Source organism: Cryptomeria japonica, chromosome 6, assembly GCF_030272615.1.
Source record: "Cryptomeria japonica chromosome 6, Sugi_1.0, whole genome shotgun sequence".
NCBI classification, from domain to species: Eukaryota; Viridiplantae; Streptophyta; class Pinopsida; order Cupressales; family Cupressaceae; genus Cryptomeria; species Cryptomeria japonica.
The window spans coordinates 486,087,212-486,159,300 of NC_081410.1; positions in this window are offsets into that span (position 1 = coordinate 486,087,212).

Consider the following 72,089-nt stretch of genomic DNA (forward strand, 5'->3'; position numbering starts at 1 on the left):
GTAAATGATTCTTCTTACACATAATAGTCTTCACTCTACTCTGCTTCTTATTCGCTCTCAAGATAAACACATCAAAGTGCATATACAATTATCTGGTATCATATCCCTATCTTATCACATATAACTCTTACATACACACATTTCATTACCTACTTCATTTCAAATAACCTACAAGATCTCATACATATATGAGTCTTTACAATACATCATGTCGATCATATAATTACAATTTACATTACATAAACAATATTATTGCCAAGTTGACTTTGGATGCCGGTATGATCTGTTGTAGGTGTAAACTAGATGTCAGTGTGAATAAACCTTGTTGTATCTTCCGGTGCTGGTAGGTGAAGTCTGTTGCTAGTTGAACCTGTAGAACCTTTTTGAACCTTGTTGCCACTATGTTTCCATCAATGACAACATCTACCATTCTCATTTGATTGTATAATACCAACAATCTCGCCCTTTGGCATTGATGGCAACACTCATGAGAAAAATAAAAAACTGAAAGTGGGCCCCCTGAGCAAATGATCTCCTTCTATTCACTTGTCACCATGCCTTACTCTGTACATTTTCTCATTATACAAATCCCTCTTTGACATTAATGACAAAGGATGTCAAAAGTATCAAATATTAAAAAATTACCTAGATACCTGAAGTCTGTTATGTACAATCTGAGAAATATCTGCAAGAACTAAGCTAAGACCCTATAGAAACTTTGTACCGTTGGTAATTATTGCTCCAATCTGCCTGATCATCCCGGTAAGATAATGCATTTGTTGCTCTAGTGATCTATCTCCTTGAATTGTTGCCTTGGAAAGTTCATTCTGGTGTGTTAATAGATTATCCAATCTTGGACCAAGTTTATTCTTCAACTCCTGGGTTTTCATCTTCAACCTTTCTTTCTCTCTTTCCAAATTTTCAATTTTTTCCTCATAAATAACCATTTCCTAATCCAAAACATATGTTAGTTCTGAAGAACCAATCATGTTATCTGCAATATTAACAATCTCTTTCTAAGTTTTCCTGATTTGTTCATCAATATCTTTAGTTAAATGATGAGGTTTGCAAGCTTCCTTGTACAATTCCTTATATTCCAAAATAGTGGAATTCAATATTCGTAGCAATGAATCAATCTACTGATTACAATCCTTTAATGTTTTATCAAGGAAATCTTCCTTTTCTTTGTTTACTCTTTCTTGAAAAGTTTCCTCATTTATTTTATCTAAAGACTGAATGTTAGAAGAGATGAATTTGGACAATGTGTCCAATTTAACTATTGAGCCAACAATGTGATCTACCTTGCACGCTAAGGCAATCATTTGCAAAATCGGTAGAGAGTCATCAATAGCCTTAAATGCTAAGGCATTGCATTCAGTTATCTTCTTTATTGAATCCAATAATACATCAATGATAGTTATTACTATAAAGTCCACAGTAGAAGTACTGGAAGAAGTGTTAGGTTTTGCATTAAGTTTCTTCTCTTCTCCAAAGACCTGTTCAGCCACCTTAACCACTTCCTTATTCTCATCCTTACTCTCATTCTTTGCTGGTTCAGATTCCATTTTATCTTGTTCTTTTTCTATCGATATCTCAACATTCTGTTGAGTGTCAACTATGATAGATTTTGATTTCTTTTCCTTAGCAATTTCCTTATCCATTACAATATTGATGTCTTGAGTGTCAACATTCATTGTGAATAGAATATTTGACTCGAGATCAATATCATCTACTTTCACTTCCTTTGACTTCTCTTCAGGATGATTTTGCATTTTTGTTGGTGTCTCTGCTACTATCAGTGGGGTATTCTGAGCTAGTGGGGTAAGTTATCTTTTATTGTGAAGTCAAGTACACTGCCAACCTTGTTCTTTCCTTTATCTCCTTTCTGGTATACCTTAGTAAAAGATTTGTCAAACTTTTGTCTTTCTCTTTCTTCTCTTTTCTCTTTCTCCACAAAGAAAATATCCCATTTATCTGTTGTCTCATCTGCTATTTCCTTTATTCTACCTGCTATGAGGCTTACTTGTCGGTGACCACTTGCAAAAACAGTTCTATTAGCTTCAACTATCAATTCATCAATTTTTTGTCTAGATTTAACTGGATGAACAACCAATAGTTCTTCAATCTTCAATTTCTTATCCAATTCCATAGTAGACATTCTTTTAGCTTCAAGTCTCAGATATAAGTCATTAGGGAGAACATTAATGATTTCAATAAGAACTTTCTTATATATATCTTGTTTGCAAGCCACACCATTTGACTGATGATATTGGTGATTAGATTAAACAGACAAAAGGAAATTTATGATATAGTAGACAACCTGATTGGTTCTTATAAACTCACTTTAGTTTTAGATCAAGAAATGGTAGTTTATGAGGAGAAAATAGAAAAAATTGAAAAGGAGAAAGCTCGATTAAGGTTAAAAGCCTGTGAGTTAAAGAACAAACTTGGTCCTAGATTGGACAATCTATTGACACACCGAAATTGACTATCTAAGGCTACTATTCCAGGAGGAAGGTCACCAGAGGAACAAATGCATCATCTAATCAACATGATCTGACATACTGAGGATATCATTTGTGATAGTTCTAAATTTTTGCAAGGACTTAATCTAATTGTAGCGGATATCTCTTAGATTGTACATAACCAGTTACAAGCTTCTAGGTAGAATTTTTGAATTTTTTATTCTTTTTGACAACCTTTGTCATTGATGTCAAAGAGGGAGTGATAGAGAAAAGGAAAAGGTATACTGAAGTAGATCATTTGCTCAGGGGGAGCACTTTTGGTTTTGGCAATTTTGGAGATTGTTGGCATTACACACTCAGGTGAGAATGTTTGATGTTGTCATTGATGGCAACCAATTGGTAATAGGGTTCTACAAGATTCTATTGATTATACTGGCAACAAACTTCACATACCGACACCGACAGTTACACAAAGTTCATTCACACCGACATCCAGTTTACACCAGTGATGAATCATACCGGCACCCATGCTGACATATGATAAAGTTTTGTTTTAACCGACATGATGTATTGTAAATACTCATATATGTATGAGTTCTTGTAGGTCATTTTGTAGGAGATGAGTATGTATTAGGTAATGAATATGAGAGCGAATAATTGTATATGCATTTTGATGTAAGTATTTTATGAGCAAATAAAAGAAGAGAAGAGTGAAGCAAGATTTATGGTAGAGGTATTTGACAGAGCTTAAACCGGTACTGAATCCAGCATTGCAAATGCTATTTTGAGCAGTACTTTGTCATTGGAGTTAATCATCCAATTTTGTAGCCAGTGGGACTCCAGTTTTGTTGTTGAGTAATGAGCTCTAGGTTTTTGGCCTTCCTGCATATGCAGACCCCTATTGTATCAATAATATTTATTCATATTGGTCACTGAGTAAATATTGTGGGTCACAAATCACACCAAGGTTTTTCTCCTACCGATTTTCCTCGCCAAAATATCTTGTGTTATGGTGTGCATTAATGTTGTCTCTCTTATTTCTCTTTACTATTTTATTAATTGTTTACCGGTATATTAATTTAGGTTATAAAGTTGCAAACAAGTTTAAATCTTTTGTTTATCGGTTAGACACTGATTCACCCCCCCCTCTCAATATCTTTGGGACTGATTGTTAGGTCCCTGAGACAACTGAGAGGGGGGGGGGGTGAATCAGTTGTCCAATAAATTCAACCAAAATTAACCTAACCAAAACTTAATGCTTAATACTGGTAAACCAAACTTTATTCTGGTAGACAATTTTAATAGTTAATTGCAATATCGGTAAAGATTAATGCATGAAACAGAAAGACAATAACATCCACAACACATAACACCAATGTTTCTACTTGGAAACCATGTAAGGAGAAAAACCATGGTGGGAAGCCTTACCCACAATTAAATAATACTACTGCAGATAGTATGTGTTTACAATATGGATTCTGCACATACAGAAAGGCCAGCTGCCTAGAGCTCACTACTCAATCACAAAATGAGAGTCACACTGACTACAATTGGATGGTTAAATCCAATGATAATGTACTGCATAAAATAGCATCTTCAGATGCTGAATTCAGTACCGGTTTAGTTCTGATTGCCTTCACAAATTCCTCCTTCAACCTTCAAATGATGTCTACGTGTATAGCTCTGCTTATTTTTGCATATATCTTATTGCAATCCTTTTTGCATTCACAATCCCATCTATATTTGATCTAACAAATAAAATCTTACATATATACCATAACCTAAGACCAATTGAATAGGTCAGCTCACTAAAAGATATTACAATAAAATCAATTGCAAGTAAATCATCCTGGACCTATTTACCGATAACATCAAATATGCAAACCCGAATAAACAATTAACTAAATCGCCAAAACCAAGTGATCGAATAATATCTTCGACATAACTAAGTAGTTTCCAAGTCATTCCAAGTGCTGGTGAACAATATAATCTGCCAATGAACCAAATACCAGTGTCTTTCATAAGTCTTTGTCTTGCCGGTGAACATAACCAAAATCTCCAAGTGTTGATAAGTGTTGACAAGTGATGACAAGTGTTGACATCAATGACAAAACCATATCAATATATACAAAATACCAACAATCTCCCCCTTTGGCATTGATGGCAACACAAGATGGAAAAACCATCAAAGTGCCAAAATAGAAATGCCAAAAACCAAAAACCAACAATCTTCCAAAGAGATCATTAACCAGAAATCATAAATGCATAATATCTCTCCCCAAAGGATAAGGTCTCTCCCGCTAGGAATAATATGTGTTATCCATGTGTTTTTCCATATCAATCTCTCCCCCTTTGACATCAAATGCCAAAGCAATACAAAAACCAAATACAAAATACCAACTCATTCAATATACCAACTACTCCCCCTAAGAAGTATCTCTCCTCATCAAAGGTGAAAAAAGATTTCTTTGTTAATTCTGTCGGTTGATGACAAACACCAACTGTCTAAGTCTCTACTGGTGGGGGTAGGACTCCAAATTGCTCTCTGAGATACTCAAATGTTTCCTTAGGAAAAGGCTTTGTAAAGATATCTGCAATCTACTCTTTAGTATTCACATAAACCAATTTCACTTATTTTGCTTCAACATTCTCCTTTAGAAAGTTCAGTTTGATAGAAACATGTTTAGTTTTAGAGCGAAGTACCGGGTTCTTTGATATATCAATTGCTGATGTATTATCACAATAGATAGTTATAGGTTCTTTGCAATTCACCTTTATGTCCTTCAACATTTGCTTGATCCATAATACCTATGTACAATTGGTTGTTGCTGCAACATATTCTGATTATGCTGTTGATAAACTTGTACAACTTTGTTTCATGCTCAACCATGAAATTAGTCTGCTGCCAAGAAAAAATTCTCCGTCAGTGGTGCTTTTTTTGTCATCCACATCTCCTACCCAATTAGCATCTGTGTATGCACATAATTCAAAGTTTTCATCTCTAGGATACCATAAACCAAGATTTGTAGTGCCTTGTAGGTACCAGAAAATCCTTTTTATTGTCGATTCATGATTTTCTTTAGGATTACTTTGAAATCTTGAAACAATACATACTGCATTCATAATATCAGGTCTTGTTTGTGTCAAATACAATAAACCTCCTATCATATACTTGTATCTAGTCGGATTAACAGGTGTAGATTCATCCTTCAAAGACAATTTATCATTTGTAGTCATAGGTGTGCTTACCGGTTTACAGTTCTCCATGCCAAATTTGTTTAGTAATTCCTTCAAGTTCTTAGATTGACATAGGAATATACCTTTATCAGTCCGTGAAATCTGCAATCCTAAAAAGAATTTTATCTCTCCAATAATAGACATTTCAAATTCTTACTGCATTTTGTTAGAAAAGTCTTGACACAAACCATCTTCTCCTCCAAAGATTATATCATCAACAAAAACTTCAATAACCAAGATGTCATCATTAGTCACTTTGTAGTATAGGTGGTTGTTTGCATTACCTTTTGTGTAACCAAGCTTCAAAAGATATTTGTCCAATCTAGCATACCAAGCTCTAGGAGCTTGTTTCAATCCATATAAAGCTTTCCTTAACCTGCAAACCATGTCTTTGTTATCTGTCAAATAAAATCCATCAAGTTGCTCAATGTAAACTTCTTCTTCAAGATCTCCATTCAGAAATGCACATTTAACATCCATTTGATCTACTTTAGAGTTCTTGTGTGCTGCAAAAGCCAATAAAAGTCTGACTGCCTCAATTCTAGCTACCGGTGCAAAGGTTTCATTGTAATCAATTCCTTCTTTCTAAGAATATCCCTTACGCACCAATCTTGCTTTTTTTCTGATTACCATGCCATCTTCATTAAGTTTATTTCTAAAAACCCATTTAGTTCCAATTACATTTTAGTCTTTAGGCCGGGGAACTAATGACCAAGTGTTATTCCTTTCAATTTGTTCCAATTCATCTTCCATTGCTTTAATCCAATATTTATCTTCACATGTCTCATTAATTGATGTAGGTTCAATTTGAGAAATAAGACATACCTCCTCATTTGTCAATCTTTCTCTAGTCATAACTCTTTGAAATTTGTTTCCAATTATTTGATCTTCAGAATGATTTAATCTTACATACTGGGGTATTTTTACTTGTTGTTACTCTTTAGTGACCGTTGAACTCCAGATGATGCCGATGTAACTAGATCACCATTCTGTACTGGTGTATTCACAGTAGGTTCATTTGTGATTATCTCTATTGCCAGTTCAGAGTCTGTGTACCTTGAATTTCCTCTAAATTGTTCATCAATCTTCACATTTGCACTTTCAACAATTTTATGCAATCTTTTATTAAAACATCTATATGCCTTGCTCTTAGATGAATAACCAAGAAATATTCCTTCATCACTTCTAGGATCAAATTTGCCAATATACTCATCTCTTCTAATATAACATTTACTTCCAAATATTCTGAAATATTTAAGAGTAGGAGTATTACCAAACCATAGTTCATGTGGGGTCTTACTGGTTTCTCCTCTAATGTGAACTCTGTTGAATGTATAAAAAGTTCTATTGACCGCTTCTCTCTAGTATATATGAAGTAGATTTGCTTTTGATATCATACTTCTAGCTGCATCCAAGATAGTTCTATTTTTCCTTTCCACAACTCCATTCTGTTGGGGTGCCTAGGGTGCTGACAATTGTCTTCTGATCCCATTCACTTCACAGAATGCATTAAATTCCTTAGATGTGAACTCACCTCCTTGATCTAATCTCAAGCATTTGATTTTCTTGTTGGTTTCATTTTCTACCATCACTTTGAATAGTTTGAATTTCCCAAATGCTTCATATTTTTCTCTGAGAAAAGTAACCCAACACATTCTAGAATAGTCATCAATGATTAGCATAAAATATCTATCTCCTTGTATAGTTCTAGTTCTTGCTGGACCACATAAATCAGTATGAGTTAAATCAAGAACATTGTTATACTTCTCTGGAATACTCTTGAAAGATTCTCTAACTTGCTTTCCAAATTGACATTCCTTACATACTGGATTGTGAGGTTTAACAATCCTAGGTAAATCTCTAACTGCCTTAGTAGTATTGATTTTCACAATGCAATCAAAATTTACATGACAAAGTCTCTTATGCCATAACCAACTTTCATCAATATGTGCAGTCAAACATGCTTTCTTATTGTTGTTCAAATGAAAGATATTACCTCTAGTCTGATTACTGGTTGCAATTTCCAAACCAGTTCTATTTAAAATTTTGGATTTACCATTCTTGAATTGTAACTGAAATCCTTTTTCAACTAATTGACCAACACTCAAAAGATTATGCTTCAAACCTTCAACATAGTAAACATTATCAGTATTTTGCTTACCATCAAAAGATATAGTGCCTTTTCCTTTGATCAAACAAGCTTTATCATCTCCAAATCTTACTAGACCTCCATTGTATTCTTGAAAGGTTAAAAAGTTACTCTTATCTCCAGTCATATGATGTGAACATCCTGAATCAATAATCCATTCATCCTTATCTTCAACTTTAGCTGCCAGGGCCTGCTCTATCAGTTGAACAGTAGGTGCCGGTTGATCTTCTGTTATAGCAACAAAAGCCCATCCATTGTCTATCAGATCCTCATCAGAATCATCAGTAACTCCTTCATCAGCATAATAGCAAGATTTATCTCTATTCTTTTTGAAGTTGTATTTTTGATAGTCAGGGTTAGGCTTATATGTTCTTTTAGCTTCTTATCTTAATCTTGCATGTCTATCAGGACATTTGGATGCCATATGACGAATCTTATTACAATTAAAACATTTAAAGGGTGCTTTACCTTCATACTTACTTCCAATTGGACCTTTAGGCATTTTCCTTGAAAATAGTGCTTCAAGTTCTTCAAGTTCTTCATTTTCTGTCATGCTTTCTTCAAGTTCTCTTGCATAGAAGGATTTCCAATTAGATTTATCATGTGATGATGATGATGCCACACTTGATTATGATGCCTTAAAATCTATATCTATCTTGATAGTAGTAACAGGACCAAATTCCTCAAGCTCAAAAGCCGAAAGTTTTCCAACCAAAGTGTCTTGAGATACGGATGCATTAGGCATTGTTCTTAATTCCTTTATAGCAACAACTTTCATTTTATATGCCGATGGAAAAGCTCTTCAAACTTTAGAAACAATCTCATCTTAACCTAAGGTTCCTCCACAACATTGTATACCCAAAAAAATTTCATTTACTCTTTCCATAAAAGCATAAATTCTTTCATCTTCTTCCATTTTCAGACTTTCATACCTGACCTGAAAGAATTCAAGTTTTGCAATTTTGACTGTGGAATCTCCTTCATTCAATTTTTCTAGTTTGTCCCAAATAGCTTTAGCATTAGATTTATCTGACAATCTCATGACTTGCTAATCTGACAATATGCTCAAAAGTGCTTCTCTTGCTTTGCAATCATTTTCCTCATCTTTAGCCAAGTTAGGTGGATTAGGTTGACCTTGAGTAGGAGAAGTATAGCCATTCTTTGTAACATCCCATATATCCTTTCCAATGCAATTCAAGTGTGTCTCCATCCTGATCTTCCATATGCCATAGTTAGTTCCATCAAGTTTAGGACTGTCCTTCCTGAAATAGTTAGAAGACATTGGATCTCCTCAAGTTGTTAAACTTTTGAAAAAAGAGGACTAAGCTTTGATACCAATTGTTAGGTCCTAGAGATAACTGAGATGGGGGGGGGGTGTTAATCAGTTCTCCAATAAATTCAACCAAAATTAACTTAACCAAAACTTAATTCTTAATACCCGTAAACAAAACTTTATGCCGGTAGACAATTTTAACAATTAATTGCAATACCGATAAAGATTAATGCATGAAATAGAAAGACAATAACATCCACAACACATAAAACCAATGTTTGTCGATGGAAACCCTATAAGGGGAAAAAACATAGTGGGAAGCCTTACCCACAATCAAATGATACTACTTTAGATAATATGTGTTTACAATATGGATTTTGTACATGCAGAAAGGTCAGCTGCCTAGAGCTCACTACTCAATCACAAAATGAGAATCAGAATGACTACAATTGGATGGTTAAATCCAATGATAATATACTACATAAAATAGCATCTTCATATGTTGGATTCAGTACCGGTTTAGTTCTAATTGCCTTCACAAAATCCTCCTTCAACCTTCAAATGATGTCTGCATGTATATCTCTGCTTATTTTCACATATACCTTATTGCAATCCTTTTTGCATTCATAATCCCATCTATATTTGATCTAACAAATAAGATCTTACATATATACCATAACCTAAGACCAATTGAATAGGTCGGCTCACTAAAAGATATTACAATAAAATCAATTACAAGCAAATCAATATCTGATGCATGATGTTGGCTCAATGCATTTACAAAAATAATAAATCATCTCCATAACATGTTGTGTTGATCTGGAATAGATAAGTCCGTTGGTGCTTATCCTGGACCTATTTGTTGGTAACAACAAATATGCAAACCCAAATAAACAATTAACCAAATCACCAAAACCAAGTGATCGAATAATATCTTCAACATAACTAAGTAGTTTCCAAGTCATTCCAAGTACCGGTGAACAATATAATCTGTTGGTGAACCAAATACCAGTGTCTTGCATAAGTCTCTGTCTTGCCGGTGAACATAACCAAAATCTCCAAGTGTTGATAAGTGTTGACAAGCGATGACAAGTGTTGACATCAATGACAAAACAATATCAACATATCCAAAATACCAACACTGATCAAGTATCTAACATATCTAAGTATAAAATTATACTCTCCTCAATGGTATCCTTATCAGAATCTTTGAAAGAATGATAGAAATTACTAACATTTCCAAGATTGCCATCCTAAGTTATTTCATTACAAGCTCTTCTGGTTAAAGAGTATCAGATACCTTTTGTTCCGGTTTTTTCTGTGTGACCTTCTTCTTGGGACTATTGAGTTCTCTCATAGCCTATTGTTTCTTTCTTAGAATCCTTGTTTTCTTTAGTGATGGAGCATGTTCCGGTGAGGATTTTCTCTTCTTCCTATCCACCCTTTAAAATTTTGCAGCCTTGTCACTATCAGAGTTAGATGAGGTAGCCATAGGAGAAATATGTGCTACTGGTTGTTGTTCTGATTTTATTTCTTGTGTAGCAACACCAATCATTAGATAAAGTTTCAACAATCCCTTAGTAACAACTTCAACAAAATTTGAAGAATCTTTCAATATTTGGTCTCTTTTCTTCCTTTGCTTTTGAATTTCAACATCTTTTTCAATAGTTTCAGCATTGCCAAAGATCTTCTCACTAGGTTCTAGTGGTGCATCTAGGAGTATCTTGGCATAAGATTATAGAATATTTGAGTATACTTCATATCCCATCTCAGTTACCCAAACAGTTCTAGGTTTAACTACCTCCATACATACTTCATCTCTCTTAATAACAAAGCATATATGTTTGTCATATTTATCAACAATATTATGAGGCATTCTTTCCCTTTTCTTCATTTTAGCTTGAAATTCCTTGAAGTATTCTTTTACCTGCTTGTCACCATCTGAACCCATGCCATTAATTTCCTCCTTAATTTGTTTTCCAACATAAATATCATAGGCAAAGTCTTTGTGGCCTATACCGGGAATCTCCTTTGAGAAATATAACATTAAACATACAATCAAATTCCCAAACTTGAAAGTTCCCTTCTTATCACCTTTGATCTTATCCAAATTTTCTAACAGTTCATCTTTCAACCACTCAAAAATATCAATTTGAGCATTGTTCTTTATCATCTCATAAGCACTGTGAATGCATAGACTAGAAACAAAATTTAGCCTTTTTGTATGAGCAACTTTGTATCCAATAACCAAACTGGCATATTCGACATTGTTATCACTTATATCGCTAACCCTGAGTGTTCTATTGTCTGATGTAGCGTTGGTTAAGTTCATAACCTCTTTGTTTGGAATTTTCTTTTTCTTCTTAGGCCTAGTGCCGGTAGAAGGTAAACTAGTAACAACCCTAATTGCTTCCTTAGTGATTTTAAAAACTGAGTCTAACCATAAAAATTCACGGTGAATTCTGCTAAGAACATAATGGACAATCTCATCTAAAAATTCAGGCTTGTGAAGGATGTCAACGAACCCTAAATCTTCCACAATCTTGTGTTCCGATTTGACTACACCTTGTTTGTCTGTGATAACATTCATGAACATGTTCTTTAAATCCTCGGACCCTAAATCTTCAATGTTATAGTGAATGTATGCCCTAGGGTCTTCAGCAAATGCAACTCCCTTTGGGATTTTTGAAAATGCACCAATGGAGTCATTCAACTTAGCTATCTTAAGGATTATCTTAAAGACTGGTCTAGGGCGCTTGATATTTTCCACAACAATAGGGTTTGCAATGAATTCAAGAACGAAAGATGAAGAAGCCATGTCATAAAATAAATACCTTTTAAGTGAAAACCTTGGATGCCTTGAAAAATATTTGCCGCTTCACTTCTTGAATATCGGTGCTCAACTTCTGTGCTCTTTGAATACTTGAATGCTTGGTGAGTCAAAATGAGAGATTTCAATGCTTTATAACCAAAAAGTTAACTTAACAACCGCACTAAATTCTTTGTCGGTTAAGTGAATACTCAACATATGTGTCGGTAAAGAAGAATTATGACTTCTTACCACCATCTGAGGGTAAAATGCATGATCTTCAATTAGTTTCCTTACCCCTAAGGATTATTCCTTAGTTAGATGAAGAATCTCCTTCCGATGCAGGATTGCTCTGTTCTGCCGATGCAGAGCCAGATTCATCATTTCTCTGATCTCTCTTCTTGACCCATTGTTTAGAGATTTCTTGCTTGATTTCATTCACTTTTTCCTTGCCTTTGTCATTAGATCCTCTGTTATTTTCTAGTACATTATTGCTTCTACAAAATCTTGCAATATGCCCAATCTTATTGCATGCATAATAGGTTACATTGTTTCTTTGAAGAGCTTTTCCATAACCTTGCTCGGTTTGAGTTCTGCATTGATTAGATAGATGTCCAAATCTACCACAAGCAAATCATTTTACATTCATTCTGCAATTGTTTAAGTAATGACCATATTTATTGAATTTGGAACATTGACTGGTGGATGAGTTTGTATTTTGATTATTCCTATATCTACATTGATTTGCTCTATGACCAAATTTGTTCCAATTAAAACATTTGCCATTGAATTTATAAGCATTGGGTTGCCTTACCGGTTTGCTATGATCATGATTGTTTGTAGTTCCAAAAATTTCTCTATGTTCAAATCCAAGTCCAACTGTTTCTCCATCAAGTTTTTGACTTTTCAACATATCATCAAGCTTGTCTGAACTCTTTTTGAATTTGTCTTTGTATTCATTTGCAGCAACCAACTCACCTTCCAGAGTACTAACTTGTCTCATAAGTTCCTCTTTGTCATGTTGCATCTAAATCAATTTTGTTTTAAACATATCATTCTCATAACTAAGCCTTGTAGATTCATCTGATCTTTCATTAAGTCATCTGATCAAATCCTCCTCATTCTTCTTTCTATCTTCAATATCCTTACATTGTCTCATGGTTAAATCTTGCATCTCAATCTTTATGTTACTGTTCTCTTGTCTTAGTTTCTCTGCAATATCTCTGAGAGTTTCTTTTTCTTCATCATCTTGTTTTTGCAATTGTACATGTAATTATTTTCTCTTACTCTATGCTATGACTAGGTTATCTTGAAGTGCTTTGATGAATTCTCGAGCAGATCTGATTTCTTCTTCCAGTTTGATATTCTTTAATTTTCCTGCATCAAAATCTTCAAGAGCCATTTCCAACTGTTGTGTCAAACTTTCCATCGCTATCAATTTTAGAATCTTCCTCAACCTGTTAGGCTTCTCCAAATAGAGGACTAGGATCTGATACTAATTATTAGATACTTGGTTAATCCTGTTGGCATTTGGCATTATAACACAAGGAGAGATTGTTGGCATTTCAATAAGGATATTGAGAAGGTTGTTGATGATTATGGATATAACTAATCAAGGATGTTTTACTATCTTAATATTATTATTTTATCATTGATGTCAAGAAATTGATTTTCTAATTCAGTATGATGTTGCCATATCTTGAGAAGTATGATTTGATGAGTATAAAGATGTCCGTACAAGACATAGAAAGAATATGATGAATAAGGGGAGAAATAAGTTATTCAATGGGCAACTATTACCGAGTTAGACAATGATGAGATCATGATGCTTAGATTATTTTGATATCCTACTTATGTTATTGATTGTAAGGTTAATACTATACTATGTTACCGAGCAAAGAACCTAGTCGGTAAACCCTAAGGAACCTAGTTGGTAAACCCTAAGGTTAGCGCTATCGATTAATGAAGGCAGAATGTCTACCGAGTGAAATTTAGTATTTACCAAGTTGCAACCGAGTAATAACAGAATGAATTGAATGAATAAAAGCATTATTTAATGAAGGAAGTTGATGAGATGGCTATGATTAAATGATTGGTATGCCGTGAATGAAGTTTGTTAAAGAATCTATGTCAAAGGAAAATCGGCAGGAAAATCTACAGCTTAGATTGAACCGCAATACCCTAGCACAAGTTCCAAGAAGTTCCAAGGTGGGGTAAAACATTTTCAGATTGAAGGATACATTGAACTTGGTCAAGGTTTGAAGATCTGATGACTATGATTGATCATGGGAAATGTGATCAAGGAGATTTAGTGGTTGGCAAATTGTTTATAAATAGGGAACTGTTGATAAACAATGTATGCGGGCAAGTGTATCAGGGATGCTACATAGTGAATAGCGAGCATAGAAGCGTGAAGATCTATTTTGAATAACAGAGTATAGAGCCCAACAGATGGACAAGATTAGTTCTATGTCTATATTGTATTGAGCAAATAAGAATCTTCTTTAGCATTTTAGATGTGAAGTTGCAGAATATATTTTTATTACTGTTATTTTGTGAAGTGATAGAAAATCTCTTAACCAAGTGGACTTAATAGTCTTATTTGTAAAAACCTCTAGCAAGGTGACATTCTGATTGAGTGTTTGAAATCCTTTAACAAGGTCACTTCTAACAAGCTGAAGATCCTAACAGATCTGAGGAAAATCCCTTATCCGGGTGACATCTAGAAATGTGTTTGTAATCTTTAACAAGATTTTCTTTTAACCGAGCATACTCTAGAAGAGTATATTTCTTAGTGGTCCAAAATCCCACAGTGGTTTTTCCCTATTCGGGTTTCCACGTTAAACCTGGTGTTATGATGTTTATATGCTTTTGAGTTTGCATGTTTAGCAGTTTTGGATATATTATTGAAATATATGTTATCGAGGTTGAATCTGATGTTTTTATGGAAGATTAAGTTTATATGATTCACCCCCCCTCATCTTATTTGCTTGGCATCTATGCTTACATTAAGTATCAGAACCATCAATTGGTATCAGAGCTTTGGACTTCAGAAGAAAAAGTTTAAAGGTACTTGAGGAAAAGATCCAAAGATGTATAAGAGGGATGCACCGAAGCTGAACAAGTCAAGTTTCTCTACATGGAAGAAAAGGATGAAGCTGCACCTATCAAGAGTTAGAGAATATGTTGTATATTATCTGGAGAATGATTTCATCACACTGAGCACCTATCCATTGATAATGGAAGAGATAAAGGAAAAGCAAGAACATATTCTATGAGATTTTGCCAAGATCAAGAGCTCAATGAAATGTACAAAATAGAGACATAATATGGGACAAGAATAAACTGTATTCTCATCAATAGAAAATGATCAATAATAATGATTCAATTAGTTACATACAATGTAGATGGGCTTGCTTATATAGGCAAGGCTAGGGATATGTGAGCACACAAACATGACATGTGGCTCAATAAGAAACAAGGGTAGGTAGGAAATAGGTGTGGGTAGGTAGGAGAAATAATAATATAGTCCACATGAGGTGGCTCGCCCACTGAATGTGGAGTGTAACAACAAAATCAACACCATAAAAGGTGGAATTTCTCCTACACACACTATCCCAATGTGGCACAAACACCCAAGTGTCTCATACCCAAACTACTATGAAAATGCATTATCCTAAGTAAACTTAAGTAAAGTGTAATAATATCCAAGATGAATAATTATTTACACCAACAACCCCCCTTAAGTGCAACTTAGGGGAATGCACTTAAGTCTACAATGCAACTAAGCAATGCAAGATGGGTCCCGGCTATGAGGCCATGTTAGGTACCCATGTACAAATGCAAATGCATGCAAACCAATGCAATGAAATCTCTCACAAAGTGGGGAAAGAGAGAAAAACCCAATGGAAAAAAACCCTCCCTCAAAAGAGAGATGAAAAACATACAAGAGAACTCTCATAGAAGAATGTGAAGGACAAAACCCCATGTGAGGAAAAAGTCCCCCCCATATGAGAGAAGAAGAGAAGCTAGGAAGCCCCCCCTCAATGTGGAGTCTGCACCAATGATAGAAGCTCGATGTATGAAGAAACTGCTCCACGAACGTCGAACAACATTCCTCCCCTTAGGAAGAAACAAAACCAAAGGTGTATCCATGAAGTCTCCCCAATCATGAAGGGAAGATGTATGAAGAAAACTCATGATGAAAGGAATCTCTGAAAACTGCTCAAGTGTCCCCATGTCGACGCTGAAAGATACCCCTTCCAAAGGTGGTAAACTATGCCACACTGCTGAAAAAGGCACTCCAAGATCTAGTGGAGATGGATGTAGAACATGTCCCAAAGACTCACATGTCTCCTCAAAAAAGAAAGAGACCTCCTCCAACTGCTGTACATAAGTATCCACAATCATGTCAACCTCGAAAGAATGATCATGTAGAGAATGAACAAGACGGTTAGAGTGTGCCCTCGCAACAATCAAAGAAGGATCACCTTCATCAAAGAGAAGATGAATGTCATCAATGATGTCTCCCAAATCTGCAATGTAGGATTCTACAAATAAACATGCAATGTCTGTCAAGTAATCATCCCATGAATCTGAAGCTGGAAGACAATGAATATCCTGCTGCACTGAATCACATGAAGGCAAAACTGTCACACTATCCACATCATCAGGTGCAATAGGTGTTGTGATATCAATATGAGGAGATGAAATACAAGACTCAAGAACGGGGTCACATGTGAGAATCCCCATGTTCAAATGTCCAAAGTTCTCCTCAAAATCTGAACCATCATAAGAAATGTGATCATCATGTGTAGAATCATCAAATGTGATATCATCACCATCAACAAAATCTGAAAAGGAGTATAATCGAGATGCATGATCAACCACCCCAGTCGCAATGATAACTCTAGTCTCCAAGTCTCTAATGAAAACTGAGTCAGGTGTGAACTCCACAACTCTCTTAGTTGTGCCATGTGTGATTTGATAGATAGAAAGGAGATTGTTTGTCAAGTGGGGTACACACAACACATCATTGAAGGAGTTATCCCCAATGTCAATAGATCCTTTCCCAATCACATCCATGAATGTATGATTGCCCATCAAAATCTGTGGCATGGTGCAAGGCTCAAATGTAGAGAACATAGACTGCAAAGATGCCATATGATGAGAAGCCCCTAAATCTAGAAGCCATCTCTCTGAATCATGACTGATAGTAGCACATAGAGCTTTTCCTTTTCTTGTTCCAAAAGAGTGAGTCTTCCCACTTGTAGAAGCCATGAATGCTTGCCCTTTTCCTTTTGAATGTGAGGAAGTGGAAGTTGATGAATCATCCTTCTTGTAGACTTTAGGCAAATCAATGTTATGCTTTTTGATGATATGTGTGAGCTCATCAATCTTCTTAGAATGGCAACGATGCTCCTCATGACCAATCTTTTTACAATAAGCACAAGTAGGTCTCTTCCTCTTTGGTGAATTATCTCTCTTGGAAGAGGATGAATCTCCTTGTTGTGGAGAAGATGGTGCTTTTTCTTTAGGCTTTGATTGCCATTTCTTCTTGTTTGAGTTGTCCTTTCCTTGATTTCCTTTGTTCCCTTGATTTGCCACTAATGTTTGAGACTTAGAAGCCTTAAGAGTGCCCATGCTTATCAATTTAGTTTGTTCCATCATCAACATTTCATTGAAAGCATCAAATGTAGGCATTTTGTAGCTTGAACCCATTGTCATCCTATGGGTTTGGAAACTAGAAACAAATGCTACATATTCTTGTGGAAGCTTGCCTATCAAGTTGAATATCAATTGAGTATCCTTCTTATTAATGCCACAATCTTTGAGTTGTGCCCTCAACTCATTTGCCTTAGTGACATAATCTTGTATAGTATCAAAGTTATTGGGATCTAACATGGTGAGATCACTATCAATTTGATATCCCCTAATCTCATCAACTTGACCATACAAGTCTTGAAACTTTTGCCAAGCATCCTTGATTAGAGTACATTTCTCAATATGAAAAATGAGATCCTTTGATACATACTTTCTTAAGGTACCAATTGCCATGATATTTTTAGTGAGCCAATCTAAGTGACCAACTGGATCAGCCTTAGGATCAGCTGGAGCAACAATAGTTCCATCAATGTAATGAGTGAGTCCTTTTTCCATAAGTTTACTCCATGCATCAATTTTCCAAGTAGTATAATTATGTGGAGTTAAGAGAGAAAACTTAGAAGAACCCATAGCAGAAAAAAGGAAGGAACACAAGAGCACAAAAGCACAAGAGACACCCCCCCAAATTCACTCAATCAAAGTACCCCCCCCAAAGTGATGATTTTGGCACTTTATACTTAGTGCGATTACAATGAGCCACTTGCAAAACAAGACAAAGTGGGCTTATGATGCAAATTTTACAACTTCTCAAATGAGATACAAGAGAATTCAATCAATAGTGCAATGAATCTAACTAAGATTCAAGCAAATATACAAGTACCAAGAGAGCCAAAAATGGCCAAAATCTGAAAGTACAATTTCTACTTACAATGGCATCAATCTAATAACATCATGTGAAAGTAGACAAAAAAATACACACTTTAAAAAAAATGGCACCTGAAAAGGAGGTTGCATGACCCCAAATGAAGCCTCTGAAGTTGCAAAAACTTGGATTACTCAGGTATAGTCACCAAAAACTGCATTTTCTGAAAAATCCGTGCATCAAAATCAAAACATTTCTTCACCAATACGGAGAGCATGAAATTCTAGCCCATTTCAAAAAAAATTGCTCGAAAAAAGGAGCAAAAATGAGCAAGTTATGGCCATTTGAAGTTGAATTGCAAAATCAAAAATGCAAATGAGAGGGGCCTGCCAAATTTTTGAAAAATGATGACGTGGTACTGATGTCAGCAAGCCACTATGTTAAATTTGATAGCTGTATGACCATCGCAAAAACTTCGCCCTCTACTGACTGGGCGTCCGTACTGTACGGATAGTTGACGTGGCAGATGACTGTGTAGGTGACTGTGCAGTCCGTACCATACAAATTTGCTGATTGGATGAGCCACGTGGCGTCTACGTGGCGGCTGTACAAATGATTGTATGGCTCTGTGATGTGTCGTATAGAAGTCAACTAGGCTATCGTACGAAGATGACGTGTCAAGGTGTCGACCGTGGGCTAGTGGTCGCCTGCCACGTGGCGGACGCGGGGTCGTTAGTTGTGGTGGTCGCCGGCGGGAGTGAACTAGGATGGCTGGTGGGGAAGCGACCGGTGGGAGGGAGCACAGTGCGGTGGCGGAAGAGTCCGATGCGGATCTGCGGGCGGCGGCGGGTCTCGGTCTGCGGCGGGCGTCGGTCTGGGCAACCGAGCGGGCCGGCGGGAGATGCAGGGTGGCGGTGGCGGGTCTTCTCGGTGGCGGCGTGGACAGTGCAGCGTCCGACGGTGGTGGTGTGGATGTGGATGTGCAAGTACGGGTGCGCAGACCTGTGCTGCAGACCTGCAGTACAGGTCACGGGGGGGGGTCTGCGGACCCCCCAAAAAAAACTTTTTGATTTTTTTTTTGAATTTTTTTTTTTTTTTCGACTTTTTGATTTTTTTGATTTTTAATTTTCCGAATTTTTTTTTTTTTTCTTTTCGAAAAAATAAAAAAATTTGAAAATCCGTATGATATTAGCAAAATTGGTGAAAATTTTTTTCTCACCAAAATAGGCTAACTTTATAACCAAAATTCATGGAAACGGCCTTCTAGACGCAATGGTGGGGTCGGATCTGGTCTAGGATGCCTCCAAAAGATGCTGCTCCTCAAATCTGCCTCTTGACATCGCAATAATGCCTCTTCAAGATGAATCAATGAAGCCCCAATGGCTCTGATACCATGTGAGATTTTGCCAAGATCAAGAGCTCAATGAAATATACAAAATAGAGACATAATATGGGACAAGAATAAACTATATTCTCATCAATAGAAAATGATCAATAATAATGATTCAATTAGTTACATACAATGTAGATGGGCTTGCTTATATAGGCAAGGCTAGGGATATGTGAGCACACAAACATGACATGTGGCTCAATAAGAAATAAGGGTAGGTAGGAAATAGGTGTGGGTAGGTAGGAGAAATAATATAATAGTCCACATGAGGTGGCTCGCCCACTGAATGTGGAGTGTAACAACAAGAGTGGAGTGTAACAACAAAATCAACACCATAAAAGGTGGAATTTCTCCTACACACACTATCCCAATGTGGCACAAACACCCAAGTGTCTCATACCCAAACTACTATGAAAATGCATTATCCTAAGTAAACTTAAGTAAAGTGTAATAATATCTAAGATGAATAATTATTTACACCAACATATTCAAGCAATGATTGAAATAACATATGCATTGACCGATTCAAAGTTTAATGATCTAGAAGGCTGCAATGATGCAAAGGCTATGTGGGACAAGCTCATATCAGTGTATGGAGGAGATGAACTTGTTCAAAGAGCAAAAGTGGATGGTCTAAGAGGACAAATTGAATCTATGAGGATGAATGAAGGTGAGAACATAACCTAGTACAGTACAAGACTAAAGGAGATTGTCAATCAAATCAAAGGAGTAGGTGGAACTATTGAAGAAAAGGATATAACAAGTAAGTTGTTAAGAACCCTTCTACCAGCTGATGCAATCCAAGTCTCTGCAATCAATGAATTAAGGTCTGTACCAAATATGCCAGTCTCTTTAGATGCTACTACTGGTAAGCTACATGCATTTGAGTTAAGTAACTTTGATAACAGTGGTTCATCGATAAATAAAGTTGAATCTGCATTTAGTTCTTTTCATCTTGATGAATCTAATGATTACAATGAAATAAAGTATAAGTACTCAGAAGGAGATCACAGTGGAGCTAGTGAAAGATTTCGCAAGAACATGGAGGAAGTACACAAACTGTATGAGGAAATCAGAAAGCAAGAAGTGTTTGAAGCACTATTAGCCAAAAGGTTACCAAGAGGCAAAGGTAAGTATAAAGGAAAACTACCTTTGAAATGTTTCAATTGTGATAAGATAGGACATATGGCTTCTAACTATCCTGACAAAGAATCTACTGAAAAGAGAGATTACTGAGATGATAGATAGAAAGATAATCATTATAGAGGACACCGAGACTTCAGAAGAAGAGATAGAAAGTCATGCTTAATAGCTGATGAAGAATCCAATGATGATAAATCAGATGAAATGATACAGAGGAAGTAGTTTATGTGGCTATCAAAGATGGATCAGATGAAGAAAGGTATGAAGAAAAAGCCCTAATATCTCACATAAATACTAATGATTCTTGGATCATAGATAGTGGATGCTCACATCACATGACAGGTGATAAACACAAGTTTGTTATGTTAGAAGATTATGATGGAGGCTATGTAAGATTTGGTAATGATGCACCATGTCCAGTAAAAGGTAAAGGATCCATAACACTTCTTGACAATGCAAGATGCAATGATGTTTTTTGGGTTGAAGGTTTGAAATACAATTTGTTGAGTGTAGCACAACTAAACAATACAGGATACCAAATATAATTTCAGAAAGGAATTGTCAAAGTTCATGACAAGCATGGAAAGTTAGCTGCTACCAGGACAAACAAAAGGTCACACATTTCACCTTGACTCAACTCAGAACAAATGTCTGTATGCAAAGATAGATGATACATGGTTATGGCATAAAAGGTTTTGTAATGTAAATTTTGATAATCTAATCAAAATAAGCAAGAAGCACCGAGTAAGAGGTCTACCGAGTCTTGGAAAACCTGAGAATGCTATGTGCCGAGGATGCCAGATGGGTAAAATGACAAGATAAAGCTTTACAAGTAAGTCTTACACTTCTAAGGGAATTTTAGATCTTGTGCAAACTGATCTTTATGGTCCTATGAAAGTTCAAAGTTATTATGGTGATAAATATTTCATATTATTTGTGGATAATTACTCAAGGATGATGTCGGTAATGTTTTTAAAAGAAAAATCAGAAGCTTTTCAAATGTTTAAATGGTACAAGGCAAGAGTTGAAAATGAAATAGGAAGACAACTAAAATGTCTTAGATTAGATAGAGGAGGAGAGTTCACATCTGATGAGTTCAACTTATTCTTCAATGATCATGGTATTAAAAGACAAGTCTCTGCACCAAGAACTTCACAACAAAATGGAATTGCTGAGAGAAGAAATAGATCTATTTTGGATTGTGCCAGAACCTTAATGATTGAAAAGAAAGTGCCACAAACATTTTGGAGAGAAGCAATAAGCACAATAGTTTACACCCTGAACCGAGTACAACTGAAGAAAGGAACTTTGAAGACACCATATGAAATTTGGTATGACAAGAAACCTAATGTAAGTTATTTTAAAATCTTTGGAAGTAGATGCTATGTACACAAGGATGATAGAAATGGCAAGTTTGATCAAAAAAGTGAAGAAGGAACATTTCTTGGTTATTCTTCTAGAAGTAAAGCATTTAAATGTCTGATCAAATCATCTAACAAAATAGTAGAAAGTGAAAATGTGAAAATTGATGAATTTGCAGAAAGAAATGATGAAGGAAATTCCAAGGAACCAGAAGATTATGATGGATTTGTCTATGTTCAACTGACAAGTCCTACCGAGAAAATTGCAGAAGGAAATGAAGAAAATATTCAATTACTGAGTGATGAAGAAGATCATACAGAGCCTATTGAGCCTATATTAGCCAAGTATGTTAGAATACATCATGCATCAAGTCAGATTATAGGAGATAAGGATGATCCAGTGATGACAAGGAACAAACTAAGACAGAACACATGTCTAATATCTGAATTTGAACCCATAATAGTGAAAGAGGCATTTAATAGTGAAGATTGGATAAATGCTATGACAAAAAAGATTGATCAAATCAAGAAGAATGACACATGGACACTAATCCCAAGACCGAAGGACAAAAATGTAATTGGTACAAAGTGGATTTTCAAAAACAAGTTGAATGAAAAAGGAGAGGTCATTTGAAATAAAGCCAAACTAGTTTGCAAAGGTTATGCTCAAGAAGAAGGAATTGATTATGGTGAAACTTTTGCAACTGTGGCTAGACTAGAAGGAGTAAGAACATTGTTGGCATATGCTGCTTACAAAAATTTAAAGGTATATCAAATGGATGTCAAATCTGCATTTCTGAATGGTATATTAGAAGAAGAAGTTTTTATTGAACAACCTGAAGGATTTGTTGAAAACAAGAATGAAGATCAGGTATGTAAATTGAACAAAGCTTTATATGGTTTGAAACAAGCACCTAGAGCATGGTATGAAAGATTGCACTCTTATTTAATCAAGATTGGTTTTATAAGAACAAGTGAAAATAGAAATATGTACATGAAGAATGATGAAAATGGAATACTGATCTCAGCCATATTTGTTGATGATATTATCTTTTGTGGAAATGACTCTCTATGTAAGAACTTTGGAAATGAAATGAGCAAAGAATTTGAGATGTCATTAATCGGTGAGATAAAATATTTTATAGGTTTACAGATACTGCAAATGAAAAATGAGTTTTTTATTACTCAATCCAAGTACATAAAGGAAATCTTGAAGAAATTTGGAATGGAGGATTCAAAACCAGTAAGTACTCCTATGACTACCAACTGTAAACTATCAAAGAATGATGAATCTGCATCTGTTGATGAGACACTTTACCAATCCATGATTGGAAAGTTGCAATATGTTGTTCATAGCAGGCCAGACATAGCACATGCAGTAGGTGTAGTTGCTAGATTCTATGCAGATCCTAAGGAAACACACATGACAACAATCAAGAGAATTTTTAGATACTTGAAAGGCATTGAGGATTATGGCTTAGTATACCAGAAAAGAAATGATTTTGATTTAAAGTTTATACTGATGCTGATTGGGCAGGCAACATTGATGACAGGAAAAGCACAAGTGGAGGAGCTTTCTTTTTAGAAGAAAGATTAGTGAGTTGGCTTAGCAAGAAACAAGGATGTGTTTCTCAGTCAACAGCAAAAGCTGAATACGTTGCTGTAGCATTGAATTGCACCCACATAGCATGGATCAAACAACTGTTGGAAGGTATAAATGAGAAAGTTACCGAGCTAGTAACTATATTCTATGACAATACTAGTGGCATTAACATTTCAAAAAAACTTGTTATGCACTCTAAGACAAAGCACATCTTTATCAAATATCATTATCTTAGAGAAGAAGCCCAAGAGAAGAAAGTGGTGTTGGAGTATGTTAGCACAAAGGAACAAATAGCAAATAGCTTCACCAAGCCACTGCCAAGGGATACTTTTGAGTATCTTAGAAGTAAGTTAGGGGTCCTACCCCTATCTTCTACTCACTGACCAAGTTTGGTGAAAGAATCAATTTGATGACCCTACAGAATATCTTTTAGGAGTTGATGTTGATTTACACACTTTAGGATGTTTTCTAAAGGTGTGCAGGAAATAATACAGGGAACAAGAATTGAAGGCATAAATGCTCTGACTAAGACTAAATTGACACACAATAGCAGGAAATCACTTCATACAGGAAGAAATTATGTTTTAGTTCTTTACTTTTTGGTATTGTTGTCAAAGGGGGAGAAGACTAAAGAAAAGGGGAGAAGACTGAAGAAGAGGAGAAGACTAATGTATGGGGGAGAATTCTGATGATAGGGGGAGAGCATTTCAGCATTTCAGAATCTCACAACAATCCAAATCAATTAGGTCAAATCAATTGGTTTTGCCATCAATGCCAAAGTGGGAGAGTGTTGGCATTTGGCATTATAACAGACAAGGAGAGATTGTTGGCATTTCAATAAGGATATTGAGAAGGCTGTTGATGATTATGGATATAACTAATCAAGGATGTTTTACTATCTTAATATTATTATTTTGTCATTGATGTCAAGAAATTGATTTTCTAATTCAGTATGAAGTTGTCATATCTTGAGAAGTATGATTTGATGAGTATAAAGATGTTGGTAAAAGACACAAAAAGAATATGATGAATAAGGGGAGAAATAAGTTATTCAATGGGCAACTATTACCGAGTTAGACAATGATGAGATCATGATGATTAGATTGTTTTGATATCCTACTTATGTTATTGATTGTAAGGTTAATACTATACTATGTTACTAATCAAAGAACCTAGTCGGTAAACCCTAAGGAACCTAGTCGATAAACCCTAAGGTTATCACTATCGATTAATGAAGGCAAAATGTCTACCGAGTGAAGTTTAGTATTTACCGAGTTGGAATTGAGTAATAATAGAATGCATTGAATGAATAAAAGCATTATTTAATGAAGGAAGCTGATGAGCTAGCTATGATTAAATGATTAATATGTCGTGAATGAAGTTTGTTAAAGAATCTATGGAAAAGGAAAATCGGCAGGAAGATCTACAACTTAGATTGAACTGCAATACCCTAGCACAAGTTCCAAGAAATGTATGCAAGTTCCAAGGCAAGGTAAAACATTTTCAGATCGAAGGATACATTGAACCTGGTCAAGGTTTGAAGATCTGATGACTTTGATTGATCATGGAAAATGTGATCAAGGAGATTAAGTGGTTGGCGAATTGTTTATAAATAGGGAACTATTGATAAACAATGTATGCGGACAAGTGTATGCACAAGGATACTACATAGTGAATACCGAGCACAAAAGCTTGAAGATCTATTTTGAATAATAGAGTATAGAGCCCAGCAGATGGACAAGATTAGTTCTATGTCTATATTGTATTGAGTAAATAAGAATCTGCTTTAGCATTTTAGATGTGAAGTTGTAGATAGATTTTTATTACTGTTATTTTGTGAAGTGACAGAAAATCTCTTAACCGAGTGGACTTAACAGTCTTATTTGTAAAACCCTCTAGCAAGGTGACATTCTGATTGAGTGTTTGAAATCCTTTAACAAGGTCACTTCTAACAAGGTGAAGATCCTAATAGATCTGAGGGAAATCCATTAACTGTGTCACATCTAGCAATGTGTTTGTAATCTTTAACAGGATTTTCTTTTAACCGAGCGTACTCTAGAAGAGTATATTTCTTAGTGGGTCCAAAATCCCATAGTGGTTTTTCCCTATTTGGGTTTCCATGTTAAATCTAGTGTTATGAGTGTTATGATGTTTATATGCTTTTAAGTTTTCATGTTTAGCAGTTTTGGATATATTACTGAAATATATGTTACCGAGGTTGAATCTGATGTTTTTATGGAAGATTAAGTTTGTATGATTCACCCCCCCCTCATCTTATTTGCTTGGCATCTGTACTTACATTAAGTATCAGAACCATCAAATCCCAAAGACACTGAGAGGGGGGTGAATCAATGTCTGACTGGTAGATGAAATATTTAAACTTATTTGCAATTCTGTAACTGAAATTGTTGGCATACGGACACTCCAATGAGACATTGTATGTGATTGAAGGTTTTGTCATTGATGGAAACCTTGCAATCCTATGGCACCGACAAGACATTATACCAGCAAAGAATTACATAGGCAACCTTGCAAACCTATGGCACCGGCAAGACATCATACCGGCAAGTATTACATAGGCAAGATAGTGCACCAGCATCAACAAGGACACCGACACCGACACAGAAGAAAATATGTATATCAGCATAGAGGCCGATAGGATTTTTGTTATGTAATATTTTGTTTATTATTGTAAGCCGACTTGGAAAATTATAAAATGACTCTTATATATAAAGGAGATCATTGTAGACATTTATATAAGTGAAGTAAGAAGCATGAAGAAAATTATCAGGCAGACCTAATCTGTGAATTATAGGTCAAGGGTATATGTAAAGAACATAGCAAGAACCGTTACTGATTCTAGCATTGAAGATGCTCTTATAAAGTAGTACAAGTCATTGGATTAATATAATCCTTATTGTAAGTCAGTGTGACTTCCCATTGAGCAGTGAGCTCTAGGCAGTTGGCCTTCTGCATGTGCAGGCCCCTATTGTAAGTAATATTCTCTTATTGGCCAGTGAGTGAATATTGTGGGTCACAAATCCCACCAAGGTTTTTCCCACATCGGGTTTCCTCATTAAACATCTTGTGTTATGGTGTACTTTTCATGTGGATGTTCTTGATTCTGTTTATTGCATTATTTCTTACATACCAGTATACTGTTATATTATGTTCTGCATGTTTTAACTTTAGAAATTCTTATTACCGGTTAGTTACTGATTCACCCCCCCCCTCTCAGTATCTGTGGGACCCCTAACAATTGCTATCAGAGAGTGGTCCTCTATTTTCAGAAGCCTAATAGCTTGAGGAAGATCTCGACACCAGTAAAGATGGAAAATCCGATGAAGCAACTTGAAGGAGCTCTTACAGACTACGATGCAGAAAAATTGAAAAATATCAAATTAGAAGATGATTTGAGAGCAGCTCAGGATATCATTCAGGCACTTCAAGAAAATTTTACTGTTGCAATAAATAAGAGAAGAGAACTCTGTAAAAAATTGCAAAATGAGAATGATGAAAAGGAATCACTTAATGATATGATAAGCAAGTTGAAACAAGAGATCATGACAACAAAAAATGAAATGCAGGATATGACTATGAGATTTTGCAAAGAGATTGAGGATAGAAAGAAGAATGAAGAAGAATTGACTAGAAGACTAAGTGATGTAGCAAATGAGAACACAAGACTTAGCTATGAAAATGACATGTTGAAGACAAACCTGATGCATACTCAGAATGACTCAAATGAACTGATGAGACAAAAAGAAATCTTGGAAAGGGAACTGGAAACTGCAAATCAACACAAAGAAAAATTCAAGAAAAGCTCAGAGGAACTTGGTACCTTACTGAAGAATCAAAAACCTAAAGGTGACACTTCTGGAATTGGCTTTAAAGTTGGTGAAAGCTCCAGTATTGCAAATACTCAGGATCATAGCAAACCGATAAGACAACCTAATGCTTATAAATTCAATGGAAGATGCTTTAACTGTAATAAGTATGGTCATAGAGAAAATAAATGTAGATCTAGGAATTATCAGAATATCAATACACCCATCGGTCAATGTTCAAAATGCAACAAAGTTCGTCATAACTCTAAAAACTGCATAATGAATGTGAGATGTTATGTTTGTGGAAGATTTGGACACTTATCAAATCAATGCAGAACACAAACTGACATAGGTTATGGGAAAGCTATTCAAAAGAATAATGTAACTTGTTATGCATGTAACAAGATTGGGCATATTGCTAAATTTTGTAGAAGTAAAGGTACACCGGTAGACAACAAAAGTGCTAGCTTGAAAGGTAAGGAAAAAGTTGAAGAGGTTAAGCAAGAATTCTCAAAGCAATGGATTAGAAAAGCAGATCTAAATATTGGGAATACTTCTCCATCGGGAGAACCAATCAATGCTCCACTAGTAGGACAAAGTGATACTTCACCGGCAAGACAGAGCAGTACTCCACCAGCAGGAAGTTCTTCATCTAATTGAAGAAAATTTCCTTGAGGGTTTGGCAATCAAATGACACATATGCTAATTATTCCCTCGGTTAGAGATAAGAAGTTGAAAATTATTTATTACCGGTAGACAATGTTAAGTGAATACTTAACCAGCATGCAATTAATGTGGTAGATGGCAAAAAGACATTATAAAAATAAGGTTTTGGCTCTATTTCATTTCACCGTGATTTCAAATTTTCAGAGAGCGCGGAGATTCCGAGCTAAGGCATTTCGAGCAAGAAGCAAGCACACTCCAAGAAAACATCCATCCAAGGTAGTAAAAGGTATTTAATCATGGAATCCACCTCTGCAATTGAATACATAGCAAACCCTACTGTTGTTGAAGTAATCAAAAGACCTAGGCCCGTATTTCAGTTACTCCCTGAGATAGCAAAGAAGGATGATACCTTAGGTGCATTTTCTCAAATCCCTAAAGGAATTGTATATGTTGAAGACCCTACAATGTACATCCACTACAATATTGAATATTTAGGAGATGAGGAAATCAAAACCATGTATAAAACCATAATATGTGATGATACTGGAAATGTTAAAGATGAACACAAGGTTATTGAAACCCTAGGATTCACAGAAATCCTTAGCATTCCTGAATTCCCTAAGGATGTGATTAGGATAGTGTTAAGAAGAGTTCATGGAGAACTTTTCTGGCTAGATGCAATCTATAAGATCACCAAGGAAGCTATGAAAGTTGTCACAGGGTTACCGACCACCGATAAGAGACTAGATAAAACCAAGAAGGTTCCAAATGACCTAGTTACAAAACTAACTGGTGCAACATTCGATAAGAGATCTCTAAGGGTTAATGATGTAAAAGATATCAATGTGAGATTCATAAGTATGATATTAGGTTACAAAGCCACTCATGCTAATAGACTTAACTCAATTTCAAGTTTATGCATTAAGAGTGCTTATGATATGGTAACAGACAATGCAAAAATTGACATCTATGAATGGTTAAAGGATGGATTAATAGACAACCTTGGAAAGATAAAGAAGGACAAGAAAGGAACTTTTAGATTTGGAAATTTGTTAGTATGTCTAATGCTACACATAACAAAATAGGTTCCTGGTATAGGTTATAAAGAACTTGGATATGACATACCGGTAGGAAAACAATTAACTGAACTGTTCAATACCATGGGTGAAAACAAGGAGAACAATACTCATGACTTTTTCCAAGCATTGAAGACCAAAATGAAGAAAAGAATAAGGTTATCCCAGAAAATAGTAGACAAATACAAAGATGATATATGCTTTGTTATTAAGAAAGATGAAATCTGGATGGAAGCGGTCATCCCAAGGACAATTTGGGTAACCGAGATGGGCTATGAGATAGATGATCACATAGTTGAAACTTATGCTAAAGCACTTCTGGCAGCCCCCAATGAACCCAAGGAAGAAGTATTTGGTAGTGCTGAGACTATAGAAAGCCAAATACAATAAAAGAAAAGAGTAAAGAAGGTTGAGGCATTTGTGAGGAAAGGATCTAGGCAAGCAAAGGCCATTAAGGAAGATGTACTAAAGAAAACCGGCATAATAGAAGATGAGTTGGTAGCTCCACAACCTGAAGCTCATCTATCACTGGTAGGTACTTCTTCGGAAGGTGACATGCCAACAACTTTTAAAAGAGTTGTTAGAAAAAGAGATCCCTCACCAGCAACCACTCCTTCACCTAGAAGGACAAGGCAAAAGAAACAAGTAGTGAGATCTCCGGTTAGAAAGGTCACACCCAAGAAGAAGCTAACACCAAAGAAAAAGAAAAGGAAAAACAGTGACCTGGGACCTCTAGATATATTGTTAAATGAAATCACAGAGGAAGGAAAACTGAAAAACATAGGAAAAATTTATGACACTCTATCTGCTAATGAGAAAGAGCAAGTTGAGGAAAGTGTGATACTGCGTATGGACATGTACAAGAAATTTTTGATGGAAGTAGCAAATGAAATTCCTGATGATTTGTACAAAATACTTGAGGCTAGAAGACAAGCAATGATAGAATTAGATAAGAAAATAAAAATAGAGAAACTACTTGATGTATATCCAGTAAACTCTCCCAAGGAAATTGATGATTTGATTGCTTAGGCAAACCGGTCAGTATTCTCTACTGCACACCGACATATTTCACTGATGGTAGGAAGAGTTACTGAAGTAATAGAGGAAACAGAAGATGGTTGGGATATATTCCTAGTTGACAAGGAAAAACAAGAAGAATAGAAGAAACCTAAGCCTATAAAGGTATATCAGAAGGATAGGGACAAGGGGAAAGGCAAAGTTGGTGGACCACCAAGCATAAAAGTTAAAGACAACCTACCCCCACCTATGAAAATTACAACTACTGAAGATCAACCGACAACAAAAAGTATGGATGTAGAGGATAGCAATCCTAATTCTGAAGTCCTATATACTGTAAATGTTGATACCCAAAAGATCAACATAATAGTTGATAAAGATACAACTGACAAGTCAAATATGGCTAAAGAGCCTCTGGTAGTAGGGGAAACAGAGAAATTGGCAGAGGACATAGAGAAAATGGTAGAGACTGAGGCACAGATAGAGACAACACAACATACAGAGAAACCAATAGAGCTAAAGGCTCCAGAACAGGTTCATAAGGAAATAGTGCCACCAGTAAGTAGTGAAGTGGGAAAACCAGTGCTAAAAGAAATGCAGACACAAACTGACCTGCCAGAGGTCAATACAAGCATGGTTACTTCCACCAGTACTTAGATTATTGGATCATCATCAACATTTAAGTCAACAAATGTGACTGAGGTACTACTTGACTCCATTAAGAAAATAACTGACTACAGTTCACAGGTTTATAAAGCAATTGATGATTCAATACCAATTTTGAAGGCAATAGCTCCAAACTGTAATATAGATAATAAAGATTCTTTAGGACAATCGAACACATTGTGTAAATATATTTTTGAAAACATTGAGAAAATAAAGGAAGAATCAGTAAAGGACAAGATAGAAAAAGAGAAACAAAAATTCTTTGATGAGGAAATAAAGAAGTGTAACAGAAATTTTGACACACTTCTACCGGAACTATGTAGTTTGTTGAAAGAATACAAAAAGTTGTATAAAGATACATATAAAACAAACTTTTTGACTATAGATATTGACAAGAAAATAAGCAAGACACAGGATAAGATAAATAAGCTTGCAGACAATTTTGTCAACTCACCGGATTCATTATCAGTTTTTGAAGAGAAGATAGCAAATTTTGAGGAAGAATTGCTCAAACTGGAAAGAGAAAAAGAGAGAATAATAAACAAGGAAAAGAATTTGAGATCTAAACTGAGTCCAAGATTGGACTATTTAGCATCTTTGTGGAAGGAAATTTCAAAGGCACTAACACAAGGCGGCAAAACACCGGCAGAGCATTTGTAGCATCTCACTGGTATAGTAAAAAGAACTGAGACAACAATAAAAGATAGTAAGAAATTTATGGATAGTTTAAACTTAATTTTGGGAGATCTTTTTTAGATAATAACTACCCAGCTACAGGGTTGAGGATATGGATAGATGAAACTACAAACTCTACTAACATCTTGAAAACCTTTGTCATTGATGCCAAAGGGGGAGTAGTGGGATGAGAAAGTTCAAAATATAGGAATCCTATGCTCAGGGGGAGCTCTCATAATTTTGGCAAAAATTTTTGGTAACTTTTTTGGACTACACATTTTGGATACTTTTTGAAATTTCTCATGAGTGTTGCCATCAATGCCACAGGGGGAGATTGTTAGCATATGGACACTCCAATGAGACATTGTATGTGATTGAAGGTTTTGTCATTGATGGCAACCTTGCAATCCTATAGCACCGGCAAGACATTATACTGACAAAGCATTACACAGGCAACCTTGCAAACCTATGGCACCAGCAAGACATCATACCGGCAAGTATTACACAGGCAAGATAGTGCACCGACATCAACAAGGACACTGACACCGACACAGAAGAAAATATGTATACCGGCACAAAGGCCGACAAGATTTTTGTTATGTAATATTTTGTTTATTATTGTAAGCCAACTTGGCAAATTGTAAAATGACTCTTATATATAAAGGAGATCATTGTAGACATTTATATAAGTGAAGTAAGAAGCATAAAGAAAATTACCAGGTAGACCTAATGTGCGAATTATAGGTCAAGGGTATATGTAAAGAATAGAGCAAGAATCAGTACTGAATTTGGCATTGAAGATGCTATTATAAAGCAGTACAAGTCATTGGATTAATATAATCCTTATTGTTAGTGTGACTTCCCACTGAGTAGTGAGCTCTAGGAAGTTGGCCTTCCTGCATGTGCAGGCACCTGTTGTAAGTAATATTCTCTTATTGGCCAGTGAGTGAATATTGTGGGTCACAAATCCCACCGAGGTTTTTCCCACACCAGGTTTCCTCGTCAAACATCTTGTGTTATGGTGTACTTTTCATGTGGATGTTCTTGATTCTGTTTATTGCATTATTTCTTGCATACCAGTACACTGTTATATTATGTTCTGCATGTTTTAACTTTAGAAATTCTTATTACCGGTTAGATACTAATTCACCCCCCCTCTCAGTATCTATGGGACCCCTAACAAAAATTAATATACTAGTAAGCAAACAATAATGCAGTAAAGAGAAACAAAAGAATCAACATCAATGCACACCATAACACAGATATTTTGGCAAGGAAACCTGGTAAGGGAAAAACCTCGGTGGGATTTGTGACCCACAATATTTACTCACTGGCCAATATGAATAAATATTACTTAGTACAATAGGGGCCTGCACATGTAGGAAGGCCAACTGCCTAGAGCTCACTGCTCAACAACAAAAATGGAGTCCCACTAACTACACAATTGGATGGTTAAATCCAATAAAAATGTATTGCTTCAAAATAGCTACTACAATGCTAGATTCAGTACTGGTTTAAGCTTTGTCTGATACCTTTGCCAAAAACCTTACTGGTAAATGATTTTTCTTACATAGGAATATTCTTTGCTCTGCTTTGTTTCTTATTTGCTCTCGAGATAAACACATCAAAGTGCATATACAATTATTCAGTATCATATCCCTATCTTATCACATATACCACTTACACACACACATCTAATTACCTACTTCATTTCAAATGACCTACAAGATCTCATACATATATGAGTCTTTACAATACATCATGTCGGCCATACAATTACAATTTACATTACATAAACAATATTATCGCCAAGTCAACTTTGGATGCCGGTATGATCTGTTGCCGATGTAAACTAGATGCCAGTGTGAATAAACCTTGTTGTATCTGTCGATGCCGGTAGGTGAAGTCTATTGCCGGTTGAACTTGTAGAACCTTGTTGAATCTTGTTACCACTTTGTTTCCATCAATGACAACATCTACCATTCTCATCTAAGTGTATAATGCCAACAACTTATACAAGATATGGATGCATTTGATTTGATGATCTAGATAATTTGATATGAAGATCTACATGATTGTGTTGTTATGATGCTATATATGTGATGTGTGTGATGATGTGATTTATGATGCTATGATCTATATGTTTTGAAGGTGATATGTCTATGTGATGATGTTTACTGATATGCAGATGCTTAGGATATGCAGATGAATTGATGATATGTATTATATATGTGATGAATGTATGTTCTATTATGCTCCTAGGATTCAATGTATGTGCTTGTGATATGAATGTAATGCACATGTGATATTGATATGGAAATGGCCCTATAATAATCCGTAATTCTTTTGATGATGAGAGGACAAATGCTTGTGTTAAATGTACTAATGGAAATTATATGATTTGATCACATGACATTAATGAAATAAATTAAATGATATGTAGTTAAATGCTTAATGATAGGAAATGTAACGATATGATACTAATTGATATAAAATGATGCTATATGATATGAAATGCATTTAAATGTTAATGACACTAAATGTAAATGGAAGGACAATTTTCAATGAAATGATATTAAATGGAATGAATTTTAATGATACTAAATGAGATGATAATGCCTTTATATGATAACTAAATGCACTTGTTAAATGAATGGATGACGATGAAACTAAATACATTTTTAGATTATATGAAATCCAACTAAGTGCACTTTTTAAATGATATGCAATGATGATGTAACTAAATGCACTTGTAAATGATATGGAATGATAATGCAACTAAATGCACTTTTTAAATGATAATGATAATGCAAATAAGTGTACTTTGATAATGATATGATATGCAATGAAATGTACTATGGAATGATATGATAATGAGATGTATCTTGAAAGTGAGATGCAGAATTAATAAGACAATTTAATGAGATGTATCTTGTAAAATGATACTAATGAAACTTTTAACCAACCAATGATATGCAACTAAGTGGATATGACTAATTAATGCAACTAAATGCAGGTGAATATGATATGAAATGATCCCTCGCTGCTGATATAGTCATCCTTGTGATCAAATCCCTTTTATCATCATTGAGACTTTGATATGTTGAAAGTTGATACAAGCATCATGGTATAATTGAACCATAATGACTTTCGTATAACTTACATGGATTTTGATATTGCAAGATGACACAAGCATCGAGGTATAATTGAACCAAGATGACTTGAGTGTTTCTTGCATAAAACAAAAAAGACTTAACCTTCGTCTTATGCAAATTAGTAGTATCCTCAACAATATGTTACCTGATCACGTCATAAGACAAATTTGCCTAGTGATAGGGCTTCACTCACAAACAATAGATAAATAAAAATCACACTCCCTCCTTACATATCTAGTTTCAAGAAATCCTTGAGTCACTCAGGAGATATGATATCAAAAATAAAAAACAATCATAGATGAACATGCATGCTACCCTATGTATCGTGTTAGATAAAGCATCTTGCAAGTAGATCTTTGTTTAGTTTTTTCAGTTCTTGGTTTTGATGTCTACCATTGATAGTTCTGATTTTTGTTTTTGTTCAAGCATCTATGTTTGAGTTTGTTTGTTTGTTTAAACCTAAAAGATGAGATGCCCCTAGTTAAGATCAATATTTTATCTACAGCTACAGACACTTCTTTCAATATGGATATATAAATTGATCACCAAGACATGGTGAGATATGATGCAGATAGCTATTCAAATAACCAAGGATAGTTACTATGCTAAGTGTGTCCAAGATTGTTTTGTGTGAAAAGGTTTTGCAATGGTCATTTCATGAATAGTTGGAAACAATAAGGTAAGAAGACCCAAATCACCCTTTTAAGCCTAGACAAGGCTTATCTCAACCCACAACTTGGGTTCTACCCACACACAAATGTACTCAATCAACCACAATACTTTTTAAGGAGGGTTAGGAATATTTGACAACCAAGGACACACATCCTATGCCTTTCACCCAAGTTTGAAGACTTCCTACTGCACTCGGGTCAAGGAACCCCCAATTAGGCCTATTCCTTATAGCCTTATTTGACCGATATTTCTCAAATAATTCAACTTTCCTTCAAATAACCCTAGGAAAAAAATACATTTTGGAGTACCCTTTTGGGACTTACATCCAATTCCAAGAGATATAGTTATGACCTTTCTCTAGCACCCATAAGCATCTACTGAGTTGGCAGACCTAATAGGCCTAATTAGGTTTGTTTTCCAAAGCAACTACTTAAGAATGGGGTTGCAGAATCTAAATCACCCCTTGGGCATGTTCCTTATGTGTCTAATGAACCAAAACCTCCCTTAAACCAATTCCCAAACTCTCCTTAGGTGACTATTCTCTCACTCCTCCTCAAGGCTAGGCTAAACACGTGGTTTTGTTTAACATAGGGTATGGTGGAAACCACACCAAAACTCACTCCTAGATTCCACCCCTTTGGAATCACAATATAAACACCCTTAACCTAAATTTACCAAAGGGATGATGAGTTCCTCAATAGGATTTGTAGGTTAGGGTCATGTTTTTGGTGAAACCCTATGTATCGGGTCCTTAAGTGACAATTTTTGATAAACTGCCTACAACTTGCTCTAGAATCCACTAATTCAAGTCAAACCACTTGCATTTGAACCTCCACTCACACCACAATCCAACCGATTCAAAACTTCATACCAACCAATGCTCTATCAGATCGTACAGTATGGAAAACCAGTGAAAATGGGCAAAATCTGAGTTTTTGTTTATTCAAACCACCAACTTCTTACATTCATCATCCAACCAACTCACCAGTGATATCTAAGGCACAAATAGGCCTTCCCCCAATGACTACAACTGATTTTCAATTTTTTAGGACTGTTGGAACTTCTTTTCCAATCAGTGGGAAAATGTTGCTTAGCAACTTTGAAAAGTTGCTTAACACCTTTTGCAACTTTTTACATCTTTTGACAACTTTTCAATTTTGACATTCCAAAGTCCCTAATGGACTTGTAGACCAATTCTAAGCCTAAAAAAATTTAGGGGACAACTTAACAAAATACCTCCTACCCTAGATGAACCCATGGTCAGAGTTGGTCACTAGGTTTATAAGTGACTTAGAGCCAACTGACCTTACAAGAGGTTCTTTATTACTTTCATAGGTTCCAAAGATCCACACTAATTCAAAACACCATTCTAGGTTGTAGGACTATGTACCAACACACAAACAACAAATAAAATCCAAAACCAAGAGGTTCCCTGCACCATACTCCTAGGGTTAGAAAAAACTCATGTCTCTTGAATTGGCAAATCTGGAACCTTGCATCCAATCTTTGCCAAGTCCTACTCTGTCATCCAGGTTGCACCTTCTAAGAATTTGTCCTTCCATTGGACTAGGTACTCATAATAAGTATGCCTCCTTGTTTTCTTACTCAGCCTCCTATCAAGTACATGCTCAACTATAGGCTTAGGTTGCTTAGGTGGGTCTTGTAACATCTCTTCCCTACTGGAATCATCTGGACCTGCATCACACACATCAGTAATAGGACCTTTAAATGCATAGATATTTGAAACATTGAAAGTGTTAGAGAGACCAATGTCCGATGGGATATCAATCTTGTAGGCATTGCTGCCACACTTTTGAATGATCTTGATAGGGCCTATCTTCTTCATCATCAACTTGGTGTATTTCTCCTTAGGGAGTCTCTCCTTTTTGAGATGAATCATCACCATATCTCCAACCTTAAACTGCAAATCTCTCCTTTTCTTTTTTGTTGAATGCTTGTACTTTCTGATTTTTGTTCTAACCTATCCTTGACTTGTTGATGGATATCCCTCATTACTTCTGCAAATTCCTCTACTTGTGCACTTCTTTTATTCAAATCTTTGACATCTCTCAACTCCAATACACCTCTAGGGTGTGATCCATACACTATCTCAAAGGGACTATGACCAGTGCTTCTATTCACTGAGTCATTATAAGCAAATTTTTCTTGAGGAATTATTGAATCTCATGTAGTTCCTTGATCCTTAGTCAAACACCTTAATAGGTTTCCAAGTGACCTATTGATGACCTTAGTCTATCCATCAGATTGGGGATGATAAGCTGATGAGAATGAAAAATTGGTACCCAACTTTCTCCAAAGAGTTCACCAAAAATGTCCAAGAAACTTAGAATTGCTATCTAAGATAATTGATAGTGGCAAACCATGTAATCTTACAACCTCCTTGAAGAATATATCTGCTATATGGGATGCATCATGTGTGGTTTTACAAGGTAGAAAGTGAGCCATTTTGAAAAATCTATCAATAACTACATAGATGCTATCATGACCCTGTTTAGTCTTTGGAAGTCCTAATACAAAGTCCATGCTGACTGAATCCCATGGATTGCTTGGTATGGGTAAAGGAGTATACAAATCTGCATTTGAATTGCTACCCTTGGCCCTCTGACAGATCACACAAGCTTCCACATACTTTCTGATCTTAGTCTGCATCTTAGGCCAGAAATAGAATCTCTTAACTAACTCAAGGTTCTTGTCAATTCCAAAATGACCTGCCAATCCCCCACAATGCTTTTCTTTCACAATGTTTTCCCTCATGGAACCTCTAGGAATACAAAGTTGAATTCCCTTGAAAAGTAGACCTTCCTATAGAATAAAATCTAAGAACTCATTGCGGTACTTGTCACCCTTTTCCTGACATACTTGGTATGCTTCTTGGAAATCCTCATCTCCTTGGTGCATATCCTTCATGGAATTAATTCCTATGCTCTCCAACTGAATCTCATTTACTGTCAAGTTCCTCCTAGTAAGGGCATCAACTACCTTATTTGCTACTCCTTTCTTCTGCTTGATGGTGAAAGTGAATGCTTGAAGGTATTCCATCCACTTCATATGCCGATGATTCAACTTGTCCTGCCTATTCAAGAAACTCAGAACATGGTTATCAATATAGACTAAAAATTCCTTTGGCAACAAATAATGCCTCCATTTCCTCAAGGATTGGACCATTGCATACATTTCTAAGTCACAGGTTGAGTACTTTTGTTAAGCCTCATTCAATTTTTCACTAAAGAAGGCTACTGGTCTACCTTCTTGGCTCAAGACTCCCCCTACTACCTTGTTGCTTGCATCACATTCTATCATGAAAACCTTATGAAAATTAGGCAAAACCAATATAGGTTGTTCTGCTACCCTCCTTTTCAAATACTCAAAGGACTTGTCTTCTTCACTAGTCCATACAAACTGACATTTTCTAGCCCCCTTAACAATATCAATCATAGGTGCACATACACCACTAAAATTATTAATAAAATTCCTATAGAAGCTTGCAAGACCATGAAAACTCTTTACCTCACTTGCATTTCTAGGTGTAGGCCAATTGAGGATTGCTTCCACCTTGGATGGGTCCATCTTGAGATTTCTCTTAGAGATTAAAAACCTAAGAAACACCAACTCTTCCTACAAGAAGACACACTTCTCCAAATTGATCTTCAGTTGTTCTTGATTCAACCTTTTCAATACCAAATCCAAGTGTGTTAGATGCTCATCCCTATCCTTGCTAAAAATATGAATATCATCTAAGTACACAACAATAAAATGATTGATAAAAGGTTTCAAGACTTCATTCATGAGTCTCATGAATGTACTAGGGGCATTTGAGAGGCCAAATGGCATAAGTAGCCATTCATAAAGTCCTTCATTTGTTTTGAAGGTTGTCTTCCACTCATCTCCCTCTCTTGTCCTGATTTGATGGTAATCAATCTTTAAATCCACCTTAGAGTAGTACATGGCTCCTGCTAGATAGTCCATCAAATCCTCTAATCTGAGGCATAGGGAACCTATACCTTATTGTGATCTTATTTATGGCTCTAGAGTCCGTACATAATCTCCATGTACCTTCTTTCTTAGGGGCCAATACTGCAGGGACAACACAAGGGCTAATGCTCTTCCTTATGAATCCCTTTTCTAGCAACTCATGTACTTGCCTTGCAAGTTCTTCATTTTGATTAGGGGTCAATTTATAAGCTTCTTTGCTGGGAAATGTTGAGCCTGGTATAAAGTGAATACAATGACTCACATCTCTGAAAGGTGGTAGGGTCTCTGGTTTGCTTCCTGCAACTATACCCTTGTATCTTTTGAACAACTCCTTCACTTCCCTAGGACTTGCAGTCCTTTCTTGCACCTTGTCTTCCATTTTCTTTCTCACTTCTTCTCTTGGCTTCACCACTATGGAAAAGCATGGGGTACCCTTCTCTTTGATTGTCTGCATAAACTCCTCTTTACTTATTAACATGACACTAGTCACAACGTGATTGTCCTTATCATCATCTGGTAGTGGAGTCATAGTGTATTGCACACCATTTTTAGTTAACTAATAGACATTTTTCCTCCCACCATGTCTTGAGTCTACATCATATTTCCATGGTATTTCAAGGAGTAAATGGAAAACATCCATCTCTGCAACATCACACAAGATCTTGTCTCTATATTCACCTATTTGAAATTCAACCCAAACTTGTTCACTTACCAAGGCTTGCTTCTCTTTTCTCAACCAGGAGACTTTGTAGGGGTAGGGTGTAAGGCCTTCCCCAAACCCAGCTTTGATTAACTTATTTGACCATGTTTGACCTATTAATAAATGCTTTATAGTTCAATAGAATGGACTATGTTAGATAGATAGATTGGTGAGAAAAGTAATTGAACAAAGTTATAGAGTTATTGCACCTTGTGGTGTACATTTTGATATGTTATGAATTTGAAATCCTAAAAGATCCATTGATTGGATAATCTTGGTTTAACGTATGTCAGCTATGTCTGGAAGTAGAACATATATGATTTCATGATTTGATAACATTGATGAATGTTGATGCTTCATTTATATGCTTTATGATAAAGAACTCTATATGATTCTATAATAGGATAAATTGGAGATGATGTATGTCATTATTGGATTTGCAGGACTTTATTATGATGATGGAATTAAGATGTATGTTTTATGTGTGGACCAAAATTATGAGAATTGTGATAATTGCTTATGTGGATATAATTAGATATGAGATATATTGAATTGTTCAAATGTAAATTGTATGCGAAGTGTTTGATGTGTATTCTAATTCATGTGTTTGATATTATACGAGGTTATTGGAAATTACTAATGTGTATTTGAGTGGTGCTGGAAAAGATATTCATGTGACCATGGAAATATTATAGCGAACCAAACCTAGACCTATGTATGTTTGTAAAACCAAGGTTTGTCTATTTGGAGAGACAACACCCCGTTTGTGTTGTATTTTATTCGTAACAGTAAATGATGCATGTGTGTTAAGTGTTATTTAATTGATTTATGTAAAATCCACAAGAGACACAATTTCATGTATAAATTTGTAAAAGTATTTTCTTTGTGTCACTTGACACATGTGTGGATTTATGTTTGAATTTTTAAATTTGTCTCTTGGTGGGAATTGTTTAACTATAGTTTTTTCAATTAATGTGATGTGATTTCCATAAATGCCTTGGGTAAAGAATCTTTGGGATGGTCAACATAGGTTTGACCCGAAAATAAACTTCAGAGGGGTTAAAAAAGTGTTAAATGGACACCTAGGGGTAGTTTAATAGGGTTTCCTAAAGCCCATAAGGTATACCTAAGGGTTAGGGGTAATTTTAGGCAAGTTTCTACTCCCATGTGACCTTTTAGACACCCTAAAAAGTGACTTTTCTAAGTTGTGCGAAAATTGAACTAGAAGACTTGAACTAAGTTGAAGACCTTCCTTTTCGAATGAGAGTTACCTTTCCCATTTTACCTTACTTTCCTTTTCAATTCTAGAAACTTGAGAGAACTCACACTAGTGTCTTCTTAAGCAAAAAAGAGAGATTTTGGGGGTAATCACCCACTCTCCATTTTTGGAGACAAAATAATTTTGAAAAGAAAAAGATAGAATTTGGTTTGAGAATTTTAGCTAAGGGTAGAAAGAGAAGGACCGTGGAATTGGGCTGCTCATCCTCAAAAAAACTAGTATACCTTTGGGCAGTTTAAGGTTGGTTGTATTTTTCTTATAATGATTTTCTTATTGCATTGGTTTTGAAAGTAATTTTTGTGTAAAAGACTAGTTTCCGTGCATGTTCTCTTGGAAACTTATTTGGTATTTTATGTTTGTACATTGTATATGTTTGGGGAGTAATCAAGACCTCCTACTCTTGGGAGAGAGGAGGATCTTGTGGGTGGTAGAAGTGATAGCCCTTGAGTTAGAGACTCTCGTTATGAGAGTGATCACAAGGGAATTTATGTGACCCTTGCTGCATGGCTTGTTTATGCATTGGGGGTCATAAGGAGGGAAATAAGGCATGAATGCCTTGGGGGGTATAAGGAATAAGGGGTTGATTATGTTATACTTGATGTATTTGGTTTTCCATGAGGTGGCTATATGTTTTGGTTTTCCATGAGGTGGCTATGTGTTTTACCATACTTGCAGTCTCCTTAGGGTACTTGGTCCACTACCACCCTTGAAAAGACATCACCAATGTGTGGTGCAATGTAGCCCGGGTTTGGGAGTGTGTTTTGAGTTTGTGTGTATTATGTCTTCTGTGTTTGCATGTTTGATACCTGTTTAGGGCTTGGTTCTCCGAGCTCAGGGGTGGCTACTAGTTAGCCTAGGCTGGGAGGTGAGCACTCCATGGTCATATCCTTTGTTTATAATTGCAGGTTGTTAGAAGAAAATAGCAGGATGAGTAGATGTGGCTAGAATTAGTTGTTGCAGAAAAGTGTTTGGATATGTATTATCATTTTCCTCATGTATTAGAAGTGGGAGACCTGTTTGTAAAGTGACAAAGTATCTTGAAGATAGGATTTAAATATTTGTAATAGTCATATAAGTTATATTGTAGAAAAGATAAGAATTATTTTTGGTTTGGTTCCTAAGTTTTGAAGAAAAAAAGATTGCATGTATAAGATAACTTGAAAAGAAAAGGATAGTTGTTATTTCCCTTACGCATTTAAAATGATTTATTAGAAAAGAAATGGGCTAGATATGTTTGCATATGATAGGTTGGAAATAATACATTTTAGAGCTATGTATGGAAATGCAACACTTAGAATTTTAAAAAAAGATTGATAATCTAATTATCTACAAAAAATAAAATCAGAGATTTTATAGCCATCTCTAAGGTTCGAAATTAATAAATTTTAGTTTATCTAGTTGCTGTTAATTTTTAGAAAAATCTGTCATTTGGATAGTTGCTGCAGAATTATCAAACTTTGTTATTTATTTATTGCAGTAATATCTCCTATAGTTAATCAGATTTAATGGAAATGAATAAACTCTAACGATGCTATTCTAAATACATCTAATGCTTTAATTTCTTATTTTTTTTATAGAAAGAAAATCTTTAATTAGTTAGCCTAATTAATTCCTTTAGCAACTAAGAAATTAATGAAATAAACTAGATTTAAAGGAAATAGCGTTTCACTACTTTATGATAATTTTTATATAAAAAAAATATATATACCTAGATTTATTATGCTTCAAAAATAAATTTAAGTATACAAATAAATTTATATACATATAAATATATGTTTATTGTGTTCATCCTAAAAATATACCTATTATATAGTATAGGTATATGTGTATATTCATATATATTTATATAAATAGATATATATATATATACATATATATATATATATATATATAGAAATGTATATATATATATATATATATTTTATTTTATTTAAAAAAAAAACTACAAAAAAAAATTATTAAACAAACTTTTATTCAAAAAAAATTTAGCATATAACGAAGGGGGGGGGGGGGGGGGGGGAAGTGGCAGTGAAGGAAGCCACGACTCCCTCAACCGCCACTAAGGGAGTATCCCTCCCTATGGGCACCGCAGTGAGCGGACAGCCGCTCACTGTGGGCCGTCCGCAGTGGGCGGGGTAATACCCGCCACTGCGGGCATTCCACAGTGGGCGACATGGCCGCCTCTGTGGCGTCCGCAGGGGTTTCCCTTCCCTCTATGTGCGGTGGCCATTGGGCTTCCCCTTCCCTTCCACCTGTCGCCTCCTTGTCGTACGCCCTCCGCCTCCCCTTCAATCAAAACGCTGCTAATGCCCTCTGCCATATGCCACTTCGGCCCCCTGCATGATACAAAGAATAAAATAAAGATAAAACCCTAGCCCGAGTAGGGTTAGGGTAAAGTAAAGAAGGATGAGATTTTTAATTGTAGAAAATTTTTATAATATATATAATATTCTGTTAGGGTATGAATGGATGATTTTTAAATATGGAAACATATTGATTTTTGCATATAAGTTTATATATATATATATATATGTCTACGAATGGGTAGGGTAGATCTTAAATTTAAGATTCCATTTAGTGTTTATAAAATAAAGAGATACGGGTTTCGGTATTTACTTAATATATTTTAGATAAGTAGTTGGGACATTTATATTTAGAAAGCAAATAATGTTCTATATACATGTGTTTTGAATAAAAATGGAGATAAATAGTTTTGTCTATAATGTAATTGTAAAGTACATAGTTTAAAATAGGAGTGACATAAATGGTCCATAATGCTAGATTAAATATTTTATTAAGTGTTTATATCTTTTCATAAGTTTCAAAATAAATATATGGGTATATTTTAATAAAAATGTTGTTTCAAGTTATACTATTATTGGAGTTAATCATTTAGGAAATTTAATTTCGTTGGTAGTTAACTGACTATAAGGAATAATTACAGACTAACTAAATATAGGTTTTAAAAATTAAACCTTATAGAACGATTTTCGTTATGGATTTAATCGACCCTTTTTGTCGATTTAGTATAAAATACCTTTTAATTATGTTTAAATAAAATATAGACATTTCTAAAACTAAGTGCTAAGTCTATTTTAATTAGTTCCTAAAATCAATTAATGAATTTCTGTTGAAGATTAATTATATCTTTGTCAATTATTTTAGAGAGTTTTGTATAAATCAATCTATTGACTCATTTTAATGAGATAATAAAATTAATTCATTTAGTATTCTGCATTTAATTAAATTTATTCATTCCACTGGATAATGGGAATTATCGTAATTGCTATGTTAGTATTTTATATTAATTAATAATTCGTTTGGAACATCTCGTTAAGACATCACAACTAATTAAATAATGGATAGTATGTAATTTTAGTAGTTTTAAAAAAACATTTGTTGGTTGTGTTTTGCCCTAAAGTTTGGGCATGACACAGGGATGAGGAAATTTATTCAATCCAAGCTTGCTGATCATCTCAGTTGAAGCAAGATTATCCATTGACCCTAAGTCCACAATGACTCTACATACCTTTCCACTTACCTTGCAAGTAGTTCTAAACAATGTCTTCCTCTGTGGTGGCTCCTTGACGGTTGGTACCTTCAAGAGGGTCCTTTGGAACATCAGACACTCCCCTTGTTTTGGGTTTGCATGTCATGAAGGTGAGTTCACACTTTGGGTGTCCTCCTCCTATGCCAAATGAACGCTCCTTTCTCCAGCTTGACTATTAGAGCCTTATTTTTTCGGGCATCTAAATGAATGATGGCCAACTTGATTACATGTGAAACACCTTCCGGTGAACATATTGGCTCCTCTACCTACAAATCTACCTTGGCCATTTCGTATCCTTCCTCTGAAACTACCCCTATGACTTGGTTCTGCTTTTGATTCCTGATAACTTGACTCTCCTTGTGATTTAGGAGATTTTCCCCTTCCACCAAATCTACCTTGTTGGTCTCCCTTTCTTCTAAAATTTTCTTCAATCCTTAGTGCCATCTGATAGCATTTGTGAAGTGTCTCAGGATTTAAGAGACTTAATTCATCTTGAATGCCATACTTGAGGCCATTCATGTATCTTGCCAACTTTTTCTTTTCATTCTCTAGCACCCTTTCTCTCAAGGACAGTTTGTGGAACTCCTCTGTGTATCCACTGACATCCAAATCATTTTTTCTTAGGCTATGCAACTTCTTGTGCATTTTAACTTCATAGTCCTCAGGTAAAAATTGTCTTTTCACCTCTACAACTATCCTCTTCCATGATGAGATGGGGTTCTTTCCCTCTTCTACTCTCTCATTTTGCAAGAAGTTCCACCAACTAAGAGCAGATCCTTTCATCTTGGACTTAGAAGTCTTCATATTTTGGTTCTTAGGAACATCTTCACCCTCAAAGTGATTCTCTAAGGCCTCCAACCAATCCATCACCTCCTCTGGGTTCATCTTCCCAGTAAACACAGGTAGGCTTTCTTTTTCATCTCTGCTACCTACTCTCTCAAGGGCTTCAAGGAATCTTATTTGATCTGTAGGTATCCTTTCTCTTGCCTACAAAAGGGAATCATCCTCATTCCCTTCTTCCTCTTCTTCTTAAGAGTTTCCTTTCTTCTTATCCATCTTACCCTTCAACATGTCAAATTCTTTCCTCATCTCTTTGTTGGATGTTGCTTGCTCTCTTACCAACTTGGCCACTTCAATGTTGGTCATCTTTCTTCCATCACTAGTGTCTTCTCCTTATGACATCTTACCAACATCCTTGTACCACCCTCAAGAACCTTTAAGGATCTAATACCACCTGATGCAGAGTGGGCAACAAGAAGGTAAGAAGACCCAAATCACCCTTTTAAGCCTAAACAAGGCTTATCTCAACCCACAATTAGGGTTCTACCCACACTCAAATGTACTCAATCAACTACAACACTTTATAAGGAGGGTTAGTGCTATTTTACAACCAAGGACACTCATCTTATGCCTTTCACCCAAGTTTGAAGACTTCCTACTGCACTTGGGTCAAGGAACCCCCAATTAGGCCCATTCCTTGTAGCCCTATCTAACTGATATTTATCAACTAATTAAAATTTCCTTCATAGAAACCTAGGGAAAAATTAAATTTCAGAGTACCCTTTTTTCACTTACATCCAATTCCAAGAGATAGAGTTATGACCTTGCTCCAACACCCCTAAGCATCTACTGGGTTGGCAGACCTAATAGGCCTAATTATATCTATTTTCCAAAGAAACTACTTAAGAATGGGGTTACAGAATCTAAATAACCCCTTGGGCATGTTCCTTAGGTTTCTAATGAACCAAAACTACCCTTAAAATGGTTCCCAAACTCTCCTTAGGTGACTATTCTCTCATTCCTCCTCAAGGCTAGGCTAAACACAAGGTTTTGTTTAACCTAGGGTATGGTGGAAACCACACCAAAACTCACTCCCAGATTCCACCCCTTTGGAATCACAATATACACACCCTCAACCTAATCCCAAAGGGCCGATGAGTTCCTCAATAGGATTTACAGGTTAGGGTCATGTTTTTTGGTGAAACCCTATGTACCGGGTTCTTGAGTGACAGTTTTTGATAAACTGCCTACAACTTGCTCCAGACTCCACCAATGAGTCAAAACACTTGAATTCAAACCTACACTCACACCACAATCCAACCAATTCAAAACTCCATGCCAACCAATGCTCTATGAGATCGTACAGTATGGAAAACTAGTGAAAATGGGCAAAATCTGAGTTTTTGTTTATTCAAACAACCAACTTCTTACATTCATCATCCAACCAACTCGCCAATGATCACTAAGGAACAAATAGACCTTCCCCCAATGGCTACAACTAATTTTCAATTTGTTAGGACCATTGGAACTTCTTTGCTAATCGGTGGGGAAATGTTGCTTAGCAACTTTTTACATCTTTTGACTACTTTTCAATTTTGACATTCCAAAGTCCCTAATGGACTCGTAGACCAATCCTAAGCCTAAAACAACTGAGGGGACAACTTAAAAACATACCTCCTACCCTAGATGAACCCATGGTCAGAGTTGGTCACTAGGTTTATAAGTGACCTAGAGCCAACTGACCTTACAAGAGGTTCTATAGTACATTCATAGGTTCCAAAGATCCACATTGATTCAAAACACCATTCTAGGGTGTAGGACCATGTACCAACACACAAACAACAAACAAAACCCAAAACCAAGGGGTGACCTACACCACCATTAGCTTAGCTCAGATGGATGCAAAGATATGATATATGTACCTATAGATGGAAGAGTTGATCTATCACAAATAACACCTATTTCTAGGTTTTTACTACTTGTTTTTATTGTACTTTTTGATTTTTTATAATTTTTTTTGTATTTTTCTTTTTTTTTTTTTTTTTTTTTTTGTATTTTTCCATTATCCGTGCATCAAAATTACAATCTTCAATCCCCTCAACTAGATTTTTATTTTTTAGAGCTTTTAAGCCCATCTCTCTTATATGATCGAGTCTATAATGCCATAACATCATTTTCTGAGTAGGAAGGTTGAAATCCATTGAGCTTGCAATGTTCTCCTTCCAGGTAGCATTTTTTAGATTTTCTAGATGCACTATTACATTGAACAAAGTACCAAGTTGTGCACCCTTAGCCAACACTATGGAGCCTCTATTAATCTTACAACCACCACCTAAGAATGTAACATGTACAGTAGCATCATTCAACTTACTAACAGAAAGAAAATTTTGAGCTAGACCTGGTATGTGCATTATGCCATCAATTCCCTTAATTCTTCCACTGGGATACTGAATTCTGACTCTTCCTTCGCCAACAATTTCAAGAGATGAGTCACTATCTAGGTATATCTTTCCACCATCATATTCCTCATACTTCGAGAACCATTATCTATGAGATGTCATGTGGAATGATGCACCTAAATCAATTAACCAGACATTATCAGTTGTCTAAGTCACCAAGGTAGCAATGAAGGCATCCACATCACTCTAAGAAGACTCGGTATCATAAGATTTACTCTTCTTCTTCTTTTTCTCCTCTTTTTAATCCTTTCAAATATAACCAGATTGCCCACAATTGTAGCACTTCATCTTGGACTTCTTCCCAAGAGACTTTGATCTCTTCTTCAATTTGGATTTGGACTTCTTGTCCTTATGCTTTCCCTTTTCCTTGTATCTACCTTGAACAAAAAGAGTCTCCTTAGCCATCTTATAAGAATTCCTGTGCGCCTCTTCTGAAAGCAACAGAGAAACCACATCTTCCATTTTGAAGGTAGTTGTTGTACTTCCAATAGCCATCACTAGATGATCCTAAGTATCAGGAAAGGAGCACAATAAAAGCATACAACGATCCTCATCCTCAATATTTACTCCCATAGATTTTCACTATGAAAGGAACATGTTGAAATAATTGAGATGGTTTGCCATAGATGTTCCTTCACTTGTCTTCAAGGAGTACAACTTCTTCCTCGGGGTCAACTTATTTACTAGTGAATTTCCCTAATAAATGTCACCAAGTTTCTTCCACAAAGAAGTTGTTGTCTTCTCATGAACATTCAAGAGAACAAAATCGGCTAGACATAATTTAATTAGATCTTTGGTTTTCCTATCTGCAAGGTCCCAATCTTCTTGTTTCATGCCTGATGGTTTAACTTCAGACACTACAACCCAAAGGTCTCTGTCCACCAATAGGTCTTCCATCTTGAGCTTCCCTAACTCATAGTTGCCACCATTGGACTTCTCAATATCTACTCTCCTTGATGTGATCACCATATTCAATCTATAATTTCACACACCAATCCTCTGCAAAACTCCCACTACAGAATTAACACAAAAAAACTTCCCTACCCACAAGGATAACACAACTGGCCATGCTCTGATACCACTTCTAAGGAAAGCAAAGTGCGAAAATGCCTTCCAAAATGTCAATTTATTAAAAGAGAGAAGTATGGATGTATTTCAATTCTAATTACATTCATGAAGATGCACAACAATGAAACAATAGAGTAAACAATGAGATTCATAAACGTAGAGTTGACACCAGAATTCACATGGGAAAATTCTTATAGGTGAAAAAACCACACACCAAGCAATGTCTTCTTGTATTATAGTAAAAAAAATTACATACAAGATACATACTTAATTTCTCTGTTCTAGTCTTTGTTCAGGCAAAATTACAAACATTAGATTGAATCCAATCTACACAGATCATAGTCACAATAATTCTGCAACTTAACGCATTCAACATCCAACAAAACCACCAATCAACCATCATCAACTACAATTGTTTCTTTATAATTTTATATCTCTCTTCTGTAAACTGGTTCGATTCAGTTTCCATGGATTCCAACTATTTGACCCACGATCTATCAAAAAACATACAGAACTCTCAATGAATTCCCAACGCTCTAGCTTGGGCCAATCATCGATAGAGAACTCAAAAAGTCAACATGAGTCAGTTGTGGTCTGCCCAATTTTCATAGCATATCGGCAAGAGGTTCACCTTCAATAGTGACCTAGAACTCTCTCATCAAACTTCACTATCTTATCGAAATCAGTTATACTATCTAGATAATCCTCATGTCTTATAGATGTCATAGTTCATCGGCAAGAAACATGCCTTTGAAATATTGTTATATCGAAAACAACTCAAACTCAAACTCAACAGAAGTCACACCGAAATGGTAACTCATTGAAGAAAGACATGGCTTCGAGTACTGGCTTGAACTATCTTGGCGAACAACAAAGTTACCCCAAAATTCCTTCTTGTCAGCAAGACTTCAATAAAGCTCATTGATATGACCTTCATTAGTAAGAACTATAACTTCAACTAACGGTTAGAAATGTCTTCTCAAAAAAGAGTCTCACACTAAAATTCCTAACTTCGCCAAAACACATCAATTGTCTTGATGATATCAGTAAGAAGTTGGCTTCTGCAAACTGCTCAAACAGTCTTGTTGAACTTAGATGTTACACCAAAATTCACAGCTCTGCTTGACTTCATCAAGACACTAAATAGGTCACACTAATCTTTCTGAAACTATTCCTTTATGAGAGGTTTCAACAAATAATATTGAGGCACACTTCCTCAACAACATCAATATCATAAGACTCAAACTATAAGATGCAATTTTGGAGGTCAAGCAAAAAGTGTGCTGATAAGAGAAAGTCCAAAAGTATAAGAGGAAGAAGGTAATAGAAAAGGTAGAAGATAAAGCATACTTAAGAAGGGAAAATACACAATAGATAGAAATAGGAAAGACACGAGTATATAAATAACATGTACAACCTTAGATTGATTAAAAATGGGACATGACAAGTCCACCTAGCTCAAAAATTGCTTGTCCTCAAGAAATTGTAGGTTTGGATGCTTCAATATCTATGTACCTTCCATGTTAGATCCTCCACTAGAAGATCTGACCACCAAATCAAGTACTCCTTGGTGCTTCTATTTATTATTTTCCTTTCTCTTACATTCATGATTGCTTCAAGAATCAAAACTAGTTTCTTATTGTTATCACTCAAATATGCACCGAAGCTATAATATGCAAAATTCTGATTTACCTATAATATCCATGTATGATTACTTCATAAGAAGGTTGGAACTCAGTAATTCTGGGAAATAAATTAAATTTTTTCACAACACAAGGCTATTTAAACCAATGACATAACTTATAACCTGTGTAGAATATGCATGATTTTATGTAGAGGTGTTAAATAATTAGACATGAAGTTTAAGGACATATAACATCACGAAAACCATATCTATGATTCATATTTGTAGAAAAAATACAAATTAGAGAAGGGAAAATAAACTTCCTTTTTTTATAAAAGATGCTAAATCTGAGTACTAGTCTGAAAATATACTTCTTGGGTATGTGCAGGATCATGGTGGGCCAAAATAGGCCCTTAAGTGACAATCAAATTTCAAAAAAACAAATTTATGCAACTTGACATGAAAATTTGAATAAGTGATGAATATTATTTTAAAAATATGTATCAAGAGAATTTGTAGTAAATTGAATGTAATTTCTAAGCTACTTGTTGTTTTTTGAAAAAAAACATTCATTTGACGAAAATTTAAAATTTCAATGCAGTATTACTAAAATTTCAAGAAAAAGATAAGAAGTAGGTGTATGTCTAACCACCCTAGCCACAATCAAATAATAGTAGTTTTTTGTAATATTTTTAATATAAGTAGTAGACTCGTATCAACATGTGACCCATATTTTTTTGTAATTTTTTTGGAGTAAATAATTAATTGTGAATTTTTTACTACAACTTTTTAGAAATTAAAAAAATCGTACATCTGACCACCTTAACTTGGTCTAAACTTTAAGAAATTCATTTTTTTTATCCTATAGTAGACAAAGCATATAATGTTATGCATGTTTCAGATTTAAAAAATGTGATATCGTTTGAAAGTTATGGGTGTTTTTCAATCAGCCTATCAAACAGGACTTTAGTCAAACTTCTATTAGAAAATAAATAATTATTATTTATTAAAGTCAAAATAAGGTAAACCTTATATTGTTGGAAAGCTAAGAATTTCCTTAAAAATCCCTTTTCATTTTATTAATTTTGGCTAAAAAAGGTCATCAACCACCAGGCAGAAGTCTGAAAAAACAAGGAATACTCAAAAACATGTTTTTTTTGTTGACTCTCTAGACTTGGCATTTCCTAGCCAAATCTCAAAGAAATCCCGAGCCAAATACCAAGATTTTAAAATTTTGTTAGACAAATCGAATATCTGATAGAAATCAGATATCTGATTTGTATAATATTTTGTATGTTATTATATTATATATTAATATATTGTATATTAATATATTAATATATTATATATTATATATTAATATATTAATATATTGTATATTAATATATTAATATATTGTATATTAATATATTAATATATTAATATATTAATATATTAATATATTAATATACAATATATTAATATATAATAAACATTTAAAGATATTAGTTTTCCACAATCCATAATAGTAATTTTGTTCGCTTCTGGTTTAGATTGTGTGTGTTTGTTTTCATCAATGTTTTAGATCATAGAGTATGATCTGAAACATTGATGCAAACAAACACACACAATCAAAACCAGAAGTGGAAAAAATTAATATAATAAACATATTATATATTATTACTATAATATATAAGTCTATATAAATTTATATTATTAATAGTTTTATTAATATAATAATAATAAAAGATATTAGATATTGGATAATATCTAATATTTGATACTTTGTTTAGGAGAGAGAGAGAGAGAGAGAGAGAGAGAGAGAGAGAGAGAGAGAGATTGTTGGCAAGGGATAAGCAGACAGTGGTCTATATAGGGGGAAAGGAAGAGGGAGAGATAGGGAGAGAAGGGTAAAGGGTTTTAGAGATAGATGGGTGGAGAGGGAGAGAAATATTTGATACCTTGTTTACGATAGGAAGAGAGAGAGAGAGAGAGAGAGAGAGAGAGAGAGAGAGAGAGAGAGAGAGAGAGAGAGTAATTAGGGGTAGGGAGAGAGAGGGAAAGAGAGAGAGTCTTGGGGGAGTGATATTATAGATGTCCTAAGGGTCAAATAGTGTCCTAACGAGTCATATGGTGTCATTAGTGGTCATATTGGGTCCTAAGGGGCCACACATGTGTTATAACACCATATGACTCCTTAGGACACCATATGACCCATTAGGACATCATAATATCATTAGGGTCATATGGTGTCGTGAGGGGTCATATGGTGTTGTAAGGGGTCACATGGTGTTGTAAAATATCATACGAGGTTATAAGGGGCAACACATGTGTTAGAACACCATATCACTCCTTAGGACACCATATGGACATCATGTGGTCCTAAGGGGTCATATGGTGTTCTAAGTGGCCATATGGTATCCTAAGGGGTCATATGGTGTTCTAAGTGGCCATATGGTATCCTAAGGGGTCATATGGTGTCATTAGGGGTCATATGATGTCCTAAGGCCCCACACATGTGTTAGAACAACATATGACCCCTAAGGACACCATTTGACCCATTAGGACATCATATTGGCCTAAGGGATCATACGGTGTCATGTCGTGTACTAGGATGTTATAAGGGATCATATAGTGTCATAAGGGATCATATGATGTCATAAGGGGCCACATGGTGTTCTAAGGTCTCACACATGTGTTAGAACACCATATGACCCCTTAGGACACCATATGACCCACTAGGATATCATAATGATCTAAGGGGTCATATGGTGTCATAAGGGGTCATGTCATGTACTAGGATGTTAAAAGGGGTCATATGGTGTTCAAAAGGGTCATATGGTGTCATTAGGGGCCATCATATGGGGTCCTAAGGGCCCACACATGTGTTAGAACACCATATGACCCCTTAGGACACCATATGACCCATTACGACATCATATTGTCCTAAGGAGTCATATGGTGTCATAAGGGGTCATGTAGTGTACTAGGGTGTTAAAAGGGGTCATATGGTGTGCTAAGGGGTCATATGGTGTCTTTAGGGGTCATACTAGTTCTTAAGGGCCCACACATGTGTTAGAAGACCATATGACCCCTTAGGACACCATATGACCCATTAGGACATCATATTGTCCTAAGGGGTTGTATGGTGTCATAAGGGGTAATGTCATGTACTAGGATGTTAAAAGGGGTCATATGGTGTTCTAAGGGGTCTTATAGTGTCATTAGGGGCCATATGTTGTCCTAAGGGCCCACACATGTGTTAGAACACCATATGACCCCTTAGGACACCATATGACCCATTAGGATATTATATTGTCCTAAGGTGTCACATGGAGTCATAAGGGGTCATGTCATGTACTAGGATGTTAAAAGGGGTCATATGGTATCCTAAGGGGTCATATAGTGTCATTAGGGTTTATATGTTGTCCTACTTGGGCCCACACATGTTAAAACACCATATGATCCCTTAGGACACTATATGACCCCTTATGACACCATATGACCCATTAGGACATCATATTATCCTAAGGGATCATGTCATGTACTAGGATGTTAAAAGTGGTCATATGGTGTCCTAAGGGCCCACACATGTGTTAGAACACTATATGATCCCTTAGGACACCATGGGAACCCTTAGGACACCATATGACCCATTAGGACATCATATTGGCCTAAGGGGTCATATGGTGTCATAAGGGGTCATGTCATATACTAGGATGTTAAAAGGGGTCATATGGTGTCCTAAGGGGTCATATGGTATCATTAGGGGTTATATGGGGTCTTAAGGGCCCACATATGTCTTAGAACACCATATGACCCCTTAGGACTGTTAGAATGAACCAGAGGAAAACTGAGAGGGGGGTGAATCAGTTTTCCATAAGTTAAACAATTATTGTAGATTAAAGACCTTCTACTAGAGAAAAATAAGAACAACACTATGAAAGATAAAGCATGAGAGTACACAACACACAACACCAATATTTTGATGTGGAAAACCTGATGAAGGGAAAAATCACGGTGGGAAACCCTACCCACAATCAAATGATACTTCTGCAATAGTATGTAAAAATATTACAATGGTGATTGCACTTGAATTTAGGCCAACTGCCTAGAGGACACTCCTCAACACAAAAGAGAAGTCTCACAGACTTACATAATCATCAGACTACAATCTGGAGAAAATGAACTATGGAAATAACATCTCCTAATGCTTGGTTACAGTTCCGATTAAGCACATTATCGGCAACACAACCAGAGGACTAAATCCTAATAAAGAAACCTCTATCAACCTTGTAGACCTTATTTCACATCTACATATATTTGTTAATCACTCATCTATGCATCCAATCCATCATTCATTCATGATCTACAATGAGATATTACAATCATAATTATATGTTACATAGACCTAAACAAGTAGGTCGGCCACCCTAATATAAATTTATTATTAGAATGCGTAAAAAAATTATTGGATCACAACCTATGTTGGCCAAGGACCCAAATAACATTCTCAAATCATCAAACATTTCTGGAGAGCATTCTGGATCAACTGCAACACATTGCACCAACTGGGAAAAAACCCTTAGTGTCAATAACATAGAATATCCTACTAGACCCAAATAGGATCACCAAATCTTCATGCTAGCCAATGTGAAGCCACCAAACAATTGGGACACAATCAAGAACACCTTTAGCATGTTAAGAAATATTTCTAGAAGCCACATCAAACTACTTAACCATTTCATCAAATATCACCAACTGGGACCAATAATACCAACCGACAGTCTAGAACATAATCAATAGCTTCGGGAGCACCAAATCATGAACCAACTGAATGTGACATACATATAATCATCATGAATATCCTTCCAAAACTAAATCTAACAAATTGAACATACCGGAGCAGAATCTCTGATAACCTCTACCAAAACCATGTCCAACCAGAGCAGTGTTGACATCAATGAGAACACATAATCAATTCTTGCATATTTCCAACAAATACACCATATGACCAATTAGGACATGATATGACCCATTAGGACATCATATTGTCCTAAGGGGTCATAAGGTGTCATAAGGGGTCATGTCATGTACAAAGATATTAAAAGGGGTCATATGGTGTCCTAAGGGGTCATATGGTGTCATTAGGGGTCATATGTTGTCCTAAGGGCCCACACATGTATTAGAACACCCTATGACCCCTTAGGACACCATATGACCCGTTAGGACATCATATTTCCTAAAGGGGTCATATGGTGTCATAAGGGGTCATTTCATGTACTAGGATGTTAAAAGGGGTCATATGGTGTCCCAAGGGATTATATGGTGTCGTTAGGGGTCATATGTTGTCCTAAGGGACCACATATATGTTAGAACACCATATGACCCCTCAAGACACCATATGGCCCCTTATGACACTATATGATCCATTAGGACACCATATTGTCCTAATGGGTCTTATGGTGTCATAAGGGGTCATTCCATGTACTAGGATGTTAAGAGGAGTCATATGGTGTCCTAAGGGACCACACATGTGTTAGAACACCATATGATCCCTTAGGATACCATATGACCCCTTAGAACTCCATATGACCCATTAGGACATCATATTGTTCTAAGAGGTCATATGGTGTCATAAGGGATCATGTCATGTACTAGGATGTCAAAAGGGGTCATATGGTGTCCTAAGGGGTCATACGGTGTCAAAAGGGGTCATATGTTGTCCTAAGGTCCCACACATGTGTTATAACACCATGTGAGCCCTTAGGACACCATATGACCCCTTAGAACACCATATGACCCATTAGGACATCATATTATCCCAAGGGGTCATATGGTGTCATAAGGGGTCATGTTGTGTACTAGGATGTTAAAAGGGGTCATATGGTTTCCTAAGGGGTCATACAGTGTAGATAGGGGTCATATGATATCCCACTTGGGCCCATACATGTGTTAGGACACCATATTACCCATTAGGACATCATATGACTCATTACGACATTATATTGTCCTAAGGAGTCATATGGTGTCACAAGGGGTCATGTCATGGACTATGATGTTAAAATGGCTCATATGACCCCTTAGGACACCATAAGGGGTCATGTCATGGATTAGGATGTTAAAAGGGGTCATAAGATCCCGTAGGACACCATAAGGCCCCTAACAACACCATATGGCCCTTTCCCCTTATCTCTCTTTCTCTCTCACACTCTCTCCCCCTCTCCCTTTCCCCTCCCCCCCTCTATCTTTCTATTTGTCTTTCTATCTCTCCTTCTCTCCCTCTCTCCCTCTCTCCCCCTTTTCCCTTCCCCCCTCTCTCCCTCTCCCTCTCCCTCTCTCTCTCCCTCTCCCCTTCTCTCTCTCACCCTGTCCTTGTCCCTTTCCCCTTCCCCCCCTCTCTCTCTCCATTTCCCCTTCTCTCACTCTCTCCCTTGCCCCTTTCCCAACTCTCTCTCTCTCTCATCCTCTCCCTCTCCCTTTCTCCTTCCCTTGCTCTCTCCCTTTCCCCTTCTCTCACTTTCTCTCCCTTTCCACTTCCCCCTCTCTCTCTCACCCTCTCCCTCTCCCTTTTCTCTTCCCCCTTGTCTCTCCTATTCTCCTTCTCTCACTCTCTCTCCCTTTCCCCTTACCCCGCTCTCTCCCCCTCTCCCTCTCCCTCTCCCTTTCCCCTTCCCCCCCTCTCTCCTTTTTTGTAATGCCCGCCAAAATACCCTAGAGAAAATAACTAATCTAAGTACAAATAAAGATATATATTTTTTTAAAACATCTACTAATGCAACACATTAAACTTCCATTACTCATATGCATTAATCATATCATAACATGAATGCATAAACATTTTAAACATAACCATATTCTCATCAACATATTACGCAAGTGAAGTAACATTAAACAATTGTCAATTCCCTAGGGTACCTCAACACCATTATTTGCTAGCATTAACACATGGACACATCCATATATCATGATACCATTAACATCCATTACATTAATTTTATTCATTTCCCAATTAATCACTACCTTTCTATCATGAGGATCATTAATAATCAATGCATATCCTAACATACTCCCATTAAGTCCTTGAGTTCATTTTAAAGCACCAATTAAATGTTCCTAGATCCCTTCATAACCACCTAACGTGATAATATCATCTTTCCACATAAAGCATCCCTAATGCATATCTAGTGCATTTCCTTTAAGGATAATCATGCATGCCTACTAGCTAATCATGCATATCTATCATCTAAAGATAACCAACATTAAGGAATAACATCTTTTCAATTTATTGCTTTCACTCATAGACAATACACGATCATTTGAAATTTCTAATACTATCCATAGATACACACAAGATATTCCAATTATATTTCTTAATTATTTCATTCCTTTCCAATCCAGAATTGCATACATAATGAACATCCAATTACAATAATCATAATCTTATTACAATTCATCATGAATCTCAACCTGCTACAAGACCTATGATCTCAAGTTACAAGATACATAGCTTCTACTACTTTTACATCTTTCTCATGATGCAAAATACTTGCTTACAATCTCAAATACATGAAATATGCTCCAATAGATCTAGCCATATGAATCAAAGATACAAATCCACATCCACATAAGAAGCGACCAATTAAGATCATCCAAATGGAAGAAGGCATCAAACCACCTGACCATGTGGAATTGAAGGAACCACCCCCCGTGCTAGGAGATGACACAAGGTCCCACACACACTCTAGACCTAGGCTGATACCTAACAACCAAAGAAACTAAACAACTCCAAAGCTATGATAAGAAGCACTATAAAAGCATAAGCCAATCTCATCACAAGGATAATCATAAAATATAGACTCCCAGAGGCATACTAATAATCATGGCATAAGGAAAAATGACCAAAGATACATGTAGGAGTGGAGTGTCATCACATTATATCCTCACATAGAAAGGAAACCACCCTGATAGACATGTCTCTGAATGTTATCCTCACAAAGAAGGGCATCTCCCTGATAGACATGTGGATCCATCTCAACCTATGAGAGATCAAGAGAGATTGACTTGCCATCACAATCACCTTCCGAAGCTTATCCTAAACCATCCTCCCTAGGACTAAGTCTTGGGGCTCACATCCATTATTATCTTGATTAGATGAATCCTAATTACCTGACCATCTAATCAATTATAAATGTTATCACTTATTTACACAAGGAAAACTTTCAATGTTCCCAAGTGGTCTAGACTCTAAGCATCCTTACTAGGAACCTCCTAGCAACCTATCTCTCACAACCCCGATCATCACATGAAAGCCCACTCCCCCTAACCATGTTCCAAGACCTTAACAAAAAAACACAAGGAGGCTCAATGCAATACCAAATAAGAATCCACATGACAAATGCAATAAGCAATGCAATCCAATTGCCAAAGTGCCAACAATGCCAACATAAAACCAAGAGCCTCAACTTGAACTAAATACCAAGTAATCAATATAGAGCATAAATCCATCCAAATAAATCATATATAACAATAAACTCATTAGCATTGAGGCCCATCAACTCACTAGAGCAAATCATGAACACAACCTCAACAACAAGGCATGTCAACCTGTTGGAGTAGCACAAAGAACCTCTATGATAAGGCCTAATTAACTTGTCAAAGTACAAATACATAAAAATAATAAAAAATGAACATTATACCTTGTTGGAAGACTCAAAAAAATTGAAATAAGCCTCTAGTACAAAATAGTTCTGAAGAATATGACTCAAAAATACCAAAACCATCAAATACAAGACTCAGAGATAGGCACTTATCGTCGTATCACGCTATAGTACAATAGTCACCAGATGAAGCTTTGTTGTGATTTATAGATAAAGTGCGATAGGATCGATCACGTGATATATTGGGCATCACAGTGTTGCTGGAAAATAGAACCATGGAACTACATGTTGGGAGTTCTGAAGTTCTAGGAACCCCCGATACCCTCAACATTGGCTTATCGGGATTTTTGGAGTTCTTAAAATATCTGATACCATGACATTGGCTTATTAGGAAGGCCTCTAATAGAATGAAAGAGGGAATCCTAAGTTGAAAGAGGAGGGGGAATTAACAATAAACTAAGATGCAAAACAATTAAAAAGCCACAAATCTAAGCAAAACACCAAGATGACACTGAAACATGAGATCGGTAAAAAATCTTAGATTGCGATTCTCGACAGAACTAAAGAAATAATCAACTTACAGAGAGCAGTAATAGAGCTCTCCTAATCTAATGGATAACAGATATAGCTCAATCAATACAATAGAGTACAAAATCCATTCTCACAAAAGCTAAGCAGCCAAAAACACTAAAGATACACATGAAACACATAGAACAAGGTTGAAAGTCATACACAGATAACATAGGCACACATATACACACACACACACACACATATATATATCCCCAATACATATGTTAAACCTTATAATAATATCCAAATTTATTCTCCCCCACATATAATATCATGCATGAAGCGTACATTCTTTTCGAAACAAATTGCAAAGAAAGAGCGAACATCCACCAACCTAGTTAATTAGAAGTGATAGCAAGCAATTCGAAGAAGAGTCACACCCAATCCAAAAACCAACAAGCCAAAACCAAGCAAACCCCCAAACTGACCAATATCTCCAATACATAGAAAAATAATTCCAGAAGCTAAAGAACTATAATCCACAAATCCAATCCAAGACAAACCAAATTCAAATCTCCATCCAAGAAATCAAAATGCAGAAAGAACTCCAGAAAATGCTAACCCGACAAAATGCATAGGTTGCCCAATAAATAAGAATTGTATTGAAGCTATAGCCAAGACCCACCCAATAGAAATATTCCAATAAACTATATTCCATACCAACCACCCTCCAAAATCAAGGTAAGAATATAAAATAATATTATTTACTTACCCCAAAACTTCAACCAATAAAATAATAGGGTAGGTATAAACTTAATATTTAATTACTCAATTAGTAACACGATAAGATATAAATATGATAACCAATACTAATAAATCAAAGCCCAATAAAATAAATCAAAGGTAATTATAAATAAATGCTCCAATTAAATATAAAACCACAAATAATATAAATAAATAATTAAATAATAATATCCTTACAATCAGAACTCTTAAGAGGGCCAATCACAACAAGGGGTAGATACATAAATAATAAGAAATAAATAAATAAATAATCAAAGCAATAAATAATTAGATAAACAATAAATAACCCAAGAATAAATAAATAAATAAATAAACAATAAAGAAGATAAATAAATAAATAAATAAATAAGTGTACGGATAAGCATAAATACTCAACCAGTAATTAAACAATAAGTAAATTAATAATAATATAATAAATCAAAAGCTCAAATACTAAATATTCAATTAAACATTAGACCATAAAATAATAATAATATAAAATCATCAATTAAATAATAATAAATAAACATCAATAAATAATAAATCTCCAATAATAATAATTCACACATTAATATAAAATATTAGTGTCATCCATTAATTTAATTTAATACTAAATAAACTGTATAAACTGATTAATTATTAATTAATAAATAATTGTAAACTCACAAGGCAACTCGACACAAGGGTTGAACGACACACTACAAAGCACCACATGATGATCTAAACCACAACACAAGATACTAACACAACGACTCACACTAAGACACATAAACTAACAAGGATGACAACTTAAGCCTAGAGTGTGTAGAGGGAACTCATGCCATATCCAACAACTTGCCATTGGGATAAAGGCACACTCAGACCTGTGAAGCCAGGTGGAGTCGATGTCTAGTACCTACAATCCTACAACCACCACTAGTCATGATGCAACATATATAACAATATATCATAAATGAATAGGAAAGTGATAGAGAATCACAATGCCATATCATGCTCACAATGAGTGGTATGATGTTGTCCCTATCACAAAGGCACTAGAAGATAGTCACAATCATCATAAAATCAACTCAAATATCATATTCATGGAATAGAGTTAGCATAATCAAGATGTCATCATAATCTCATAAGTGATATAATCCATACATGAATAATGAGTGAATCTAGACTACCAAAGACAAGTCCATCCATTATAAATCATATGTATCATTTGTCAATATGAGATGTCTAAGATAAATCATTATAGGAAATAAACATGAACTAATCTAAAAGTGTTTATCACATCCTCTCCCAAAGGATGAATCAAGGAGGGGCACTACACTTTCCACTTCCCCCCCCCCTCTCTCTCACTCTCTCTCCCTTTCCCCTTCTCCCCCCACTGTCTCTGTCTCTGTCTCCCTCTCTCTCTCTCCCCTTCTCTCTCTCTCTCACTATCCCTCTCCTTATCTCCCCTTTATCTCTCTCACTTTTCCTATATGTAAAGAAATCAGATATTAAATATTTATCCGATATCTGATTTGTTCCCATTAGGGCACCAATGAAAATTTTAGCAAGCATATAAAAAATATATATAAATATCGGATATTCTATTTTAATCTCATATCCAATTTAAATTAGATATCTGATATGTGGACCACACAAAATAGGTTTATGGGTCATTTTGTGCATTCCAACGGTCCGTACATTCGTGTTGTAGGTGACAATCATGGGTTTTCAGATATACAGTGACAAAATTCATCTTTTGAGGGATTCTTCTAGACAAATTTGTCATTGGCAATCATTTTAGAGCATCTTTGTGGAGGTATAATGGGGAGAAATAGTCGTCAAAAGCATAAATGTAAAAGAAATCTTTCAAATGAAAAATTGAAGTATATAGACAAAGAGATAGAGAAGGTCATAGGAGGAGAAGACAAGGTATGTCAAATTTTGGTGAAGCCTTTGCAAATGTTACTTCAAGTGAAGAGGAAATAATTTTAAAATGTTGAGAAAGTTATTGAAAATGAAAATGAAAATATAGATTTTAATATTTGAAATGTTGAACAGGGAATTCAAATTGGGAATGACAATGTTGAAATATATATTGAAAATGAACAACATGATATTGAATTTAGGAATGAAAATGTGGGAATTGATAATGAAGGTGGAAATTTGGGTGTTGATTGAAGGTGAAAATTTGGGAATTGACATTGGAGGTGAAAATTTGGGAAATTTTGACATTGAAGGTGGAATTGTTCAACCAAGTGAACATTATGTAACATTGAATTACATGAGAAATGAAGACCCTCTCATGGACGAAAGACAAATTCCAAATTCAAGACCTTCAAGAACCCCAAAATTTTTACAAGTTGAAATTGATGAGAACATTATTACCGCAAGAGGTCAACACGAACCATTCCATTGTGGGCTACACAACTTTTCAACCAATATTTTAGCAATAAGATATTGACCAAGAAATGCCAACTTTTTGTTCAATTGCTAAAGATGCAAAATATGAGACCATTGCTATCCAAATTGAAATTTCATATGAACAAGAAGATGGAGAAAAAATTTATTATTGTCAGAAATCTTTTTAATGCTCTCAATTCTATTAGAAAAAATAGAAAGGAAAAAGATACGAGAGCCACTTGAAGAGTGATTAGACCCTCCTTAGTAAGCCATCATTTGAGGAAGGTTCATTTTATGAGAAAAACTTGTGTTGATTTGAATATAAATTGTAAACATTTGGAAAGAACACTTGCAAGAAGAGAAAGACTCAATGATCCCCTTCAATATGATATGTGGTCTTTTAGTGAGAGACTTCCATGTGTTGATAAGAAGTTGACTAACAATGTGAAGGAGGAAATTCAACAATTTTGGCACTCTGATTCTAGAGTATTACCCAATGTAAATGATGTTTTAAAGTTAAGAATTGGCAATCAAGACCGCACACCACATCCTAAACATTTCTTGGAATCAAGCCAAACAATGTACAAATTTTTTTTGAAACACATCCAACTTTCCAAATATCGCAAAAGGCATTTGAATCTTTGAAGCCATTTTATTGTGTACCTCTTAATATTAGTAATACTTGTTGTGAATACCATGTGGAGTTTTCAATGTACCATAAACTTTTATGCTATATTTGTTCTATGATGCATACTAATGATATGTTGTAGGAATGTGGTGCAATGAAATTTCTGAGATCATCAAGAGACTTGCTAGATCTATTTTTATGTCCTAGAGATGATGGATGCTTTTTCTATAGAAATGATTGTTTGAATGAGAAGTTCTCACAATGTGGTGGGTTGTCAAAGTTTGTTTTGTGTTTTCACGAGGGAAGCAAAAATGAGTTTGGAAAGAATATTATTGAGAGAAAAAGTTACGAGACAGTGAAATATACTTTGAAGAGTGGAGGTGAAGTGTTGGATTTTGCCAAGATCAAGAGGTCAATGAAATGTACAAGATAGAGACATAATATGGGACAAGAATAAACTGTATTCTCATCAATGGAAAATGATCAATAATCAACTGGATTATCGTTATTACATACAATGTAGATGAGCCTGCTTATATAGGCAAGGCTAGGGATATGTATGAGCACACAAATATGGCATGTGGCTCAATAAGAAACAAGGGTAGGTAGGAAATATGTGTGGGTAGGTAGGAGAAATAATATAATATTCCACATGAGGTGGATCACCCACCGAAGGTGGAATTATCACTCCACAATAAGTGGATATGATAGTGTAATAACAAGATCAACACCATAAGAGGTGGAATTTCTCCTACACACACTATCCCAATGTGGCACAAACACCCAAGTGTCTCATATCCAAACTACTATGAAATGCATTATCCTAAGTAAACTTAAGTAAGTGTAATAATATCCATGATGAATAATTATTTACACCAACATGAAGGTTCTAGATGCGAGTTGGTCTCCAGAGAAGTTAGTGTTGTTGAATTTATTTTGGATTTTAAGGAAAAAAAATTCTACAAGTATGCAAGGCATACCCATAGGTCTCAGTGGTTGGATCAGTAGTTCGGGATGTGTAAGAACTCTTTCCCAACTGGCACTATTATATCAGTGGTTGATTTTGCAGAAAATTATACATCCAACCACAAAATGAGGTACATGCTTAGTATTACAATTCAATTTAGATTGCTATTTTTGTTTACATAACATATAGACATGCCCCTGATAGTACAAAAGAGGATGAGAAGATAATCAAGGAGTATAATTTTTATATGAATGATGATAGATCTCACTCCTTCGAGTATGTGCAACATTATTTCAATATTTCTTTTGAGTTCTTGCTAGAGAAAGGTATTATAATAGACTGACATCTCATATGGTCAGATAACTGCACAGGTCAATTCAATAATGTTCGTATGTTTTATTGGTTGAGTAGAATGCATGTAGAGAGGCATATACCTCATATTTAGAGTTTTTTTGAAGAAGGGCATGGGAAGGGGGAGCATCATGGAGCAAGTGCATGTTTGAAGAGAGCTCTAGTTAACGAGAAATTGAGGATTTCAGGTGCAAAATTCTTTGATGCATGTTCTATTGTTGATTGGTGTAATTCAATAATGTCATAGGGAGGGACTCTTGATTCAACAATGCACATATTCTTTTGGTTGATTGAGGAGGGCATAATGGGAGACAAATTGGATTGTCAAACAATTAAAGATTCTTCAAATATGCATTCATTTTGTAGCTCAGATAAAAGTACATAGACCATTTGGACACGAGAATTGGCATGTTTTTGTTAGAGTTGTGTTCAATGTGATTGGGATCAGTGCGAGCCAAGTGAGTGGGTTGATACATAGGTTCCACAATATGTAACTCTTTATCTCAAACAATATCCATGTCAAATGATGACATGGAAAGTTCAGTTGAGTATGATCGTCTTTAAGATCTTCTACAACTAGGACATGTTTTTGCAGTGGTTACACCTCAGGGGAATGAAGGGAGATTAGACTATTGGTTGCCATGGTGTGTACAAGGAAAGTAGAAGCTAACACAGTTGGTGACAAGTGATGATGGGTTCAGTTGTTGTTGCGGGAACTTGGTTGTGAACATACATAATTAGAAAGAATGGCATACTTGCATTTGAAGACTATGAGAGACACAAAACCATTCTCATGTATTCACACCTTATTATAGCTACAAATTTCAATCTATTGAAGCATCAAGAAAGACCAAAGACAAAAGAACTATGGACAATGGCTAGTGTTGATCATGAAGCAATATTGGATATTCTTAAGAAAAGAGATGAGCCTTCAGGCACACTTGAGTAGAAGGTCTTTATTATCTCTTAATTTTCTACTATGCATTTCATTTCAAATAATTATCATAAAACCTTTATGTTTAATTTTTTTATGTGTATATTAAGGATTCTTAAAAATGAAGGTCTTTTTGATTAACAATACTATTGCATCATGATGTTTTGCATCAACGTAGTGGGTAAACTTTATATAATTTGTAAAGATGTATCTTGATGATGGATATTCCAACCTCTTCATTTATTATCATGCATTTCATTTCAAAAAATGATAATAAAACCTTTATGTTCAAGATTTTTATGGGTAGATTAACAATTCTTAAAAATGTAGGTCTTTTTGATGATATACAATACTATTGCATCAACATAGTGGGTACACTCAATATAATTCGAAGGGATATATCTTCATGGTATATAATCCAACCTCTCCATTAATTATCATTTTATTTTATGTGTAGATTAACAATTCTTAAAAATGTAGGTCTTTTTGATGTTGTTCGCTTTGATTATGTTGGTCTTGATTTATATGCAGGCATTTCTCTATGTAAGCTCGGTTCTTAGGACAAGAGGATATCTGATGCACATGAAGTGGGATGTTTCATTTGTATATGAGTACATTGATTTAACTTTGTTATGATGATATATGATATATTTGTACATGAGTACAAATATATACAATGTATTTGCACATGAACACATTGTTGTAGTTGTATTGATGATATATAGTTTATTTGTACATGAGTACATTGGTGTAGTTGTATTTATGATATAAAATGTATTTGTACATGAGTACTCTGGTTTAGTTGTATTGATGATATACAATATATTTATACATGAGTACATTGGTACAGTTGTATTGATAATGATGAAAAAAGATGCATCAACTATCAAATCTTATGTGTATGGCCCACTTATGTATGTTTATGGATGTCACATGTAAGTCTAATGGTAATTATGTGACTAGAATAAATACAAATATTGATGATCATAATCATTACTACTTCCCTAAATTCATTACAACTTAATATAGGCTTATTAGTCTATATTTATCCTTTTCATCCTTCATTTATTTCATAGTTCATAGATGAGAAAACCAATCATATGCTTTCTGATATGGTGTTACAAAGCCCAAATGGATACGAGTGGGAGGTGGAGTTAAAGAATACAAATCATAAATTAGAATTTGGACGTGGTTGGAAAGAATTTGTCAATTATCACAGTTTGAAAACGGGAGATTTTGTTGTGTCAAGTAACTTCAATTTTTTTTGTGATGGTTTGGGATTGCAATTGTTCCTTAAACCATGCAAAAATATGATTCAACTACAAGAACAAAAGAGTGAAGTAGTTCTTCTAAAAGGAGAGCTTAAGGAATGGAAGGTACAATGCATTATGAGGCACAATATATCTACCTTAATTAGGGGGTGGTATTTTGCATGTGATAATTATATAAAGGAAGGTGACATTTTTATCTTTGTACAATTATACCCCACCTAATAGTACAAAGATCTCTAAGCTTAATATTTTTCTACTGGGGATGACTCTAGTGCTTTAGTAATTACAAATCCTCAAAATTTTGAATGCCTCTAATGATTTTTGTGTCAACAGAAAAATTGCTACTGTAGGAAAACTAATCTGAATATTTAAAATACAAGATAGGATATTATAGAGGGGATTCACATGACCCTATGGGTTCAAACGGATCATTCATAGGCGACATGGATTCTAAGATATAACCTGTCAAATTTTGACAATTTTTCGCACTTAGGGTGCTCAAGGGATGACCCCGGTAGGGTATGGCCCTAAGCGTTTGACCGAGTGGGGGGAAAAATAGGAGTATGCCTATGAGAAGAATGCCTAACCTGATGTGTTGGAACCGACAGTTTGCACCCACGACGAGCAAAACAAGAAATTAGCTCCATGGCAACTTTTCATTGAATGCATCTGACGATTTTTTTGTCAACTAAAAAAATCATTGCCCTACAAAAACTACTCTAAATCTTGAAAATATGAGATAGGCTATTGTAGGCAGCCCTCACATGACCCTATAGGTTCAAACAAATCATTCACATGTGCCATGGATTTCGAGATACAACCTGTCAAATTTTGATAATTTTTCATACTTAGGGTGCTCAAGGGACAACACTAGTAGGGTATGGACCTGAGTGATCGACCGAGTTGGGGGGGGGGGGGGGGGGGGGGGACAGGAGCATGCCTAGGGTAATAATTCCTAATTGGATGTGTTGGAACCAATGTTACAATGCATCATGAAGCATAATATGCCTACAATCAGTGGGGGGTGGATATATTTTGCTCGTGATAGAAAAAGAAAGGAAGGTAAAATTTGTATCTTTCAGTAGTTGAATGACAATAAAAATAAGTTTATGTTTAGAGTTGATATATCTAGGCCTTAAATTTAATGGGAAACATGTGGAAATGGACCTGTTCACTGCATCTCCCTGCTGAGATGGCTTTAATGATGGGGGATTGTTTCTAAATGTAACCAATGAATTATGAAAAAGTTGCATTCTATTGTAGAAGATGCTTTGCTAATTTTCATTTGTCATTACTAAGTATCCATGTTGTGATTAATAACAATACCAATATGGTCATTAAATTTGGTGAAGTTTCCAAAGGCAACCAAATTATAACACTTAAGATTTAGATGGAACAAATTATATAGAATCTCAAGATTATACAAACAACATTCTATTGTTCATTATTTAACCATTGTTAATTTTTGGATTGAAGATTAAAGTTTAAAATAATGGAACCATGCACATGAGGAACAAGTTATATCGAATCTCAACTTCTATATATCAAAATGTTGAATAATTACATGTGTATGTCCATATAGAAAAATGGCATAAATGCCAACTCCAACAAAATGTATGTCGATATATGTAAATGTATGTCCATATACAAAATATACATGCCAAATAGACATGTAAGTATCCCAAAATGTTCTATCACATCCTAAACTACTGATGGATCATCAAAATTGATCCTCTTTACAACACTGCTCGTCTCTGAAGGATTCTACACAAGAAAAATCAAACCACAATTGAGATTAGTTATATTATATAATTTACATTCGAAAAGTTAACATAAAAATCAATATACATTGAACTAAATTGAACTCTAAAATCAAATTCTTGATTACCTCATCTCTACGTTTTCTCTTCATCTTGAGAGGAGTCCTAGAATATGTCATAGGGAGAGCAGGGATGTCATCAATATTTTTCATAGACAACCTATATATGTTCACAAATATAACATTGATACAAGTTAGCATATAATTGTGGATGATAGGAACAAATTATATCTTCTAAACACAAAATAAAATAAACACGTGTACCTCAGATATCTCTTCTTCTTCTTCTTCTTCAGGTATAGTGGGTGTAGTCAATAAAGATGTGAAGCCAACAATACTCTATACATAAAGATGATAATTATGTGAAACTATCAATCTATGTAGACATGTCTAATCACTATAAGTTATTTAAAATTTTAATTCAATCATGTTTGTATTCAATTACCTTTCCCTTGTCTTCAATTGCACTACCAGAGCCCAAATCGTGTGGCACCTCACTTGCACTACATGTGTCCTACAAGAGTAAAATAAGATAAAAATGCAAGTTGCTATATAATTTTATTAATGATAATTTAAAAGATGAGCATGTGTGTACAATAAAAATTGTAAAATAGGTTCAATAATATATGTACCATATAGCTATCAAGGCCAAATGAAATGGTCATCAAGGTGCCATCATGGATCTGTGATAACTCCTCCTTAGTCATCAACTATTAAATAGACCATGCATATAAATATTAGTACTTAATACTATCTCTTATAAATATTAATTTAAAATAAAATGCACTATGAAATTATAAGTCTTACCACTACATCATTAGTTTATCATGAAGGTATCTCCTTGTCTCTAGCATGTGAGGAATCCATAGGGTATGATTTAGTCCATGTAGTCACATCTAGTGCATTGGGAATATCATGCACCTCATAATCAGTAGTGTCTGCGGGAGGATCAACAGGCTCTCCAATAAGACCTAAGCATAGTTTCCCACACATAACACAAGTACGCAACACACAAATATGTGGAGTCGAAGAGGATGTGTCATGCCACTAGATCCACTACTAGCATCACCAAAAGGATGAGCTACTACCCCAACCTAAGAAACAAAAAGGCTACTCAAAGAGTGAATAGACGATATAGTCTGTGACACTACCTTGATAATAATATATGGATGTTGTACTGGAGGTGGGGGATCAATGGGAGGAGGGGGAACATATGGGCCCTATAATACTCTAACTGCCCCAGGTCTATCTTGAGGCATACCTAAACCCACACCCTAGAAAGGCTTGATGCCAAAGTAGTTGACATGCTTTCCCAAAACAAACTCAGCATATAATTTTTTGATGAAATAAAGTAGGACATCAAGATTTTTATTGGGTGGTCTATCAAAAACCACTCACCAATGATCCCAAAAGTTATTTACAATATCTTTGTTTTGACACCATTTGATGGAAAGTTTTTTTTTCACATCTATGGACTGTCTAGTGTGGGGATTGAGAAAAAATACAGTAATATCATATTTGGATATCTCAAGCTCCTTGGCCTAATCATAGGTCAAGCCATCCACATATCTATTCCTCATGGACTTGAAGAACACAAGTGATCACTGAGAGGGGGGTGAATTAGTGATATTCAAAAAAATTTTAACTAAAAGTGTGCAAATGCTAAAGATACTAATTAGATAGAAACACGAACACAAGTCAAATCACAAGACACAAGATGTATGAGGAAAACCCAAAGTGGGAAAACCTCGGTGAGAATAGTTGTTGTAGTCTACTCCTCCAATTAACCCTCACAATGATAAAATTATTACAAAGTTTAGGGCACCAACCCAAGGAGCACTAACCCCTAGATTTATGGGCACCAACCCAAAGGATCACCTACCCCTGCTTTGATCACCCACTCAAAGAATTACAATGGTATCATATTAAACAACAGAGTGAACCACCTTGTTACAAATGTGTTTTGTATACTTACAAATTCTTTTTGCCTTTTGACTTTTGTCCTTCCTCTACTGTAAACCCCGTCTTTGCTAAATGCTCTATTTTTTGTTCTTTCACACTTTCTTTATTTTTTAGAACTACTTCTATTATTCACCAACAACCTTATTTCTCTCACACACAACTTACCTTCACATCAAATTTTCTTATTTTTTAATTTTTTGAATCCATGAGTTTTCCCTCCAAAAGAGAAAATTAAAAAATAGTTAGTTCCAACAATTACAAATTTTCTCTCATAGTTACAGATCTACAACTATCCATACTGACTAGCTCTTTTCATCTTTTCTCAGTAAATCTCGGTATTATTGGTGTGCTCTAGAATTTTCCCTCTATTGCCTGATTTCTTCTATGCATAAAGAATTCTAATTTCACAATCTTCAATTTTGTCAAAAAAATAACCATTTATCATTTCAATAAATGACCTTTGATTTGCTCCGTACATGCCACGTCGTTGGGTCAAACTTGGTCAATGCCTATGTAGACTATCAGATTGGTTAGATCAGTTGAACTCTATACTCTAACTAACCTTCGTGTTATACACACTGCATGTATGCCTACGGGATGACAGGAGCCATTATCTTCTTTCTCCTCACTTCCCCACAAGGACAGTATTCATTCACATAATCTTTGTGGGCTGGAAAGATACATGTCTCAACTCTAAGGGAGTTACCCCACAGTGCCTTAAGTCCCTAGTATTCAAT